Genomic DNA, 60948 nt, shown 5'->3' with positions numbered 1-60948 from the left:
TTGTTCTAAACTAGGAGGACAGCAGCGCATTTCCACAGCAGGGGAGTGTGTCTCTTATGTAGCAGCACAAGGTCCACTCAAGGTGCAATGGTCCCCATGAAATTTGTTACAACCGTTTTCTCTAAACAATGGCACCAACGCTAGTTGAAGTTCAAGCAAATATTGTTTTTTGGAGGATTGCTTCTGAATCTGATTTTTTTTTTAAATATCAAAAACAAAACAAAAAGGCAGTTTTCCCCCCCAACCAGGTAACCTGAACAGAGCCACGAGCCAAAAGCACACAGGGTTCAGTTGTCCAGTTTACTATACCTTTATGTCAATTAAAGTAGCAATTCGCTGCACTCACTGTAAAAAATAAAATGATCCCCTTGAGTGTGATCATTGCAAACTCATTTTCTCCACTTTTTAAACCCTAATCCTGTAGTTAAATGATGGATATCCATTACTTATCTGATATATGCTTGGATATTATTTTTATAAAGCAAAATAACCAGTTGTCTTTAGGGCTTTCTGTGCACATTACATTTTTTAAGGTACAATTTGATGGGAACACAACATGAAATTGAAAAATTAACATTGTACATGACCTAGAAAAGAACTAAAAGATAAAAATTACACATTTTAAAAAGACAAATGTAAAGATTTACAATTTAGCGGGCGTTTTTCTTCGCCGTTCATTTTTTACAGAAATATTAAGCACAATTTAGTAATTTAATATAAGACATGAATAGGAACTCCTCTCATAGGATTTCACTCACTAGTTAACAGGGCCCGAGATGGAATTACCACCTTATTTGATGATCAGGCGCCTGGTTTATTCAAGCACTCTAGGAATCTTGAGATTATTTTGTACTACACCCAATGAATATGTTTGGATACTGCAGATGAGACTAGTTGTATTTGAAGTACAATACTGTACAACTGCTGTATCGTTCACAAGCAGACGTGTCTCCTAGGATGAAATAGTAATCAATTCAGGTTTACAGAACTCATTAAATAACACTGGGATTTAGTTTCTTCATTGTAAACATTACATAGTCTAGGTTTGAGGAAAAAATGTGACTCAACATGCATACACTAATCACAAACAGCATTAAACCATAACTTACAATATGCAAGAAGACCAGGCAATAGATCATGAATTAAGCAACATTTTATTGAAGCATTAGGCTTGTGGTACAGATATATTTTCAGTACATTTTAATTGATCAAAGTCTAACATTGTAGAGAGAAATTAAGACACCAAAACGTCCCCTCTCCCTGCTTAACTAGAGAACCTAGTAATGCAATGAATTAATCTACTATCTTTCCAAGCAGGTTTGCAGTTAATTTAAAAAAAAAAAAAAATGTAATATTTATTTATTTTTTTATAGATATTGATGCATTTTTTTTCAACTTTAATATCTTTGATATCCCTCAGTCGGATTTAGACTAGGTCAACAATAAAGGGGCTTGTGTTAATTTAGACAGCAAGGACAACCATTTGAAATATTGGTCCTTAAAATACAAGCACCAGAAATATAACCGGCGCTGCTTCGTTTACAGAAGCAAGCTAATGATAGCAGAAAACTTCTTTAAGAAGCTTCCAATAAACGTAGGTTTAAAAATAACATGAAATGTTCCAACCCATTTATTTCTAAATCAAGCTGATTTTTTTCAATAACACTACAAAAAGTGTTTGTGTGTAAATACAGAAGGAACATTGCAGCAAATTAATCCAGAACAAATCCAAGAAAGGAATATTGAAAGACACAGGGAATGGTAACTTTAAAATTGTTATTTCAGAGCTCCAAAACATGGAAATAACTAGAAAACATCTGCAAATAAGCCAAATTCCTGAAAGCCTGTAGCTAACATTATTACACAATAGTAATTCATGTTGCCTTACATATTTTAATTTGTTTTTCAAGTCCAGATTCCTAGTAACTCCCCATGTCGACATGATGCTACCTAATCATGGTAAAAGGAAATTACCACCACAACCTAATCACAAAGGAGAGCAGATGAGGTCACAGCACTGTCAAATACAGCATAGTAGTCACATGCACAATGTCACAGGGCTTTCCTTTTAGTGACGATGAAAAGGCATTGATTCTGCTTGGAATAACAAAATGTGGTGAGATCTGGACTGGTTTACAGCATATTGTTTACACACAATCAGAAATGGCAGCTAATGAGAAAGTTTTGCAGAGAATGATCCAGGCCAATTCTGGCACAAATAGCCTGGGTAGTTCTGTTTGTCCTGAATCTGTCAGATTACCTGGGCTTCAAGTCACCTGTATCTACCCATTCAATGACTGAGGTTTACATAGAGTCCTCCTCAGGCATCGGAGGGGCAAATCCATAGAGGAAACCAATTTAAAGTCCAAAACAATGTGCAAAAAAATACCAAAAAAAAAAAAAAGGTGATGGGCAGAATCAGTTGTCAGCCTTAGCAGTGAATCAGTCTTCTCCAATGATACAAAACGTAACTGCTAACCCCCTATCTAAAACCGTGTTCTACAACTGTGGAAACGTAAGGAGACACCACACATGTACCTAGAAAATATGGTCCGGAAAGTGAGTATACAGCACACATGTAATCCTAGCAGTCAATTAAAAAAGAAAAAAAAGCTATTGGTGTTGGCCCGAAAACTAGTGAGGACGAAAACCTTGTCTGTGGTAGATTTTTGCAGACACCTGTAGAGAACCTATGCTGCGAGTAGACCAATGTGCATTTTTACAAGTGTTGTAGAGTGTTGTACAGTATGTGTTTAATTTACCTACATGCACTTCAATTTCACAGCAAGAGTGGCATAGAATACCTACACACAGAATAGAGCATTCATGCAAGTTATCTAACTCCGTGATATAATAATGGATACAATTCAAACTCATACTATGATTATATTTAGGGCTTTCTGCAACTACTAGGTGATGGGTGTGGAAAGCGTGGCCCCCAGTATCAATAGCTAGAAAGCACCCACCACCGTTATCATTGGTTTTCTTTTTGCATTTTTTCCTAATTTTTCCTAATCAACTCTGCTGCGGCTGACTCTTGGCAAAACTGGTGAAAACAAAATTGTATTCGTTGAACTGAGCGAACTGGCGATCAAGACGCTTGAAGCCCTCAATCTTCTGAGAACAATTGAATGTTGTGCGACATTTCGAGCTCTGCAAGACAGACATTCAGGTTTAATGAGCTGAGATTGTGTACGTGTTGGACAAAGACAAGTTCTTTAACTCTTGCACCACAGTTTCTATTAACATTTGAGTTGTGAGCTGTAGTTGTAACCATAGGAAGGTCCTCCCGGAATTTTGTAATAATTAGCATCAGGCAAACCTTAAAGGCGAGATTGACTTGATCTGGAAAATAGCCAAACTCCTGTGATAAAATGTCCTGCAGTTTCAGTTGGTGAATAAGAATCAAAACAGAATTCATGGAGCGGGAGATAAATGATCTTACACATTAATAAAAATGGGATGTGAAGTCTCTGTTGGTATAATAAAGCAAGTACAAGCACAAGCTGTGTGTGCCTAAGTGGCAGCAATTTGGTTGATTTTCACTTTAACAAGAAAGGAATAGAGAAGTAATTAAGTCCAGAGAACTTTATCAGTTTCACTTATGCCTTACTCCTTAAGTGCAGTCCCTCACAGTAGCACTGAACTAGTCAGTTGTATGTTAGCACAATTAATTGTTACATTTTAAATGCCATCCGTATCTCAATATAAGTTACCATAGATCTCAGTATGATATAAATGAGAAAAAAAAAAAAAAAAAAACTGTACCTGATTAACAAAGAGGGTGGTTACAAATTTCCTTGGCTTGAAAACGTCCACAACTTTACTAATCAAATCATCGTAAGTTGTCTGAGATACATTAGTTTCAAAACTAACATATGAGAATTCTGGCTCTGGAGTGATGTGAATAGTCCAATAAGTTCCCTGGGAAGAGGAAGGTTTCAATTAGATATTTACACAGAGGTTGCAATAGATTGTTTTCCCTATGGAGTAAAAATGCTTCTCGGAGGCAGAGCTGAAGAGGGACCAGCCTCCTTAATTTAATGAATAAGTACAAAAAGTGTTGTTAAAACTCTTCTTTTGAAACCGTAAGATACACAACACTAAGATTATGCTTATCCAGTGATAAGCTCTCTCCTCTACATAGATGTCCTAGAGAGGCTCTCCCTGCTGCAGGCACGTTTGCGTGTGTTCAGCACCTCTCGTGCTGCGCATTGTCTAGCAAAATCCTCAGGCAAAGAAGCAAAAGGGAATCTTAATAGTACATTCAACCAGGTGATGCACAATATTCTTACCTCAACGCTTCGTGGTGCCCGATTTTAGCAAGTGGAGCAGTGATTGAGAGCTCTGCCTCCGTTGCAGGGTAAAGGACACTGGAAAGAAAGCATGCTCTGAACCCCATACAAGAGGAGAACTGTTAATCGCTGCTCTGCATGCCGATGTCATTGTGTGTTGCAACTCCAGCGTGTAGAGCAGTGATTGACATCTCTTCCTCCAATGCAGCGCTGTCCAAGCTGTCTTTTTTACAGTAAATGAGCGATAGCTTACTGTGTACAAATATGCATTGACTATATTGGTGCATGGCTGACATTTTAGTCGTATTAGACATCCGCACAGGTCTAAACATCTTAAATAGCACCTGAGCTCAATCAGAAATGTAAATGAACAGTAAAATCCTAATTCACTCATTTGTCCCGCCTTGACTACGGCAACCTTCTCTTTGTTGGCATCCCCCTTGACCGCCTGTCCCAACTCAAACCCATCCAAAATGCTGCTTGCTGCCAGACTCTTCTACCTCACTCACTGCTCCACTACGCAAACCCCTGCACTGGCTTCCCATATCCTCTAGAATCAAATTTAGAACCCTAGATCTGACATAGAAAGCTCTCAACAATGTTGTCCCCCTTTACATATCAGCGCTCATCCTTAAACGCCCACTACGTCCTGTCCATGACATTCGTCTCTCCTCCTGCCTTATTACCTCCTCTTCCACAAGACTTCTCCAGTGCTACACCCTCTCTTTGGAATTCCCTACCACTTACCATCATCCTCCTGCGGCACTCAGATATTTAAAAACTCACTAAAAAAACTCAACTTTTCAAGGAAGCCTGTCTCGCCATAACATACACCACCACCCCCTTCATTGGGACAGACTGTGCGGCTGGACAAAACTCTACACTAACACCCCATAACATCCACACACCCAAACCTTAATGGGATCAGCCTTGTGGCTGGATCATACTCCACTGAGGTATATTCCATCTCACAATGAGAAGACACTTCACCTTGTTACGACATTGCTCCTTATTCCCTCTAGGATTGTAAGCATTTCAAGAGCAGGGCCCTCATTAACTTCTATATTTGTTTGTCCTTAGGTGTCATTCCTTTTATATAATATACATAACTCTGTACCCCCATTGTACCGCCCTGCAGAATATGTTGGTGATTTACAAATAAACAATAGATCACTAAAAATCACTTACATCTGATTTCATCCCATTCATCGAATAACCACAAGGACTGAACATTGTGGCATCAATGACAGAACCTGGTATCAGGTCACGAATTCCACTCACCTAACAAAAAGGAGGGGAACAGAATTTAATTCTGGAATCCTTTGGGTTGGTAAACAGATTTATTAGAGCAGCAATTGGAGAAGCAAAGTAGAACTGCCTAGACATTCGACTCCCTTAGTCCTTGCGACGGCGACGTCACGCTGCGGTCGCTGAAAAAGCAAATTGAATTGACTTCCAGCGATCGCGACCAAGCCGACACTCCTACTACAAGCGCACGCGACAGATTCAATACATTTGTTTTGACACAGCGTCGCGTCGCCGGGACTATAAGCGCGGCCTTAAAGAAGAGATCGATTTTCCTAGGGACAAATAGCAAAGGCACCTGTGGTTCAAGAAAGCAACAGACAAAAGAACTATTACAGGGTAAACTTACACGAGTGACATCATTTGCAGTAACACCATCTTTCATGTAGAACTGGTCCATAACTTCTGGGTCAAGCTCACTCATCAGAATTTCCAGTGTCTGATCTGGCTGATTGATTACAAAACCCTCTGGAACATCCAGGGTATACAAGTACCTATAAATGACAAGACCAACGTAGTGTCAGAGCAGTCGACAGCTGCTGCTTAACTTTCTTGACGTAACATGGATCGTTATAGGGCTTTAGTGCTCTGACCATGTCACACACTAATCTTTCACGCAAATGTTGTAGCCAGGTAGCTGAATGGATAACCAGAGTGTTGCACTGCAAGTTTTGGGTCAACCAGCTACTTTACATTAAAACCCACTTTTATGACAAAACTTACAGATTAGAAGCACTGGTATTTTTGTACTTCTCCTGATTGTTACAATTCAGAACCTCTAGCTCCAGGGTGGGCAACCCTGTTGCCATTCGCCACTTGTGGCGAATTGGCAGGGAAACTGTGGCGAATAGAGCCGCTGGGACTCTCTGTACGGCCCCTTCAACCCCCCCCCCTCCCTTGGTAGGGAAGGAGCGCGCTCCAGCGGTGTGACGCACTCTCCCCCTCCCTCCGTACTGCACCGGCAGCCACAGGGAAGGAGAAGCAGCAGCAGTAGCACGGAGAGCCCCTCCTTCTTACTGCACGGGCAGACTCAGACACAGGAGAAGCAGCACGGAGAGGAAGCTCTCCTCCTCTTCACCCCCCCCCCCCCGTCTCCCCCTTACTGCACTGGCAGACAGACTCAGGAGAAGCAGCACTGAGGAAGCTCTCTCTCTCTCCTCCTCTTCTCCCTCCCCCCCTCTTCTTACTGCACCAACAGCCACAGGAGAAGCAGCACGGTGAGGAAGCTCTCTCTCCTCCTCTCTTCCCCCCCCTTCCTGCTTCTTACTGCACCAACAGCCACAGACACAGGGGAAGCAGCACTGAGAGGAAGCTCTCTCTCCTCCTCTCTCCCCCCCTGCTTCTTCCTGCACTGGCAGCCACAGGGACAGGAGAAGCAGCACTGAGAAGCATGCTCCCAGACCAACCCCTCAGGCTGCCCAGATCTCCCCCCCCCCAGGCTGCCTTGATCCTCACCTCTTGCGCTGCCCTGACCCTCCCTTCTCGCGCTGCCCTGACCCTCCTTTCTTGTGCTGCTCTGACCCTCACCTCTCGAGCTGCCCTGACCCTCCCTTCTCGTGCTGCCCTGACCCCCCCTTCTCGTGCTGCTCTGACCCTCCCCTCTCGCGCTGCCCTGACCCTCCCCTCTCGCGCTGCCCTGACCCCCCCTTCTCGTGCTGCTCTGACCCTCCCCTCTCGCGCTGCCCTGACCCTCCCTTCTCGTGCTGCTCTGACCCTCCCTTCTCACGCTGCCCTGACCACCCCCCCCCCCCCACAGCTGCACCAAGCCTGCCCACAGCGGCACCCACCCTGCATCCCACTGCTGCTGCAGTTACCCCCTCCCGTCGCCACAGTTCCCCTGCCCTACGCCCCGCGTTACGCACCCTCCTATGCGCCCTACGCATAGGACGAGGGGGGGGGGAGGGTGCTTGATGATGAGGGGGACTGCTGAAAGGGACTGAGGGAGATCAAGGGTGCTGGGGGGGAGATGATGATGATGGGGGGTTAAATGAGATGGTGATGAATGGAGGGTTACATGAGATGATGATGGGGTGATGATGATGAGGGTAGTGGTGGTGGCATGAGGAGGATGAAGAGGGGGGTGAGAGGATGAGCGGGGTTGCGGTCAGAAAATTTATAAACTTGTTCAAACAGTGTGTGGTTTTTAAAATTTTCGCATGGTTAACATAATACCTGCATTTTTACATAGTGTGGCTATTTTCACTCCTAATTCGCCACACCTGTGGCTACATTGAAAAATAGGTTGCCCACCCCTGCTCTAGCCAATTTGAGTAGTTCAGGAATTCATGCCAATGTATGTACAAATTTAGATGACCTGTATACATTTTGTAAAAATTAGATTCAATGCATACATTTTGCATTAAAACGTGACCAACAGACTCAGTACTGGGAATGTTATAATACTCACCAGCAATCAGAATTTATACGCCCCATGCAATAAGCTGCTCCATCTGTAAAGAGAAGTGTTACTAGATTTGAGGCAGTATTTTGCCTACAGAATTCTACATATTAATAACCACATGGAATTGTTACTAAATACCAATAACAATTTAAAATAATGCCTGCTCTGCATTTGGTGGTGTTCTCTTCATTCTCACATGGTCCTTCTGGCTGTTTCTTCAATCATCTGGTTTAATAGAGGTTTCTTTTGTTTACAGAAGAAAAAAAGCATAGTCACATACTTGCAGTTAGAGAAAAGAAGAAAAAGAAGAAAAAAAAAAAAGCAATCTTTCAGGACCCGAGGAAGAGGCTGTGATTAAACTTTTTTTCCCCCTCTTTAATCAAAAAAACCCACTATATTAAACCGGATGATTCAAGAAACAGCCAGGACCATGCAAGTGTCTATATTTACCTAGTTTGAGTGCCGGTCCATTTTGGACATTTTTAGTTAGCATTTGTACCACAGCGGTGAGGATACAGGACCTGGAACGTGTTGACTGAAAATTCCTGGAGGGAGTGCAAGTTCTGTGTTTTTTTGTGTGTTCTCTTCATTCTACAGAGATATAACACACTTACTTAAAGCAGCACTCCCCAGGGTTCAGCCATTGTTTGGCAAGTGTTTGAGCACCCTAAAGCAAAACCCAACCATGGCACTACAACCCCGTTACTTGCTTAGAGGGAACAAGAACACGATGGGCTTACTTGGGAAAATTTCATTTAGGAATTCTACTTCTTCCTGGAAATTTCTGTGCGGGTATTCCTGATGGTCTGGTTTCATAAAATTCTTCCGCGAATAAAAAAAGTTCTGTAAAATAAGAATGGAAACATTTCAGGGGCACGGAGTAACTTTAGTCTTTTGTTACAAAGTTATTGCCACAGCTCAATGAATAAGATGCCGGAAATGAACTTCAGCGAGCACAGTGCCAGAAACATTTACTACTGGACAACTGAAAGGCATTGTAGGCTATGACCATGCATGCACCTTTACTAAAAGTCTTCCCCCTCCCCCGCCAGCTTTTTGCTTAACCTCTGCAGTTTCAGCAATTACAACACCCACCCTTTGCTTTCTTGATTTCTGTGCAGGTCTGTCAAATCTAGAAAAAAAAATGCACTGGGAAATACTTCAGATTTCAGAAACCGAGTGGACTACAGAAAATCTCAAAGCTTACAACTTTGCATTTCTCTCAAATAAAAATAGTGAACAGTAATTGTATTTGGCTTCATAAGGGACAGCACCTTTAAACTTTCTCACCGCCACAGGGACTGGGTAATGCATTGCACTTGTTCACTAACCAAATGAAAGGATTATTTCACTATAAAAGGCGTTGCCTACAAGCATTACATACTAAAGACTTTATTTTGACATTAATCATTCTATATATTTTCAATGCTAAAGGTCTCTTTGTAAAAAGGACTGCTTTGGGCTGCACCAGCTCTGAGTTTTTCTGGTTAGATCTGGTTATTGGACAGCCAGGATTGACAGTCCTATTGTGAGGGCTAGAAAACCAAAGTCTGCGGTGAACATTCCATGATCACCAAGCAGATAAAAGATAAAAGTAGTTCTAACTGGGAGAAATAAACAGGTCTGACCAGAAAGACACGCAAAGCCACCAAAAGCATGGAAATAATACAGTGCGCAGGACTATGTAAACATTTCACAATTAAATTTTTTTTTTAAATGATCAGACTTACTTGAATGTCATCAAACCCACAGTACTCCCTAGCGAGCTCTAACAAGGGAACCAGTGCTTGCAGTAAGAGGGTGGTACCACATGTCTTCAAAATGAAACGTCTCTTGGAGACAAACATGCTACTCTCACTGTATGAAGGGGGGAAAGAGAAACATTTTAGTACCCATGAAATGTTCAACACTTAAGTTTGCACATAACTGATCACAACATTGTGTGATCATAGACACAAGTATATCCGATCAGAAACACAGAACAATAAAGCTGAACTACTATTTTATATTCATTATCAGGAATAAGAATGTTTTAGTCATATTGCCACATAATGTATTTTGATTACCAGTCGCCTGGAGTTAAGAAGTCGTAGTGCCATTTATATTAAACATTGCAGGTGCCATGCTAAGAGTTAACAACTCCAGGTAGGGGAGTACTTGCTTAAAGCAACAATCCCCCATACACCCCAACTTTTTCCCCCTCACAGGATTGGATCCTTTGGAGCTGAAGTTAGCGAGGTTTAGCCGCGGAGTATCCCGATTCCAGAAATATTAACGTGAAAGGTTACTGTATTTCCTGATTTTTAAGGCAAATTTAAATAGCTGTCCAATAGGAAGCCATAGCTGTTGATGTGACTTCCTATTGGCCTGAGATTTGGCAGTCATTTTGTTTCCCCTGGTCAGAGATTGAAAACAGGGAACTTCCCCAGTTAGTAGTTTAATACTAGGGATACCCAGAGCTCAAAATATCGCCATTCAGCTTCACGGGCCTGCAAAAAGGCAAATAAAAATGAAGTGCAACAGTACTATGAACAAAAATGGCATTAAGTTCTTGTTTTACAGATAGTTACATACAGTAGTTACATAGTAGATGAGGTTGAAAAAAGACATAGGTCCATCAAGTTCAACCTATGCTAAATTTAGACAACAGATACTTTATTCTATATCTATACTTACTTATTGATCCAGGGGAAGGCAAACAAAAAACCCCATTAAGGGGAAAAATTAATTCCTTCCTGACTAAGAATTGGCAAACGGATTTATCCCTGGATCAACATCTTTCCCATGTATACTTATTTGGTATATCCCTGTATACCTTTCCCATCTAAAAAGATGTCCAACCTTTTTTTGAACAAATCTATTGTATCTGCCATCACAGTCTCCATGGGTAATGAATTCCACATTTGAACTGCCCTTACTGTAAAGAATCCTTTCCTTTGTTGCTGGTGAAATTTCCTTTCCTCCAACCTTAAGGGTTGGCCCCAAGTCCTTTGTACTGCCCGTGGGATGAATAGTTCTTTTGAAAGCTCCTTGTATTGTCCCTGAATATATTTGTATATAGTTATCATATCCCCTCTTAGACGCCTCTTTTCTAATGTAAATAAATCTAATTTAGCTAGCCTCTCATAAGTTAGAATGTCCATCCCCTTTATTATTTTGGTGGCTCTTCTCTGCACTCTCTCTAGTTCCATAATGTCTTTTCTTAGGATTGGTGCCCAAAATTGTACTCCATATTCAAGGTGTGGTCTTACTAATGCTTTGTAAAGGGGCATAATTATGTTTACTTCCCTTCCATCCATTGCCCGTTTAATGTAAGATAAGATCTTGTTTGCCTTTGCAGCTACCGCATGACTTTGGGCACTATTGCTAAGCCTGCTGTCTACAAGCACTCCTAAATTCTTCTCCATCAAGGATTCCCCCAATACATCTCCATTTAATTTGTAAGTCGCCTTTTTATTCTTGTATCCCAAATGCATAACCTTACATTTATCTGTATTAAACCTCATCTGCCATTTACCTGTCCATTATCTTCCTAAGAGCAGACCGTATTGTGGAATGGTTACCAGCTAGAACACCGTCAGGTTTCCATGGCAGATCTAGGACAATATACTCCAAGTAAAAACCAAAGCAGTGAGTACACTGCCTAAATGTGTATTTCTTTGGTTCAGCCATTAATAAAAAATATTGATAATATAAATCCCTCTAGAATCTTTATTTAATGTTGGGGAAAAAAAACAAACAAAAAAAAAACTGAGCACATTGTGCTTTGCAAGTAACATAATATTTATAGTCCATAATATTCTAACCTTTAATGCTTTCAATATCTAATAAGAAAAATATAAATTAATGCATCACAAACTACTAACATTTCCTAAAGCTCTAAAATTCCATGACCTATAAATGTACTTAATTTTTTTTACAGTGGATCACAGAGAATGCAAAGAACTTACAGTACACAAACTATTTCTTAGTTACCGTTACACCGTCATAACAGATAAAACAAAACTTTTTACACAGCAGCGAAACATAGGCCAGGATTCATCAATGTTCGATACGTGGTATAGCATTCCTGTATTAATGACCATTGACTCGAATGGCAATTAACGAAGGATCATAGTGCAATACCCAGCATCAGACCGTGAATCTTCCCCAAAGTTTTAAAACTCTACACAACCGCAAATATCATATAGAAATGCATGCCAAATGAAACCCACCACCTGCTTCATAAGACGTACAGCACTTCAGCCTGACGAAAATCAGCTGGGAAAGTGCTACGATCATTTGTCACCACCTTTCAGTCCAATTTCTTTAACCCAGAGGGGTTTCTCGGTATACACCTGTCCAACTCTTGCTTTCTCCTCAAAGATGTCGTCTGTCAACCCTTAATTCATCTAAAGCCCTCTCCTGCCTAAAACCTCTGGAATGCTTTCCTCTCAATACCCGACTAGCAACTTCTCTCCACCATATCTGTCCCATCTTAAAACCCACCTCTTTAATGAATCATTCGGGCAGCACCGATGGCCGAGACTACATCTATTATGCATTTAACATGACCCCTTGCAGACATACATACTTTTATGTTGAAGAGCTTATTTGAATTACGTCACGTGTATTACTGTTGTAAACGCTATGCACATTGATGGCGCTATATAAAGATATATACTTCTCATTTAGAATCTGCACTGTGCCAATTAGCAGCAGTATGGAAATCTCCAGAGTCCAAAATTAAGGACAGACGAGAGAGAGAGAAGAGAGACACACACATTATATATATATATATATATATATATATATATATATATATATATATATATAACACACACACACACACACACACACACACACAGTGACGAGGAAAAAATAAAATAAAAAAAAAAGTTTGTGAACCCTTTAGGATTTTCACATTTCAAATCTAAAATTGTATTAGATCTTAATCCAAGTCCTAATAATAGATAAGCATACCCTGATCAAACCAATTACACAACATGATACCTTTTCAACATTTATTTATTCCCAAATGATTCAACATTCAATATCCATGTGTGAAAAAGTATGCGAATCTTTAGATTCAGTACCTAGTGGCACCCCCTTAAGCAGCAATGACCAACTAAGTGTTTCCTGTAACTGCTGGTCAGTCTCTCGCACACCGGTTTAGGATTTTTGGCCCATTCCTCCTTACAAAACCGCTTCAACTCCATGACATTTGAGGACTTCCTTGGATGGACACATGCCACAATAGTTCGATAGAGTTTAGGTCCTGACTGACTAGGCCATTCTAAAATGTGGAATTTCTTCTTCTGCAGCCATTCTTCTGTAGATCTGCTTTTATATTTAGGATTATTGTCTTGCTGCATTACACACTTTTGTTTCAGTTTCAGCACATGGACGGGTGACCTGGCATTCTCGTCTAGAATCTTCTGATACAATACAGACTTCATGGTTGTGTCAATGATGACAACCCATTCAGGTCCTGAGGCAGCCCCAAACCATCACACTCCCACCACTATGCTTGACGGTTGGGATGAGGTTCTTCTGTTCGAACGCAGTGTTTGTTTTTTGTCAAACAGAACGTTTCTCATTGAGGCCAAAAAGTTCTATCTTTGACTTGTCTGTCCAGAGAACATTGTTCTAGAAGTCTTGTGGATCATCTACGCGCTCTTGGGCAAACTTCCGACAGGAAGCATTGCTCTTTTTTAGAGAGCAGTGGTTTCGTCCTGGCTATCCTTCCATGAACACCATTCTTGTTCTGTCTTTTTCTGATAGTTGTGTCATGAACACTCACATTAGCCAAGGCAAGTGTGGCCTGCAGGTCCATGGATGTTACTCTGGGGCTCTTTGTCGATTTCCTGGATGATTTACCGGTTTGTTCTTGGAGACATTTTGATAGGACGGCCGCTCCTGGGTAGAGTGAGTGACTGTGGTCTTCAACTTTCTCCATTTGTAGACTGAGTGTGGAATGGTGGAGCTTCAAATCCTTAGAAATGGTTTTGTAACCCGTTCCAGACTGATGAGCATCAATAAGTGCTTTCCTGAGGTTCCCAGATTTCTTTTCATCGTGGCATGACGTGTTTGAACACCCCTGTATGGTGAAGACCAAACTCACAAACTTTCTGATCTTTATATAGGGTGGGGCCTCACAAACTCACCAATGAAGATCTACGTAATTATGTAAACACCGGATTCTAATTATTCTCTTTAATTAAAATGATAAAAAAACAGGGTTTAACTTATTTTTGCACATACCCCGACTCTTAATTGTTGTCTAATTCATACATCACTGTTTCAGAAGACATGGAATTTGGTTAATATAAACCCTACTGGATATTTAAGAAAAGACAGGGTTTGAAGGTTATCATGGAAAAAGTATAGATTTTGCGTAATTATTGGGGTTCACAATCTTTTTCTCGCCACTTTATATGGTTACATTTAACTTCAATCCTTCTCCATTTACATTTACGGCTAAAATGTGTCGCTTCCTCCTAATATTGCCAAGATTTATCTTTTTCCTTTGTCAATCTTCTTCTAAATCTCTAATTCCTGCCCATATCCTCTCCCGTCTGTATTATTGTAATATAGTACTACTAACAGGTCTCCCTGCCTCCCAACTTTCTCTTATGCAATCTATAAAAATTCTGGAGCTACAATAATTTCACTTTCTCCCCAAACAGTTCCTAATCATCCCCTTAAATGTGTCTCCTGGTCAACCATAACATTTTGGAACAGCAACAAATTTTAACCTTACCTTCAATGCTCTATACTCCTCTGCCCCATCCTACATATCAGCCTTATCTCGTTATGCCGCTGCTCGTCTCTTGCGTTCTACCCATAACCATCCCCTTTCCACCCCATTTACCTCCACGGCTCGCATTAAGCCATTCTCCCTCACTACTCCCCTTACCTATAGAACTCCCTCACACTATACGCCAAGCACCTTCTCTCCCCCACATTAAAGACAAACCTTACCTTAGATGAAACATTTCAATAGCCTAGACCAGGGGTCTGCAAACCTGTCCTCAAGAGTCGCACACAGGCCAGCTTTAATGGATATCCCTGTTTCAGCACAGGTGGTTCAATCAGTGGCCCAGTCAAGCACTGAGGCACTGATTGAGCCACCTGTGCTGAAACAGGGATATCCATGAAAGCTGGCCTGTGTGTGGCTCTTGAGGACAGGTTTGCAGACCCCTGGCCTAGACTCATGGCTACTGTTGCACACTCACAGTCGCACACTCACAGTCGCTCCTACCAAATCATAGTGGCCAAGCACTGCTGTCTACTGCACTAATTCCCTCATATGCTGTATCCAAGTCTCCCAACATAGCACATGGATTGTAAGCTCTTTGGTACAGGGATTTCCTTTCCTATTGTCCGATTGTTTGTTGCACTTATTGTATTAGAATTTCCTGTACTGTATCGTCTCTTTTGTAATGCACCGAGTACACTGTGGGCGCTATATAAAGATATACATACATCGTTAAGAATGGTTATATTGCTAACTGTCAACGTTATTGATGCCTTCATTACTTAAGATACAACTTGAATTGGAAGCACAGAACATGTGCAGCTCTCATTGTGGGTTGCTGAGAAAACTAGTGCCCAATGGATGGAGAGAAAAAAAATGCTACAACAAATCCAAAGTTGCAGTGATCACGTGGGTAACTTAGGAAACAGTTCTTAAGAAAAAAAATACATTATCCTTTTTGTGTAGAGACATGTAATTGAATATATCTCAGCTACATTTATCCATTCTAGTTAATGATGGGGAAGGCGCAAAGCATTTTGTGCCCAGCAAAGTTTTTAAGAATAAAGTTTTGGATGCAATGTGTGCACAGTTAATTTTTTATTTAGAAGGTTGAGAGAATATGATGGGAATCAGATCCAGCAGCACGAGGATAATTGCTTAAGATGTTCTCTTGCTTTTCCCAACTCATCGCGCTGAAATTGGAGATTAAGGCACAGCAAACTTTTTTTTAGTAATATATCTGAATAGTGTAAGATTTCCTTACACGCAACTTACCTGAGTACATAAGCTTCCTGCTTGTCCGTTTTTGTCACACTTATGATCAAACAATGCACATTCTCCAAAAGTTTGTCCCACTCAAACCTGTTAAAAAACAAACAAAAAAAAAAAACATTTTTTTAATGGATGTCTTCACACTAGAAAACTACATATACTGTATTACCAACACCACTTTTATATTATTTATGATCGGTTCACTTTGTGGCAGAGAAGCGGGAATGGGAAGGAGGAGAGTTGCGTGAATATAAGTCAAGCTGAGCAGACGAGTGTGTATATCACATGCCTGGTAGAACAATTCTCCAGGAGCTTTGCATGGCTCTATCTGCAAAGAAACTTATTTTGGTCACCATGAAGAAATGGGTATCACATTTCGGAGCTCAAGTTATATAGATTCCTTCTTCACTTGAGCTACTTCTCTGGTGACACTTGCATATAATCTGCAATAATATTATAACTAGATTTTAAACATTTAGTAATCTATTGAAATTGTACCAGCACAAAATATTATCCCAGAATACGCCATTGTATAAAATAATTTTTATTAATTACCCCAAATAGGAGGTATAAAGTGAAACCAGAAGTTTAAAAGGATGCCTATAAATGAGTTGGGCATTTATACTAGTCAGATAGGATTAGCACTAATCGCCTTCTAAGGCTGCGGCCACGCTGCTGTGACCGCACGGTGCTTGGCGAGGTTACTTCTAGCATTTTCAATTTACACACCCCCGCGGTGTGCGCGTGCGCACGCGCTCACCCACGCTTGGCGCTTACATAAACAAAAAAAATGACTTTGGACCGCACTCAGCTTGCCTGCAACGCCCCCTGCGCGCTTGTGAAATAGCGCGGACACCCGTCACTCATGCTTGGAGAGCTGGTGACATCACCGCTCTCCAAGTATGAGCTGTGTCAGCGCCATCAGGGCCGCAGCCTAGGGGCCTTTCTATACTGTTTGCGGCCGTGCCGCATGCTTTTCGTGTGTATGCTGAGCTGTGAGAAGGTACTGTGTGTATATGTGTGTGTATGTATGTGCATATATATATATGCGTATATATGTGTGCGAGTGTATATATATACACACACACACACACACACACACACACACACACACACACGCCGGCGCGAAAGGATTTTGCCCGTCTTCCCCGCTGTCTGTCGGCTCCCCGCCGTGCGAGCGGTGCCATTATAGAAAGGCTGACTAACGTCAGCCAACTAAAATTCTGCGCGCACGCACTGCGTAGCACACGCCCGCACTATAGAACGGGCCTAACACAAACTATTGCTAAACTTTACATTACATGTAAACTTGATCAGACAGATTCCAATGCACAAATGATTCTGCTCAAAGTTGCTTAATGTATTATATCTTATGTACTTCACAGCAGGATAGAAGAAAAACATATTTCAGAGGATCATCACAGTTTTAGGGAGCAGAATGTGTACGCATTGTGATTTTTTTTTGGTCAGTTTTAAAATGAATATAGCTACTTTAAATTATTTTTTTTATTTTTTTAACACAATTCTCCCATCAAAGGACAAATCAAACTATATACCCAGTATCTAGGTAATAATTCTTCTGCATACATTTTAAATTTGGTTACAGCTCTGGAATTTCTCTAGTGGGCATTTCATATTATTCCTGGCACAGGAAACATCGCTTTTTTTATACTTGGTGGTTCAACGACCAAAAAAATCAGTTAGCAAAATGAAATAATGAACTACTAAGCACAACAGCATTTTCAGTATCTCGTAGTGCCAAACCCAAATTACTGGATCAAATCAATTAGATCATTATTATGCACCATGTAACAAGGAGGCGCTGGTGTAACCAAAAGAACAAGCTTTGCTTTATCGCTAATACATGTTTTCCTTTATGTCAAGTGTAGCAGACTGACAGCAGCTGGTGTCATTGATGTTGGATGTGGGTTCCTCGTCTGACCAAGACATTTAAATGAATCATGTCCAAACAAATTAACTCGGAGAGAATTGGCTACAGCTGTATAGAAACTACAAAACATGCTTGAGTATAAGCATAGACTAGTAATAAGCTCCTAAAAGCTCACATACCACAGTAGTAGTGTGTAAAAACGGTTGGTTTATTCATTACATTTCCAGAAAGAGCACATTTCTATGATTCTGAATAACACAAGACTTACACGGAAAAAAACAGTAAGCATTACCGAAGATTCATTTCATCCATTTACATAGACGGAGTTGAGTACCATATTTTTGTAGGCCACAGTTACATAGTAGACTATGTTGAAGAAAGACATACATCAAGTTCAACCTATGCTAAATTTAGACGACAGATACTTTATCCTATATTCGTACTTACAGTATATTGATCCAGTGGAAGGCAAACAAAAAGCCCCAGTGAAATGATATTTCCTAAAGGGAAAAATAAATTCCTTCCTTACTCCAAGAATTGGTAATCAGATTACTGCCTGGATCAACATCCTTCCCATGTATACTTATTTGCTATACCCCTGTATACTGTACCTTTCCTTTCTAAAAAGATGTCCAAACTTTTTTTTGAACAAATCTATTGTATCTGCCATCAGTCTACATGGATAATGTATTTCACATTTTAACTGGCCATACTGTAAAGAACCCTTTCCTTTGTTGCTGGTGAAAACTCATTTCCGCCAACCTTAAGAGATGACCCTGTGTCCTTCGTACTGCCCTTGGGATGAATAGTTCTTTTGAAAGCTCCTTGTACTGTCGCCGGATATATTTATATATAGTTCTCCCCTCTTAGATGCCTTGTTTCTAATGTAAATAAACCACATTATCCATCCCCTTTATTAATTTGGTGGACCTTTTTTGCACTCGCTTTAGTTCCATAATGTATTTTCTAAGGAGTTATGCCTGAAATTGTACTACATATTCAAGGTGTGGTCTTACTAATGTTTTATAATTTAAGTACTAGTCCCCAAACAGGACATTACTGGCTGAAAAAGTTGAAGGCCTGAGGTGAAGCCGAGGGACTTTAACCTAGCCAAACTCTTCCTTCTCCTCGCTCTCCAGCGCAGAGCTCTCTGCAGGCAGGGAGGGGGCGGAGTTAGTGCCTTGCTGGTGCTTCCTATTCAACCACATCCCCTGTCTCATCTGCTCTCTCACTGCAGGGAAAGCCTATTGGTTGAAAATTAAAACTAGGCAAGGTGCTACATTTTCCATCCCATTCCCGATGTAATAATGCCCACAATTTTGCCCAATCAGAGAGCAGGGATTTCAATAATGCCCAGATTTTGTAGCAGTTTAGCCTATGAATATCTTTAATAACTTGGAAAGAGCTATGTCTAGCTGCAAACATCAGACCACAGAATATAGGACAGTAAAACAGGCTGGCAATCTAGCGCTGACATTGCTCTATGGCAGGGTTGTGCAAACTTTTGTTGCTGCAACCCTGCCTTGCCTTAGCGCGGCGTCATTCCACGTCACATGACGCTGCGTAACCATGGAGATGCATCCAGAAGCCGGCTGAATCTCGGTAAGTTCAGGTTGCAGAGGCCTCACGCGATCGCCCGGCATTTCATTTAAATGCCCTGGGGAAGAGCGCGGGGCCTCTGCAACCGCCGCGCTCCCCCCAGAAAAATCTCGCTCAAGTAAACATCTTTCTTTTGAGACACCGATATGTATCAGTAAGTATTTGTGTACACAGCGTAACATGAGGTTATTACATTACCAGAGTCTTATAATAATGTATCAACTCAAATAGTACGAGACTACAGATGTTAATAATCAATAGTTTAATGAAAAACAATAGTCCCGTAGTTCCTAGCAAGGATTTAGGGAGTCCCGCCCTGTTTCATTGATCAGTTTGATTACATACTCTAGGGCAGGGGTGCGCCATCTTTTACCCTGTACCTCCTTGCTGCTGTCCCCAACTGCTCGCACCCCTACCTTATCTTGCCTCCGGTATCAAATGACGCCGTGGGGTCATGCGACGTCACGTTGCCATGGTAACATGACGCGGTCGCTGGAAGCCAAGGTAAGGGAATTTACAGAGGCCTATAATTTAAATGCCTTCGGGAAAGCGTGCCGCCTCTATAACCGCCCCCTGGAAAATCGTGCGCCCCCAGTTTCCGTACCGCTGCTCTAGGGCAGCATCGCCTGATTTACTAGGCAGGGTTGTTTTGTGCTAATGGACTTGATTGGTCGTAGTGCTTTTTCTGCTCTTGTTCTCTTATTTCCCAATTATGTCAGTGGGCGATATACACTGTGAATGGAACTGATAAGCACATTGAGGGACAATCCCTCTAGGACCAAAGTGTACTAATGGCAGTGACATGTTTAAGGACTTACATCTTGGGTGATCGATGCATTTATTACCAAAATCCAACAACCTTAAAGCCGCTAAAAAGGTTGTTTTTTTGATTACAGGATTGAAGCAGGGGGACTCCAGCTCTGATTTCAGCTCAGTGGATCCCCTTCTTCCAGAGATACTTCCCTCCCTACCAGGGCCGGTATCGCTGCAGACAGGGAACTGTGTACCTAACATAATAGCAGCATATAAATGTCCCACGGGCCAATAGGTAGCAGTGACGTCATCTGGTGTGGCTTCTTATTGGCCTGCGTGACATGGGGGCTTTAAAGAGCACAGCGATACCTACATACCCTACAGAGGTAAGTATCTCTGGTCGCAGGGGGTCCTCAGAGCTGAAATTAACACAGATCAGCTCCAGAGAGCCCCTGCTTCAATCATGTATGTAATAAGAAAAATATAAAAATAAATGAAACCTGTATGGCTGCTTAAAGTATGTTTACTTCCTTTTTTAGGTTTGACTTCCTCTGTCTACTCCTTTTTGTCTGATGCCACTATATTCAAGTGTTTTGCACAGGCCCACAGGTTGAGGACAGCGGGCAAAGGGTAAAGAAATCACCTGATTGACAAACACTTCCCTATTTAGAGGCCCCCAAGGTATGCAACTTGTAATTTCCAGATAACCTAGAAAGGCCAAATATTTGTGTTTAGCATGGTTAAGGAAGCCAGTTCAATGAACAATTGTTCAATTGTTTACAAAAGGTTTTTAGCTGGCTACATGGGATTGTACATTTAAAGAAATCCTAGCTTGAGAAAAACTATGTTATTGCCATCAAGTGCAAACATCCCGCATTAGAGCGTTTTACATTCAACAAAAAAGTAATGATCGGTATGTATTAAATGTACAACAGCATATGTTCAGCATCACACCACTCAAAACTATTATGCATCAAAACAAAGTAAATGTACAAAAAAAGATTAGTGCCTTCAATAGTCATCAAAAATGTCCTAGATCCTCAGCAGATATCTACTTCTTAAAAAATGTATTTACTTTAGTTGAACACAATCTTGGTTATGAGGCTACATCTAAGGGGCAGCAAGAAGTCTACATGGGCTACATTTTCCTTATCTTCATCTAATTTATGTTTTATTTAATCTTGCGCATACATATTTTAGTGGTTAAAATGCTCTGCTTTCTTTTCACCATAACATAATCACTAGAACATTATTTGTGTAGTTGAAGATTTCTAATGCGAACATTTAAGATGTAATGCCTCAGCTGACAATATTATGTAAACTTTCAATCATTGCCTAAGCATTTATAATTAAAATGTGTTTAAGATGTCTTTGAAAACCATGTTTTCTCTTAGCAGAGACAATAAAATTGCTTCCAGGACCCATAAGCCTCCCGGAACTTATCCAAAGAGGACATCACAATTTGTATAAAAAACCTTCCCTGTTAGAGGGTCAAAAAGGAGAATGAAAGGTAACTTTACATGAAGCAGATAGCATGTCTGGCTCAATTATATATTAATGGAAATAGTCAACCCCCTCAAGTTTTAGCTTATGTATACAAATAAAGTGAAAGTATTTTAAACGGTTAATGGATTCGTTGCATTTATAAGACACTGCTCACCAATGTTTAGAACACCTTAAAAATATCACTATTAGTAAAATTCCATTGTGTTTTTTTGAACAGCAGTTTACATGGTTCTCTGCTAGTTTAGATGTAATTCAAAGACTATTAGAATTTTAGACCCATAGTTACAACACGTTTGTCATTTTATTAACATGCCAGCACCTCACATTTTTGCGGCTTAGTTTTGTTAGGTTTATGTATTATAAGAGTACTCAAGTAGCTATTCTGTCAATTAAATACTGCCTTTCTGATTCAAAATGTGCTGCCTTCACAAGACCAGGCATTCAAACCTCACATCTGTAGACCTTACCGAAAACATCCCTTTATCTTTTCAACGTAACATTCAAAGATCAGAACCAATCATTAATCCTTCAATTCTCCAGAAGGCCCTCAGTGCGAAACCCCTTAAGTGAATACTACAAGGCACCCTGGCTTTGTGATGAAGGTAGTCAGCTTCCTACAAATTTAATTACCTTCAGTTTAAAAAGTCAAGCAATTAAACTTTTCATGTTAAAAAAAAAAAAAAAAACCAGGGATCCTCACGTGGCTCGCATACTCCATAGTTCAGGTAGTGAGCCGTGAACCCACTCATGCAAAGGTAGGGGCACGAAACGCTGATTCCGTATTTTTTTTTATGTCCCGAGACAAAGGTTGCCAGACATTTGAAAGAATTTTTAGGAGCAAAACTTTTGTTGAGTGGTGGGGGTCTTGGGGTGGTCAAGCAACCACCAAGCTGCTTTGTATGTCAGATTGTTTGTGTATCAGTGTGCATCTGTGACACCGGCGCGCGCACACACTGACGCACAGACGCAGCACACAAACTCATTGAGAGCAGGGGCAGGCAGTGTCCTTGCTCACCCACCAAAGTCTTCAAGCATAGCTGCCTCCTGCTCACTGATTCTCCCCCCATACCTTTTGCTGCATGGCGGTGACTTGACCTGTCAGTCACCACCGCCGGTTACAGAAAACCTGAACCTGCTCTGATGTCACTAATGAAGCAGAATCAGGTGCGCTGTTGCAGATTGTAGTGGTGACTGACAGGTCAGTCAGCGCTGCAACTCGGGGCACCAGAGTCCCGTCATCAGATAAGTGTGCACCCAGCTATGCTTTTACAAGAAATCATTCAGCGTGTAGTGTATATAGAACCATATGAGGAAGCAACCAATGCAAGAGATCACGTCTTCACGATAGTGTGCATTACAGGGTTTCTATTTAGTCTTGTGTCTTAATGCACTTGAGCATAAGGAGATCCATCGATGATCTACCTGTCCTGGTATTGTTGCTCAGCCTGTATTTAAGCATGATTTCACAACTTTTGAATTTGTATTTATTTATAAAAATGTTTTACCAGGAAGTAATACATTGAGAGTTACCTCTCATTTTCAAGTATAGCCTGGGCATAGAGTTAAGATGACAAATAATACATGGTTACAAATATATACTGTAGTTACATAAGTGAACAAGGTATACATTATATACAAACATAGCATGCACTTTTAGAGAATATATGTTATAGGCGTATGTAACAGTTCCAGACCAGATTAAAATGCGAGACACCTTTAGTTTTTAAAGAACTTAGACTGGTGGTGGATGTGAGAGTCTCCGGTAGATTGTTCCAGTTTTGGTGTGCACAGTAAGAGAAGGAAGAGCGGCCGGATACTTTGCTGAATCTTGGGCCCATAAACAGTCTTTTGGAGTCAGATCTCAGATAAGTGCTGCATGTGGTTGGGGTGAAGAGCTAGTTCAGTTAGGCGAGTAGCTTGCCCAGAAAGTATTTGAAGGCAAGACAGGAGAGATTAACTTTGCGCCTGGACTCAAGTGATGACCAATCTAGTTCTTTGAGCATTTCATAGTGATGTGTGTTGTAGTTGCATTGGAGAACAAAACGGCATATTGAATTGTAGTGGGTATCAAGTTTGCTAAGGTGGGTTTGGGGGTCCGAGCAGTATACTATGTCCCCATAGTCGATAATTGGCATTAATATCTGCTGTGCGATACGCTTTCTGAACAGCAGACTTAGAGAGGATTTGTTCCTATAAAGTACACCTAGTTAGGCATAAGTTTTGGATGTCAGGGTATCAATGTGCATCCCAAATGTTAAATGGGAGTCAAACCATTTGCCCAAGTATTTAAAACTGGTAACAGGAGTTAGGGTGGTATTAGCATTGCTTCTGATCTGAAGGTCAATCATTGGAAGCTTTAAAAATGTAGCCTTGGTCCCAAATATCATTGTTACAGTCTTGTTAGAGTTTAAAAACAAGTTTGTTATGGAAAATCCAATTCTCAAGTCTCAAAAAGTCAGATTTAAGTATGTGTTCAAGGTCGGAGAGGCTAGGGCTGTGTGTATGAAAGATTGTGTCATCTGCATACATGTGTATTGAAGCTCGCTTAAGCTGAAGAAAGATCATTGATGAACACCGAGAAGAGTAGGGGCCCAAGAACAGAGTCTTGTGGGACACCACAGGTGATATCCAAGGAGTTGGAGTTAGAGCCTGAGATAGACACGTTGCGATCTACCCGATAGGTAGGAATGAAACCCGTTTAAAGCATGCTTCCCTATTCCAGAGCACTGAAGTTTGTTAAGCAAGGTAACATGATCAACAGTATCAAAAGCCTTTGCAAAATCTAGGAATATTGCACCAGGGAGTTGTCCCAGTTCCATTCCACACCAGATCTCATTGCCAACTTTTAGCAGGGTAGTTACCATGGAGTGTTTGGGGCGAAAGCCTGATTGGAATTGGCTAGGGAAATTTGTCTTGGTATAGTAATCGCTTAATTGGGAATGAACACATTTTTCCATGACTTTTGATAGTGTTGGGAGAAGGGAGATTGGCCTGTAGTTTGAGACTGTTTTTGCCCCCACTTTTGAAGATTGGGACAACTCTGGCAGTTTTCCAGGTTTTAGGGATATGGCCTGCAGACAGGATAGCGTTGACAATTTCAAAACACTCACTCATTTGCAGGCAGCCCGCATAAACGCATTCTTGAAGAAGGTAGACCACTAACCATGAGTCACTACAAAAGATTCTACGTCTCAAATTACCTCCTACCAATTCAATGCTCATTAGCGGATCAGTACAAAGGAATCAACTGAACAAAATGACAATTGGAAGCCTCATTGGACCTACACATTTTAGGCATTTTGCACAGCCCAAGATCTCAGATACTTGAGCTCAATGCATATCAGAGAAAGTGTACGAAAAATGGTTGGACGTTTAAAGAACTAACAGAGCCCAAAAGCAAAAAATACAGTATCAAACAACTGTACGGTCCTATTACAAGTAATATTTAGGATCACTACGTATCTATTAGCCCAATGCCTTGGTCCCAAACTTAGTTTGATCAATGTTATTACTAGAATTTCATGACCTACAGCTGCCTGCAGGGCAGAACATTTCCACTCAAGCCTATAGCGGTTTAAGAAAAAATATATTGTGGAACAATAAATTGCTAAATCGCAATTGCTGAATATGCTTATCATTTTTCCCTTGTGAAAAAACATATTTCATGGTAAATCAGGGAGGAACGTGGAGGTGCACACCACTAGTACAGGGAGAAGAGAAACCCACCAGAGCGGTGCACGAGAGGCCCTGAGATCTAGAGAAAAGGATCCCTGGCAATGTGTTCTTGGTAACAAGCAGTCACTGGGAGAGCAATTATTTATTTTTATTTTAGAGTCTTCATTAAAAGGTATTACAGAATGAGTGTATTTGTGTGCTCTTCTATTATCTTGTGATCAGGGTGAAACCAGCTGGCTTCTTATTGTTCCACCTCTCACCCTGGTTGGCACATGCTTATTCCTTTGCTGTGAAGGCAAACCCTTATGCCAGTCCTGTAAAGTTCTGCATACAGGCATACCCCGCTTTAAGGACACTCACTTTAAGTACACTCGCGAGTAAGTACATATCGCCCAATAGTCAAACGGCAGCTCACGCATGCACCTGTCAGTACGTCCTGAACAGCAATACCGGCTCCCTACCTGCACCAAAGCTGTGTACAAGCGGGGAGACTAGAGAGCCTGTTACACATGCGTTATTTACATCAGTTATGCACGTATATGATGTTTGCAGTACAGTACAAGCATCGATAAGTGGAAAAAAAGTAGTGCTTCACTTTAAGTACATTTTCGCTTTACATACATGCTCTGGTCCCATTGCGTACGTTAATGCGGGGTATGCCTGTATGCAGTTTGCACATTACTGAATACAAATTAAAACAGCTGTGCTGGGTAGTTCAGTGACAATGCAGAGCTGGCTCCTCTGGCACTGGGAAGGGTTAAAGAAGGATCTGCAAAGATTTGGCAGGGGGCACATTCTTCAGATTAGCAGTGCTCCAAACCTTGCTCATTGGCTGCCTGAGGCTCTGACATTCTAGAGGGGGCAGAGCTTGGCACTGACCCTAAGGAGTAAGTGTGATCGCAGCAGGAGGCACACAGTGGAACGAATGCTAGATTGGCAGCCTCTTCAACAAACTCCCACATTACTATGCATTCCACAGAGGAGATATCCACAAAAACAGCTTGCAATACATAACACCTCCACAAAAAAACACTAGATATGTATCACTAGCATCAGCACTTTGTGTAATGCATCTCCTTTAACAAATGTATATCTAAGTTATACAGCAAATGCATTTACAGTTATATTTAACTTTTTAATCTACAGCCTACGTCAGGGGAGACCAATTCCAGTCCTCAATGGCCACCAACAAATCAGGTTAAGGATATCCCTGCTTCAGCACAGGTGGCAGTCAACGACAGCCACTGATTTCACCCCGTGCTGAAGCAGGGATATCCTTAAAACTTGACCTGTTGGTGGCACTTGTGGACTAGAGTTGGCCACCCCATGCCTACATGATATAACCAAGCTCAAGGCAGGATTTATTCTCTGCCACATGTTGCTCTTCTGGGTGACTATGGTTCACATACTTTGTGATCTGCCGGTCCACACACCAAGATGATAGAAAGTCATAATTAGCACTTAATATATGAAACACACCAAATCTGCATATAGCTTTTGTTCGTAGCAACATGTACTTCTGGAAGATTACAGCTAGTCACAACCAATGTCTGCTTGTTCATGCAAGTTTTCCCATTAAAGCATATCCCCTGAGTTTGCAGGGTAAGAATACAGTTGTATTACTATTACTGGTGTGTAGTCTGTCCTACAATGTAACATTAAGTTGTAAATGATGTAGTAAGCAACATATGGTTATGTCGTGACAGAGTGCGTGACGTTGTCACGTGAGCCTGTTGCTTGCATGAAACATGCATGGAGGCGATGGGGGGGGGGGGGGGGGAGTGTGGCGGACGTGTCACCAGGCTGGTTTGCCCTCAGTGGAAGAACCGCGCTCATGTGACTCGGCCGCCGCGTGGAAAAAAAACGAATTTGTAGTCTCGAATATCGCCTGAGCGGTCGCTCTGCAGCGCTTGCGCACACCATGAGCGGCCTCATTGAGGAACACACATTTGTACTCGCGGAACACAATGTCGCGCGAACGCGGCCTTACAAAAGATCCAAGTACACAGGCAGACAAGACTGCTACACTTCTTCCATCAGCTTGTATATAGGTCAACATTTTCCTTTTCACAATAATACAGTTTCAGTTTATGCAGATTACACCAATTAGGTTACATTTTCAGACTGTAGGTGACATTTTGTTGCTGTAACAGGCAGAAGAAAACTTTTTTTTCCTCCCAAAATCAATGGATGAGCTGTGCCCGAAATACTGCAGCGAGGCAGTATATCTCCTCATGACTACCGCCAGGAGCACTGCGACACAAAAATAAATACCTCATAGTACCACTTTTCCTCTCACACACACATCAGTAAGACAGACTCCATTAGCTCTCATGCGGAGATAAGCCTGTTGAGGATTTTCAGTGTCAATTTCTAGGTTTGTGATAGAAAATCTAAACCGCCTCCAGTAAAACAAAACTGTGACGAGACTTTTCGGTTCTTCAATTTCTTGTTTTATGTAGGCTGGGAATTCCACACAAGAAATCTCAATACTTAAGACCACAAACGGATGATAAATGGTCATATGCCTTCTTCGTGTGTAGAAAAATTATTTGTACTTTTTGGCTACATTTTTGCATTTTCACAAAGGGTTAAATTGCTCGACATTTCACCAATTTAGCAAAAATTGAAATACACAAGAGGCCATGTACCCTTAATTTAGTGTCACTTGATACGCACAATGTTTGGCAAGATTTTTTTTGGGTGAAAATGGGTAGATTTTGCCTGTTTCGTGTACTTCACCGAACATGTTGCACCTCTAAAACCGATACTACAGATCTCTCCTAAATGACAGATCCACATGAAGCACCGTCATCCCCATAAATGATCTAGCAACCCTCTCCCCATATATGGGCAATCTAAATGAGGGAAGTCGTTTAGAAACGTGTGCAAACCAATGACCCTGAAAAGCTCACTGCAGTAAGCACAGGAGCTGCGGGCTTGGGCCCCACCCTCCCTCAGACCTGTAGGACACATCAGGATTTGCACCTGAGCAGCATGCGGATACATTTTCCCTTTGTCACTGATCTTTTTACTGCAATGAATTAACCACAGTGCAACAGCTTGGGTGGCTGCCAGACAGCTAGGATGAGCTTGACTTAAAAAAAAAAAGTCTAAAATTATAGTCAATTTACCAGTCTGATCACCATCACCAAAATCAGGCGTAATACAACATCGAGTGCTATAAATTGGGTTTCTGTTCTATGTGTTTAACGTAATACAACACCAATCTCAAACTAATGCTCATGAAATAATGATCTGCTCATAATGAAAGATGGGGAGCAGGTCAGGTCCGACACTGAAGGGAGACAGGTAAATAAATCTATTGAATGCCAAAGGATCCTCAGACTACCCACAGAAGGTAGCTAGGTGTGCACATTAACATACATGCACTCCTGTGCTCCTAGCTATGAATGAAAGATTGCGTACACTATCAGGACAGCCATTCATCATGCTGCGTAGCAGAAATGCGATCATACAGCGTGGGAAATAAACCTCCCCAATGCGGTCACTAGCCCTCCTCTCATAGCCTCTCAGTAACACGTGGAAGGGGAGGGGGGGTAATAGCCACCCGACAATTAGTAACAAGCAGGCACCCCAATAACAAGCTTTCCTTCCCCCCATCCCCAGGAAATGGCAAGATTGCCAGGCAGAAACAAAATGGAAGATCCCACAGTCTCCCTGCCAGGGGTGTCAGGATCTGGCAGCTGCCTGCCCCTCCCCCCTCCTATTACACAGCACATTACATACAGCCCGCGGAGCACATGGGCAGCGGCGAGATCGCGGCACATTAGCACCCTGCCCAGGCTCGGGTTTCGCTGTATGAGATATATACGTGGCCTGTATCTGGTGGGGAGGGGGGTACCCCTGATCCCCTTCACTAGGGCCTACACACTGCTGATCGTGTCACACAGCCCTGCGGATTATATAGCCACGCATCGCTGTATATGGCAGGCACAAGTGAAATCTTTACATTCCCACCCCCTTTACCCCCCAAAAGACAGAGGCACAGATTAACACAAGAGGTGTGCGATACTTTATATATTACGAGAGGGGTCACCTTGAACCTACATAATCCAGGGGATAAGAGCCCCCCCCCCCCCCTTCAGTACAAGGTGGGGATACGGACACAAGCATGTTAACCCGTTACTTTTCAGCGAGTGTCCTGTCTGAATGTCTAATTGAGGCATATTAAACACCTATCAATAGCCCCAATTGGCAGGGGTAAAAATAACCCTACTAAACCTGCCCCAATCGCTTATTACACCCACTGTACCCTCTCTGCCTATCTTCCCAGGTTATTACCCACCCCTTAGCATTCCCCTCTCCGGGGCAACCCCCTCATTATACTGCACCCCCCTCCTTCCCCGATCACCCATTCCTGCCCAGCATTGCCACCCCCACCCCCCCCCCCCCCCGGAGCTGCCCTTCCCCGCACCTTGGGATGTCCCGGAGGTCCCCGGATCCTTTGCTCACATCCTGCTGGCTGAACCAGACCTCCAGCAGTTTTTCGGTGCCCTCGAAGAAGTGTGCGGCGCTCTCCTCCTCCTCCATCATGTCCTCCTGTCCGCCTCCCTGCAGCCGGAGACCCACCGACAAACGCAGAAAAATAACAACGAGAAACCAAGAAAAAAAAAATAGATATCTATGTATACTTATAACCTCCTCTCGCGCCTGTCTCTTTTTTTTTGTCGTTTTCTGATCCTTTTTCGTTTAAAACAAACAAACAAAGCAGCTTCTAATTATATTAATAATTCTGGATATTTTTTCCTTAAATAATGTGCGTCGCTTTGGAAATATTTTATTTCTTTTTTGTTGTTTGGGAAGGTGACGTTGGGCTTAGCGGTTATTGGGTGTTCCTGTGTATGATGGGTAGTGCGTTTCTCCGGTACAGTCTTTGCTTTTTTCCCCCGTTTTTGTATTCTTTGCAGAGAAAGCGGTAGAGCGAGCGCTAGCTAATATCGTCGGCCATACTGTGTAAAGCGCGGGGGGGAGGGCGACGCTACCCTTTTATACCCCCCGCGTCACTCGCGATGACGTACAGGCACACCGGATTGGCTGCACGCGTCCCGGACCTGTCCCCTCCCCTCTATACGCAGCACATGCTGCGGGGTGGGAGCCGATTGGTCGATTTCCCTATCCGTCATTTCGTTTAGTCCGCCCCCCTCCTCGCTTACCGCCCCCCCCCCACACTCATTGGTATTCCTAGTCAGTTTCTGCGGGTCGCCTGTCAGCCGGGAGGGAGGTGGGAGGAGCGCGAGAGATAAAGAGGAGGGCGGCCGCCTGGTTAAATGGTCTTTGGGGCGGTGAATTCTGTGGCTGCGCGTGCTGTTGCTATCCCCTATGGGTCGGCGGCAGAGTGTTTGGCACACCGGTGGTCCCCGTGCTGAGTGGAACGGGGGGCGTGGCTTATTATGTGTACTCAATGACGCGGGAGGTTTTGAGGGTGGAGGAAGATGTAATATGTCAATAATTATTCATTTTTCATAGCCGTCATATGCTCTGACAGGTGATTTATGTCATTGGAACAGCTTCATTTTGGTATCTAAATGATTGCACACCAGTGGCTCTCAAATCCCTCCGGAGACAACTGACTACACTGGATTTGGGGAGCAACCAGGGCATTTAAACCTTAGGCTGCGGACCCGCTGGCGCTGACGTCACCAGCTCTCCAAGCATGAGCGCCGGGTGTCCTGTCTATTTTGCAAGCATGGGAGCATTTGGGGGCATGTTGAGTGCGCTTCAAACTCTCTCTTTTTTTATTGTCTCCCCAAGCACCAAGCTTGGAAGAGCGTGCGTGCGCGGGGACAGGACAATTTAAATTGCAGGAACTAAACTCGGCAAGCGCTGCGTGCTCAGCGCTAACATGGATGCAGCCTTATTTTACTGCATCCTCTCCCAACACTGACTGCAAACAACTGCCCCCCCCTCAACCCTCTGCAAACCCTGAATATGCCCTAGCATTGCAATGCAACAAAACATTTTGACAAGGAAGAGGCACACCTCTGCTGTTTAGTCTGCACACACTCACTTGGCTCACAACAGATTCATGCAACATTACCTCTGTGATAATAAACTTGCTATGTATCTCAACTTTGTTCTTTCTTGTGGCCTCATGGAAATGTTACTCTCTCTATCCACTACAAACTCCTCCCTCCTGGCCCACACCCAACATCACCAGACACCCTGGATTACTCAAAAGCCTTGCACTATCTACTGAATGTTGGTGGAGAACTCTGAAAACCAGCACACCAACCATCTCTCACTCTAATGGCAAACATTACACATTTACAACTTGTAAACAACTATTACATTTCTACTCGTACTATTACTCTCTTTAGTAGGTGATATTGAACTTAACCCAGGCTGTCCCTTTTCAACTATGTCCCATACCCCTGAGAATACCCCCTTCAAATTCCAAAAAGGTCTATCTGTCGCCCATATAAATATCTGGAGCCTGCTGCCCAAACTGGATTAACTAAGGGCATGGTGCCTTATTCATAAACCCAAAGCCATCGTTCTCACTGAAACAAGGCTAACCCTTAAAACCCTCGATGCAAATATCGCTATTCAGGGATACTCCATTTCTAGGAAAGATAGGTCAAAGAGAGGAGGAGGGGTGTTATTTTATATTGCAGACACCTTACAAAGGTGATAAAGGACCTGATAAAGGACCTGTTGGTCTGAAACGCGTAGGAGGACTCTATCTGTGTCCCCCAAGGGGGTGAATTTGTCTCTCACCATGCTGCAATAAAGAAAAAAAAAAAAAAAAAAATTTTTACTCCACACCTGGCTCCCTGGCTGTGCGCCATTCGTTTTTTTCTACCTTACAATTTACACTGCTAAATTGCCCCCCAAGCCCACCCTTTTTTGAAGTCCTAGTTGGCAAAATCTGCCTCCCCTTTTCTAAGCCCGTCTTGGTTGCTGGCATTTACCGCCCTCCTAAAGCCCCTCTACAGTCCCTGACTGATATCACCCAGTTTCTTGGCTCCATTTTCTCTCTGAATGAGAAGAGTGAACTGCTAGTTCTTGGGGATTTCAACTACAATTGGCTCGACCCTAAAAACCACAAAATCCAGATACAACTAATTTCCCTTAACATAACACAACACATTTTCCAATCCACATGGACAAACCTGAAATTTCACAACCATTCATTGCTAGACTGGATTCTCTGCTCAAATCCCATCAGAATCCAATCCTCTGACATCCTTCCTGACATTTTCAGTGACCATGCAATAGTGTACTGTGTAAGGAAAATTAAACCACCCCAATCAAGCCCTAAAGTTCTCCTCACTAGAACATTTAGAAACTTTAACCCACAACTGTTTCTGGCTGACCTTACTGTCACGGTGGACCAGTACTTATCAACACTTTTATATTTTTGGGATTCTCGATTGAGCCATAACAAGGCGGGCAAAATAATTTGTCATTTATTTCCTTTATAGACAAACACACGACAACCTCAGAATACACTTAATAATCACTTACTGGGATGGGGAAACAAAATAAATTGTCCATTGAACGAAAAGTGAAGAAATAAAGTCTCTGGTTTAAAATCCTTTTGGTTAGGGCGCAACTTGCCTGCTCGATATTTCCGTCAAATGTGAAAAGTGCATTGGGGTTCGTTCCGAGATCCCCAGCGCTAACGAATTCCTGAAGTAGAGGTAAATTCTTGGTTACGATGTTCTAACCCCTTGCGCTCTTGAACCGCTGACGGTGTACTTGGACAAGATCTTGAACCTCACTTGGATGTCATGAATCACACCGGGGATAGCCCGGCAGACATGTTTATAGGGTTTACAGTCCTATATCTAACATGCATGCCCATTCCCCTCCGTGGGAACATTTAACCCACCAATCCCCGATTTGCCCGGAGTTTGAAGAACGGGCAAAAAGAGTTTCCGGTTTGCAAAGCGCATGTGTCACCCTGACACCTAGGCGGTTTACCATACCGGGGGTCCCCCTCACTTGGCGACACTCAGCCTGGGGTTTGGTCACAAAGTGTGAATTGCCCATGCTGAGTACCGGGATCTGGCACTCTGCAACTTCCCGGCCATTTTCACACTTTATCTCTGAGGCTTTTCAACCCTGGACTTCACTAGACGCAGGGGCTCTTTGAAGTACAGAGAGGAAAATACCCTCAGCTCGTTCACCCTTAGCATATTTGCATGCTAAAGGATTTTTCACGGGCTTACAGAAAAAGTTTTTCCCTGACTGTACATTTAAAACTAACAGTGTATTACAGTTTATTAAATGTGGGTGCATGGTTTCTTTATTCTGAGCTGCACCCCAAAAATTAGAGTGCTAGCCCACTCCGTTTGCAAGTTGGCGTACTTAATTTAAAGGTCTTTATTGTGGTTTCCGTGGTTAACCTAGTTCCCACGTCAATAGACTTTCTCCCTTTCAAATTAAGATGCTAACAAGGCAAGAGATACATTTTGTCAGAGAACCACTTGAGTCTAAACCACAAGCCACTTGTTCAATTAACCTTGCGGTTGCGAGGTCTATTGCTTAGAAATGGATACCTATACTTCAAAGCGGCCCTCCCATACACAGCCACACGTCTTCAATCAGCGCTTGGTTTAGCGCTCACAACGCCATCTTGTGTCTGAAATGCTAACTGACACAGTTTGTATATATCCCTATTACTCCAGCCAGGGAATGAGCTGCAAAATGGGGACAAGAAGAATGGTGTAGGGGAAAACAGAGCAGTGTGTGCACATACAGTTAACCCCTCCACTCCCAATGCAATTTAGGGTTAATCAGCTGGGTATAAAGCCTTTATTAATAGCCTGATTAACTCTTTCATCGCCACACTTACCAACTGCCCTTGGTACAGAATCGACTTAATTCCCGACCCTGATTCCGCACTCGACTATTTCCAATGCGAGTTCTTAAAACTATGATACCCATGCTCCACTACGCAGAATAAGAGTTTTCCAATGCGAGTTCTTAAAACTGATACCCATGCTCCACTACGCAGAATACGAGTACAGGGGGGGGGGCACCTTCTGTGGGTTACAACTAACCTTATAGCACTACCATTTCAGGGATGTCTTGTGGAAAAGCTACAAAGTAACTAGCACTACCAAGGATCTTAATAACTACAGATGCCTGCGGAATAGGTGCACAAGGCAAACAAGACACGCAAAAACACAATATTACTCTGACAATCTTCACCAGAATACACCAAACCCATGTATTATGGAAGGTTATCAACAATATATTCCAGCCTCCTAGCCATCAACAACCATGTAATATCACTAAGGAGGATATTACCCTGACAAATCCCACTGACATTGCAAATGCATTCAATGATTACTTTGTGGGGTGTGCTACTAACTTATTAGCGAAATGCAACCCAAACCACAAACATGAACCTCATTCTGAGAGAACCCCTATAGCTCCACCCTATCCCAACACTGCTCACAATTTTCTATTTGTCCCAGTATCCGAAGATGAGATTACACAAGCGCTCCTCAAATTAAAACAAAGCAGCCAATGTGGACCTGATTTACTGCAATCTAAGTTCCTAAGACTTGGTGCCCAAGCCATTGCCAAACCAATTGCTTCCATAGTCAACTCTATTCTGTCTGCAGGCCATATACCTACGACCTTGAAAACTGGCAGAGTTGTCCCAGTCTTCAGAAGTGGGGACAAAAACACTGTCTCAAAGTACAGGCCAATCTCTCTTCTCCCAATACTATCCAAAGTCATTGACAAATGTGTTCACTCCCAATTAAGCAATTACAATACCAAGACAAATTTCCCTAGCCAATTCCAATCTGGCTTTCGCCCCAAACACTCCACGGTAACTACCCTGCTAAATGTTTGCAATGAAATCCAGTGTGGAATGTAACTGGGACAACTCACTGGTGCAATATTCCTAGATTTGGCAAAGGCTTTTGATACTGTTGATCATGGTATCTTGCTTAACAAACTTCAGTGCTCTGGAATAGGGAAACATGCTTTAAACTGGTTTCATTCCTACTTATCGGGTAGATCCCAACATGCGTCTATCTCAGGCTCTAACTCCAACTCCTTGGATATCGGGGCCCCTACTCTTCTCTGTGTTCATTAATGATCTTCCTACAGCTTGTGAGGGAGCTTTAATACACATGTATGCAGATGACAGAATCTTATACGTACACAGCCCTAGCCTGTCCGACCTTGAACAGATATTTCAATCTGACGTTTTAAGACTTCAAAATTGGATGTCCCAAAACAAACTGTTTTTAAACACTGACAAGACTGTAACAATGGTATTTGGGACCAACGCTACATTTTTAAAGCTTCCAATGACTGAGCTCCAGATCAGAATCAGCGCTAACAGCACCCTAACTCCTGTTACTAGTTTTAAATACTTGGGCATACAGTTTGACTCCCATTTAACATTTGGGATGCACATTGATACCCTGACATCCAAAGCCTATGCCAAACTAGGTGTACTTTACAGGAACAAATCCTCCCTAAGCCTGCTGGTCAGAAAGTATATCGCACAGCAGATGCTAATGCCAATTATCGACTATGGGGACATGGTATACGGCTTGGCACACGAAACCCACCTTTAGCAAACTTGACGCCCTCTACAATTTAATATGCCGGTTTGTTCTCCAATGCAACTACAACACACATCACTGCGAAATGCTCAAAGAACTAGATTGGTCATCACTTGAGTCTAGGCGCAGAGTTCATCTTTCCTTTCTGGCCTTCAAATACTTTCTGGGCAAGCTACCCGTCTATCTGAACAAGCTCCTCCCCAACATGCAGCACATCATCTGAGATCTGACTCCAAAAGACTGTTCATGGTCCCAAGGTTCAGCAAAGTATCTGGCTGCTCCTCTTACCATGCACCCCAAAACTGGAACAATCTACCGAAGATTCTCACAGCCACCACCAGTCTAAGTTCTTTCAAAACTAAAGCTGTCTCACATTTTAATCTGGTCTGTAACTGTTACATACGCCTATAATATATATTATCGTTAACTGTGCATGCAATGTCTTCTATATAATGTATACCCCTGTTTACTGATGTAACTATGTATTTGTAACCATGTATTATTTGTCATCTTAACTCTATGCCCAGGACATACTTCAAAACGAGAAGTAACTCTCAATGTATTACTTGCTTGTAAAACATTTTTATAAATAATACATTTGCCTGAAGGTGGATGCATCTGATTTATGATTAGGGTATTGATTGGTTACTATGATGAACAGGGTTGCCTCAGGGCTATGAGGAGGTTTGAGCATCCTGGTGAACATTTAAAACGTTATTTCGGGGAGATTTGGGTTGAAAGTACCAAAGAAGTCTAAAATGCTCGTTGATTTGTACTGGGATGAGGAAATGGGTTTATTGTTATTTAATGCTGACAACATTTTTGCCTATTTCCGGATCAAGCTGTTGTGCCTCTCTAAGGTTCTTTCGGTTTATCCAGTCCCATCATAGTTGGGTCCGCAGGATAGGTATACATGGTAGGTATAGCGGTGTGGTGCATTCACAGACTGTCTACTACTTGGTCAACGTTGGTTGAAGTCACACATCCGAGGGCCTCAGTCTTTCTACACATGGTCTTTACTCATGTGGCTGTTATCTATTCCCACTGGCCGTCGTGCTCCCTTGTATCTCGACGCATTCTGGACAAAGCATCAGCATCAATGTTCTGTTTGCCTGGTCTGTACTTTAGGCTAAAAGTTATACGTCCAGTTTAGCAGAGGAGAGAATATAGGTAAGTGGGGGTTATTATCTGTGGAACACAATGATGCCCCGTAGAGGTAATCATGCAGCTGGGTGACCAATGCCCATTTTAACGCCAGGAATTCAAGTTTGTGGACTGGATCATTCTTTTCCAATGTAACCCCTCTTTATTTCCCTAGGTTTCTTAGTATAGCGATACTAAGGAGTGAGCTGGATTCCTCCTTCCCTGTATGGGATAGAGAATAATGAGCCGGCAAGAACCAGTCTGAAGTCAGGTAACAGAGTGACACAAAAGTGGAAAAAGGAAAAGAGTGCGCATCTAAAATTAACTCACAACAAGTGAAAAAGGGCACTCAATCTAATTAAATGCCCCCATACATACAGGTGAATAAATGTGTGTATAACAAATGTATATACAACTTCAACCCATACAACATAAGGAGCGTCTGCAGCCATCACAGGGGGTGGCTCAGCACCCCTAAGCACTGGAAATAAAAAAAAAAACACAGCGCACAATGCTCATCGTGAAAAGTGAAACACAAATGTGTATTAATAACAGTTAAAGGGTCTGCGTACATCAGGTTAAAAACAGGCATGGCGAGGGTTACCGCACACTGGAACTGGAACCACAGAACGAGTTGTCAGTGTCTGGGTCACTCCTCGTCAGCGGCAAGATGATTCAGCTCTCCCGATGATAAATGGAGGAAAGTCTCTCACACCATGACACATCCAGTCCTCCGGGGAGATGGTGTTAGAACCGAACACTTCTGCGCAAGCCAATGGGTTGTGTGTATCGACACCCGTAGATCAAGTCCCACAGTCAGGTACAGCACACTAGCCGCCTTCCGCACTGTGCACAGCACCGCAGGAGAACAGGATCATGTGACTCAGAGAAGCCGGTCAACCGCTGATGATGTCACTCAGGCACACAATCTCCCAGAGTCGCAATGGCAAAGTAATATGTCGAGCGTTATGGGGCAGTATAATAAAGCTCCCAACAGTAGAGAAATCACAATTTAAAAAGCTTCTTTGGCAATCCCACTGTGCCAAGGATTGTGCAATTTAGGTGTTGGGATGGATAGGTATATTTGTGTGTCATCAGCATGCAGATGGTGTTGGAAGCTGAGGGGAACTTAACATATCACCTAGTTTGATTTTGTGCATAACGAAGAAGAAATAACCCAGAACAAAACCCAGAGTTTATAAATCAATAGGTGAAAAAAAAGAGTTGGCAAAGGAGATCGTGAAAGAATAACAGAAGATGCTTGACAGAACTTTGTCATGAACATCAAGAGAATAGAGGATATGAAGGCAAGGAAAGTGGTCATCAATATCAAAAGCAACAAAGTAGTTTGAAAGACAAATAGGATCAAAACATGTTGTGGGAAATATGTCCATTGCTCTGTAACAGATGAGAAAGACGTTGGGGTGGGGAGAATAGGAAGAAGAGTTGTGGAGGAAGAAGGTGAGGATAATATTTTAGGTCATCTACAATGTTTTAAGCTGTTGAAGCAAGGGGAAATGGTTGCAGATTGAGGACAGAGGAAAAAATCAGAGACTAAGGGCCATAGGTTAGAACTATTGATTTAAGAAAGGGCTGAGTTGAATCAGTATAATGTATAAATAATTTGTAGAAGAAAATCTGCAAGTGTATGAGGTTTTCTTCAGACACATTCAGAGTAATAAGTGAAATGCATGCGTCTTAAGTGAATGTCCTGAGGTTACAGGGGTGAGTGTGTTGGAGTAGGAGGGGAGCATGTTGGTCGAGAAGAGATGATAGCATTATTTTGGTGTCCACCATCATTGCTGTCGATTAAAGCTGGACTGGACATTGACAGCCAGCTGCCATCTTTGGACTCTAAAGTGCTACTGGAATAATTAAGTGAAACAAGCAAGAAGCTGTCCTTTTAAAAATACTATACAACTCCTTTTTGACATCCTGCATTCCATTGTTTTTGTTTCCTCTTTGAAATATTTTCTTATCATCTGCCCGATACTCTATCTGCACCTGAACATGGTGTATCTTTGCTATTTCAAGAACTTTATTATATTTCACCAAAAATATGGTCTTACAGAGATAATAATATAACAACAAAATTGTCACTACAGTAGTTCTATAGCTGCATTGTTACAAATGTATATGCAGTGTTGAAAGTACATGTCTTGGTATATCTTGCATACCCTTTTACTGAGTAACTACAGCGGGCACTGACCAACACTTGATACTTGAGTTGTTATCTGCATCAAAGCAACATTATCAAAACTCTAAGGGGTGGAGAGTGCAGGAGCTTTTGCTGTGCCAAAGGAACAAGAGATTCTCATACCAGTCAACAAAGAGATCCCTATAGTTCCAGCATCTGACATCCTGTTTTTGTGTATTAAGTAGAGCGCCTCAGGTTGTTCTACACACAAGACATGTACTACGTTGGTGAAGTGGCTCTTCCCTGCAGTTAAGCAACACAGGCACAAAATTAAATCAATTATTTTTCTGTTATGCACTTAGCTAAGCATTTGCATTTCTAGGAGCTCAAGAAGGCTTTAAATTAAACTCAAGAAAAGAACAGATCCTGCACTCCTATCAATTTGGGCTAAAATATAATAGTGACATAATAAAAGTATGCACACAGCACCGGGGGTTCAGTACAAATATAGTATTAATATTTATTTCAGGTTCACTGAACCTGACAGAAAAAATAAACAATCTAAAACAAAATATAATCTAAACACAGTGACCCCTGATGAAGCACACTGTTGAGAAACGGGTTGAGGTCACATGAGGCTGTTCTAGCGTGCACACCCATTGGCTGGGCAGAGACCAGGAAGTGGCAGTTGAGGATTCACACTACCAAGTGAAGTTGCAGTCCAGGCAGTTACATCAGCGCCATCCTTGTCATCCCGCTATTCCAATTCCATGGTCAGTGTCTGCCTCACCCACCCCCTGTGGTACATTTTTATCTTTTATTTTCTTGTCCCATAGTGTCATCTGCCTATTATTTATATGGCATATGTAGCAATGTGAGTTAGCTCTGATGCACATATTATTATGTTGGTTTCACTAGCTTCATTTGTCACCTAGGTGACTGTGTTTAGATTATATTTTGTTTTAGGTTGGTTATTTTACGTGTCAGGTTCAGTGAGCCTGCAATAAATATTAATTCTATATTTGTACTGACCCCTGGTGCACTGTGTGCATACTTTTATCGTTTCTCTGAGAAAAACCTTCAAGTTATCTCGCTTACGAGTTATTCGGGAGTGACTCCATGCGCCCAGCAGCAAAGGGATCTGTTTTCTACCTACATCACACATCAGACAGCACGAGCACGGAGTCCTTGATCTTTTTTCTATACTAGTGACATGTTTACATTTAGAACCTAAGTCTGTGTAACAAAGGAGTCATTTGGTTGCATCTTTTGATTGAAACAAAATTCAAGCCTGTCAACCTCGTCAAGGTAGCCTCAGTTTAGCAGGTACCTACACTGAATATATATAATTTCTCATTGTCCTGTGGGCTACATTTTGTGAGATATGTAAAAGTGCCCTGAAGGGGTCAAACAAATGAAGCATATGCTTTTGTGATTTAGTGCAATAAAAAGCGGGCTAGAGCCAGTATCAGAGGACCCTTATTATAAAGGTGAACTGCGGGTGCACAAATACCCTAGTGTGAAATATTGAAATGTATATTTATCTCTTGTTTCTGTCTGACATAGACACTCACCTGCTCTTCAGTGGAGGGTGATGTGTAGACTGACAATGAGGTGTGTTATACCTTTATGCTATTGGAGAATTGGTATGAGCTCTATCCTGAAGGGAGGAGCCATACACGTCCAAGGAACTGGATAGTAAAACAGAAAACAGGTGAGCCAAAACCTACCCCTATGATGCAATGTATCCGTAACACTATAATTAAATGCCCTTATGGAGTATGCAGCATGGAAAAGAATTGGCCTCACATTTTATGGAAGACTACATATAAATAAAAACACTTTAATCTAGTCAGACCTTTTACATTCTGAACATGTCAACACCTGTGACAAGATCACAAGGAAACTGTCAACAAAATATTCTCATAAGGACTGGAGAGAGCAATAAATATGCAAAGTTATGTTCATGACATTTTTCTGTAATGTTACTTTCCCACAGCATAATATGAATATGAGCGTTCACAATTGCCTAATATTTGGCACGTAGTGCAAGATAGCCCGAGGAACTGAAGGGAGTGTACCAAGCTGATTTCAATTAATGTACACCCCAAGAAAACCTAATTTAACATGAGTCTTGCCCATGTATAGCAATCATTCACAGTGCCCCTACATGACCGCTATTGCTATCTATATGACTTGTATTTATAACTTTATTTCAAATAGCTCTTTTTCACCACAAGGGGAATCAAAGCGCTTCACAGTATAGTACGCAGTATGCGGCACATAGGAATGTTATTCAATCCCTGCCCCATAGAGTTAACAATCTATGATTATGGTGCCTGAGGCACAGGGAGGTAGTGACTTGCCCAAGGTCGCAAGTAGCTGACACCAGGATATGAACCAGGGTCCCCTGATTCAAACTCTTTCATGGCATACAGAGTCAGCTGTCTTTATTCACTGAGACGCTCCTTCACAACACATACTACATGCATAGCACCTATATCCCGTCTCAGCCAATTTAATTTGACATTCTTGTTGAGAGGGGTAATTGCAAGTCTAGGCAAAAAAACAACATAAATAATGGTACTATGAACTCCCTAATCATATATAAATTGCAACTAGGGAATTACACACCTGTAAGGCTGACAGTAATAGTGGCAAAGCATGGGAAGAACACGCCCGCATGATAACTGTCTACTTTACAATATCCTTTCTAGTGCAGCAGCAGTCTCACTTAGCAACATAGATAAGAGTCTAAAGGAGGTTGATTTACATGTACTAACGTAATAACACTATCATTAATATTATATCTATTTTGTTAATGTTCTTTACATATTTTAACCTATTTTCTGACAGAGCAATGCATTGCAGGCCCGAACTCCTACTAAAACACGCATGATATCCACTGATATCTACTGTAATCCAAAATAGAAAATGTTTCTATCTTCTTTTATATAGTTCATTGTGACAGTAGAGGCAGCCTGGCAAGCATAATAAAGGTTAAGTTGTTGGTTGCCCCTACCCGGCCTAGGCATAGGCTCATATTGCCATCTTATTGTAGGAATAAAATGGCTGACAAAATGTGTGACAGTAGGGGCAGCCAGCCTCACATAATAAAGATGAAGCCCGATGGACTGTCCCCAAAACAGTGTGTAATGGCCGCCTCTGTGAGGCTCATTTGGCCTGAATATTATGTATTGTGTGTAACCTCTTTCAGAAGAGAGCTAATCACTGGTGATATCTGGAAGGGGGAAAACTGTGTGTCTTCGGGAACTGGGATTGTGTAAAAAGCACTTTTATTAATTGTGTTAGTGTCACGGCTGTGCTCGCCACAAACCTGGGTCGGACCGCGTGGCTGAGGTGGGGTTGTAAAAGCACCGACCTTAGACCGCGCAGGCTGATCCGGATTGTGCAGTTCGTAGTCGTATGTAGCAGGATCAGGATAGGAGAAGACAGCATCGTCGGTGGACACGCCAGGGTCAGGACTGGAGACATCAGGGTAAACGTTGTTCAAGCAGGAGTTCGGCAACAGGTAGTCAGGAGAGCCCCGCTTCAGCTTAGGAGCGCGGGAGTGGCTTCTGCGCGTGCGGTGACCATGGCCCATGGTACTGGTCTCAGGAGGTGGTAGACAGACCAGAGTAGCACACCGCCTAGCTGCACTGGTTAACCAGTGCTTCAGCGCAAGAGTCCTGAGCGGGCTGGGAAATCCTCCGTTTCAGCGCAGGAACCAGGACACGGCCTCTGCAATAGGGAAAGAGCAGCAGGCCCCAGGAACCAGGAAGCTGAAGAAACACAGGGGAAACCTCCGCTTCAGCACAGGCGACAGGAACAGACCGCTGCGTGAATATAGCAGCCGGTCACAGGAAACAAGGAGCTGAAGTAACAAGGAGAGTACTCAGCTTCAGCACAGGAAACAGGAACTGACCGCTGCATGAGACTAGCAGCCGGTCACAGGAACCAGGGAGCTGAAGACAACAAGGAGAGTACTCCGCTTCAGCACAGGAACAGACCGCTGCGTGACACTAGCAGCTGGTCTCAGGAACCAAGGAGACAGACAAGACAAGGCTTATGGCAGAACACAGAGACATCCAGCAAGGACTATGCTCGGCAGGGAGCATTGTGGGAAAGCAGTACTTAAAGGTCAGAGAACCAATGGCAGAAGGGGCGTGTGGCAGTATTGCTTTGGTGAGTGAATCCAGGCTGCAGTAAATATCAGGGGAAGTGTTCCAGGACTGCACAAGTCTGCAAGGTAAGGCAAACAGTAAACCGAGGAGCGGATTCCTTACAGTACCCCCCCTTCACGTGAGACCTCCGGGCGAACAAGACCACTCATAGAGTTGGGGGACCAGGAGTTGTTCCTGAACCGTCTAGGATTGGTGTTAGAGTCATAGTCCAGAGACTCGTGGTCACTCCTTTGTGTACCCTCACCCCCCGGAGAGAACTGCGGCCAGACAGGGCCATCCATGGGTCTCGGGGACATCGAGTTGTTCCTAAAGTTTTTTAGGCGGAAAGGGGATCCGTAAACGAGTAGTTCCTTGGTGAGTACTGTTCTAGGATATGAGAGTGGTGGTAGAGATATCATTGGTACATGGCTCGCCCCGCGAAATGGCTTGGGAATCCAAGGCTGTGAAGAACCAGAGGGTTCCGGAGCAGAAACGGCAGAAGAACCCCCACTGGGAGCCCAGTCTTTAGTAATGGGACCAGAATTTAGAATAAGCGGCCTTGATAGTTGATCGAATATACCCGGGCGACCTTCGGGACAGACAAAGTCTTGGCTGACCTCTGCATGTAGGAATTTGAGAGGGACTTCTCCTCCAGAGGTCTCCCAGGTAGTGGTCAGCGAGGGTATAGGGTGGGTGGGAGCATTTCCCGGTATTGGTATGGAACGTGATAAGGCAAGCAGTAAACCAGACATAGAGACAGAAATCTTGGGATACGTACAGAGTATTTCCAACTCAAAGGAAATAACAGGGGCAACAGAAGGTTCCGAGGGGGAAAACCATTGTTTCACAGAGGCAGAGAAGCACTCAGCAGTGGAGCTCCCAAATACTGGGGAACCCTCAGTGGGAGATAGTATTGTCTGGGGAGTAGGAATAGGCTTTGGGGCTTTAATATCAGAAACTTGAGAATCAAGCAGAGCAAGGTTAGCGGAGGGAGGGGAGCTAACCTCAGAAGCTGAAGTCTGTACAGTGACAGGGACCTGAGAGACTACAAAAACAGCAGCGAGTAAAGGAATTGACTCCGGAGCTGGAGGCTCGGAATCCATAACAGAAACATCTCGCAAAGCAGGGGTACCGATAGGAGAACTAGCGTCAGGAGCTGGTGCCTGGGAATCAGTGACTGGTAATGGGAGAGTAATGATGGGAGTTAAAGAGACAATAAGCTGTAAGTTGGAACCGTGGAAACTCTCAATAGCAGAAACCTTTGAAGTAAAAGGAGTCCTATCCAAAACTGCAAGGGCCCTAACAACAGGGGTGCTTGTCATGACAAAAACAGATTTAGGCGTGTTTACTAGTGTAAAAATTCTGATAACAGGACTCCTAGCCAGTGGTGAGGGTGTCAGGGTTTGACTAGTGAGAAAATCAGATATAGTGATAAGTGACTTAGAATCAATCACTGAGGTTCTATGTTTGCTGGACATGTGTGAGAAAGTACCCTTTAAGACAGGAATTTTAATTTTTACCTCGAGTAACCCAACGGTTGCTGGAGCACGTTTAGCTGCAGTGCTGAGGGACTGAGGTTAAGCAAGGGCAGTAAAACTAAATAGCTCAGATTTAAACACCAGGACTTGTAATATAGGCAGGGTGGTCTCAGACTGTACTAAGGGGGTAACCACAGATATGCTGATCCCTGGAGGGTTTCCATGGGCAGAGAAATCAGGGGAACTAACAGCAAGGACGACCTCTATAGAAAGAGATTCTGAATCTGAAGGGAGGTTTTTACCTCTCCGAGTATCAGGGCCAACAAGGCAAATTTCAGAGAGAGGGGAAACTGTGTGCAGGCTTCTAGCTAGCACATATGAAAAAGCGTCGCTTTTGAGTGAAAACAGTGTGTCAGCAAACCCTCCTGGGAACACCACATGAACCCCAGGAGGGGCATACTGACCACTGTACGGTTTTAACCCTAAGCTTTGAGAAGGGGAGAACACAGACAGTACACGGGGGTAATCATAACTGTACTGGTCTCTGAAGTATGTATTTGGTAAGGAGTGTCTGGGAAACCAGAAATGACTGCAGATTCCATGATGTGGGGACTATGTGCTGAAGCAGGGATCATTGCTCTCTGGGTGAATGACTGATTCAGCGAAGTACCCGGGAATGGGAACTCTGCGACTAAGCTTAGGGAAAAACTTGGTAACTGAATATATTTAACTGGAATCAGAACTTTAGCCGAAGTTTCAGGGGGCACAGCAGCTGAGACTTGAGCTGAAGCAGGGGTTTTATAGCAAAAACTAACTAAGGATTCAACAACCTTGGGGAAGTCATTTAATGCAACCTCTGCTGTAGGACTTGGGGACACATTCTCTGAGGCTAGAACGAAGACATTAGCTTGGAGGCAGCAAGAATTTACAGGAGTTAATGCAGACAGTACCTGAGAGTAGAACATAGAGAGTTTTTCCTCTGTAATAGGTGAGACAAGGGATTTTTCCTCTGGAGCTAGGGACGTGACCATGGCTGGCGGAGAACAGGGGGTTACCAAAGGGGACTCAGAGAGCTGCCCCACAGGGGTTAATACAGGAATGACCCTGGGAACAGAACTTAGAAATTCAAACTGAGTACGTGGAGGTAGGAGGGATTCGTTTTCTGACAGGGAAGGCATACAGAACTGCCTAGCAGGGGTTAAAGCAGGAAAAACTTCAAGGGCTGAAAAGGGAGATTCAGAGTTAGGAATAGAGGGAAAAAGGGACTTGTTCTCGGATACTAGAGCCTTAGTGTTGGCTAGAGAAATATACGTATATTTCAGGGGAACCTCACAGGACTGATCAGCAGGGGTTAACGTAGACATATCATTGGTGTCAGAGTACCCGGGTGTACAATCAGGGCTAGGGACCGTGGCAGCTTCCACGTTAGGGGGCAGTGATAGTGGGTCAGTTTGGTCATTTCCTGGAGAGGGAGATACGTCCCCAGGTTTAGCGACAGGACTGGCAGCACAGGTGGACTGCCAAGCGGCAGCGTAGCTGGCGAGGAGAGGGTCCTGTTCCTTTATGCAAATGTCCAAAGTCAGGGAAAGTACACGGAGTGTTTCTTGAGCATGAACCAACATGAAGAGAGGGTCCTGTTGTACTACGGGAATGTCCAATGATAAGGCCAAGGCAAAGAGTATATCTTGGGCGTTGGCAAGCTTGATAGGATTCACATTATCCCAGGTTAAAGGGGAACCAGGGGAGCAAACATAAGCGGCCAGAGACTGTTTTAAGTCCTTGAGGCAGTAAGCCTTAATAAAGAGATCGTTAAGGCATTGTCTTTGCAACGGGGTTAAACCTTCATACATAATCTGTTCTTCAATCAGGGGTAGTAATTCGCACAGATACTGGTTTTCAAACTGGGACTGGTCTACAGGCCGGGACAGGATTTCAGGAGTTTGTGGGGCCGAGCATACTGTCACGGCTGTGCTCGCCACAAACCTGGGTCGGACCGCGTGGCTGAGGTGGGGTTGTAAAAGCACCGACCTTAGACCGCGCAGGCTGATCCGGATTGCGCAGTTCGTAGTCGTACGTAGCAGGATCAGGATAGGAGAAGACAGCATCGTCGGTGGACACGCCAGGGTCAGGACTGGAGACATCAGGGTAAACGTTGTTCAAGCAGGAGTTCGGCAACAGGTAGTCAGGAGAGCCCCGCTTCAGCTTAGGAGTGCAGGAGTGGCTTCTGCGCGTGCGGCGACCATGGCCCATGGTACTGGTCTCAGGAGGTGGTAGACAGACCAGAGTAGCACACCGCCTAGCTGCACTGGTAAACCAGTGCTTCAGCGCAAGAGTCCTGAGCGGGCTGGGAAATCCTCCATTTCAGCGCAGGAACCAGGACACGGCCTCTGCAATAGGGAAAGAGCAGCAGGCCCCAGGAACCAGGAAGCTGAAGAAACACAGGGGAAACCTCCGCTTCAGCACAGGTGACAGGAACAGACCGCTGCGTGAATATAGCAGCCGGTCACAGGAAACAAGGAGCTGAAGTAACAAGGAGAGTACTCAGCTTCAGCACAGGAAACAGGAACTGACCGCTGCATGAGACTAGCAGCCAGTCACAGGAACCAGGGAGCTGAAGACAACAAGGAGAGTACTCTGCTTCAGCACAGGAACAGACCGCTGCGTGACACTAGCAGCCGGTCTCAGGAACCAAGGAGACAGACAAGACAAGGCTTATGGCAGAACACAGAGACATCCAGCAAGGACTATGCTCGGCAGGGAGCATTGTGGGAAAGCAGTACTTAAAGGTCAGAGAACTAATGGCAGAAGGGGCGTGTGGCAGTATTGCTTTGGTGAGTGAATCCAGGCTGCAGTAAATATCAGGGGAAGTGTTCCAGGACTGCACAAGTCTGCAAGGTAAGGCAAACAGTAAACCGAGGAGCGGATTCCTTACAGTTAGTGTTGTCCCCGCACAGCTAGCAAGTCAGCAATGTGTTTTGTGTTGCCAGCATTTCTCTGAGTGCAGACACAGTAATTCACTTAGCAGGGCTGCTGTCAAGAATAGCCCTGACATAGTTTCATAAATCTCCCTCTCTCCAGTTCCTTAATCTGTCCACCGGGTGTGCTGCTGTTTCTATCTACTCTGGGTTTTCCTCTGTCTGTCTCCTCTTAGGTGCTCCTGTCTTCTGTCTCTGCCTGCCTTATAGTTTCCTGTTTCCTGTTCCTCTTTGCCTTTGTTTTGAGATCCTGACTCCTTCTGTTTCTGCCATGATTTGCTCTGACCTGACCTGTTCCGTATAGTTCTGGTAACATTATTAAAGGCCCTTGCTATTGAACTCTCTTGCCCAGTCTGTTTCCTGCATGATTTCCATTGGCCAGTTTGAATTTTCCGCTCGTCAGCAGCTCCCTCCCTGAGGGGCGGTCTAGAGTCCTTAAGCCGCCCCCCTCCTCTGGTGCAGCTGGGTGAGCTCTCATCTCGTCCGACCCGTGTTCCGGTTGGTCGTGGCCTCTGCTCCAAGGAAAAGATAGGCAACTGAGGCCTATGTATGAGGCACGGACGACCAGAGTACCAGATGAGTTTTGGAGTTGATCAGAGACACGACTGGCGGGTTTTTTCAAAAGTGCTATTGGACGAATAGCACTGAGAAGCCAGAGAAGAAGTTCAGGGCAAGCCTACTTAAGCATGCCCCGGCACCTAGTTGAGGCTAGATTCTTCCACCCCAGACCCCAGTTGGTGAGTGGTACATTGCAATTGTGTATTTTGTGTGTTTGCTGGCTTGTCAGAATAAACTTTCCTTTAGTCAACTATTGTGTCCTGTCTGGTGATAGTGATCCTGGTGGTAAAGGTGTTAAAAGTTCTTGTCTCCCGTGACAAAATGTATTTTGTGTTTTTCCTATGTAGGCTGTTTATTCCCTTGATTATGCTACTCTGTGTATTTTGTAAATCGCAATTGTGTGATGGGCTGGTAATCTACTCAATTCAGCCAGCACACAATAAAGTTTTGAGCTGCAATCTAATTTGGGCTAGGTGAAGTGCTTGGGAACACTGGAGGTGGGGATGGGCATGGAATCAGGGTGGGGGAAACATGTGTTCCTAAAGCTGAGCCTATCTCTGCAGGAGATATCACCTGAAAATGGAAATCAAGGCCTGGGTCCTAGCCCCGCTGGCTCCATTCCGATTGGTCAGTTTGAATCATTTTAACCCAACCTCTGTGGGCTGTCCTAAAGCACTATCACCTTTCACAGACCTGATTGGTTCATTGCAGTTGAGCCCTCACTCAGTGATAGGCCAGCGAAGACCATCTCTTCTCTGATTGATCTGCAACCGGTCTTCCATGGTTTCAGATGGGGGCTAGGAAAGTATGTTTACCTATGCGATCAGAGCTCTACAGATTATTCTAGATTATTCCTGGTTCATAGCGTGTCTTGGTTTCCGAGACTACCGGAAGATTTGAACCTGTAAGCGAGCGGCTATCATCCCAAACTATTGGGATACTCTGAGGCGGATGGATCGTGGAAATCATCTGGGGTAAGATAGCTACTGCAGTACCCAGTGAGCTAGGATTCCCCCATAACCCCCTGTTCTAGTTAGTTAAGCCTGTTTTGTACATTTGTATTGCTCCCGTTGGTTCCAGCCCCCCAAAAAACTCTGTTTATTTAACTCCTTTGTTCTGTCAGGTGCTTGCGATCCCAGTCTAATCATCTGGTCCTCCGTGACATACACTTTCTGCAGATTACAAACAATTATTCATTTTTTAGCTATTTTTTCAATATAAATACATTTTGGTGTCTTATTAAAAATATATATAATAACTAGTTAGGATTGGTAGAGATCTGTCATAAATCAACTGTTTGTGAGACTGGGGAAGCCAACCTACTTTTCCAAACGAAAATAAAAAGCCAGCAAAACTAGGTTATGTTATAATTATGGGTGATTTTAATTATTAGAATATCATCTGGAGTAATGAGATGTACACAGCTAAAGGAAAAAGGTTTGTGGGTGTAATTAAAGACAATTAGATGACCCAACTGATTTGAGTTACAAACTAGGAAAAGGGGCATTACTGGACCAATTAATATTTAACAATGTAAAAGTAATAACCATTATTCAAGTCCGGGAACATTTGGGAAATTATGATAATAACATGGTCTTTTTTTAAATAAGTTATCAAAAACAGTATTATATAAGATTGTCACGATTGGCACACGTGGCTTGTATATGTGACAAGGGTTAATACACACAGCTATCTAGCTGATCGACTTTTCTCTGCTGCAGGGTCCCAAATGAATAATATATCCCTTAATCAGTAACAAATAACACCTTAAAATGCTCCCACCACCAATGATAAAGAAAAGTATTATCGCTATGGGATCTTTGGTCCCTATTTACTAAGAAAAATGTCATTAACACACAAAAATCTATTGTAGCAAGATGTGTAAAAAAAGGAAATGACTCTCTTCAAAGCGTGTAAAGTTAAATTAGAGCCCAACACTTATTACATTTTAGATTTAATATACAAAAATAGTACAGTGAAAAGAATATTACATTAGTTGACTATGTACATGGCTTTGTTCCATCTCATACCTTGTCAGGGTGCTAGATCCACGGAGACTGGGCGTAGATATACTAATGGAATAATAAAGGGTGCCAGGAACTTTTATAGTACAAACAGGAGCTTTATTAACAACCGTTGATAATGCTCTTCACAGCAAAACAGTCGTTACTATATGCTATATATATACGTTAACTGGTGAACAACCATGTTTGTAATCTTTATTTCTTCCCTAGGTAAACCTTACTCGCTCATGCTAAGCAGGTGCTCAGTCTTGTTCCTGTTTCTTTAATCTTTAGTGGCCATCTTCTGCGTAGCATCCTTGATTAAGCACAAGCCAGTGTGAAACGCGTAAGAGGGATTTTGTGCCTCTTTTTCTAATCCATGGGATAAGAATAAAGAGATTTATGCATCAACTTTGACCCTGGCTCCTTTTGGCTGTGCACTGCCTCAACTTCTCTTGTACTTTGGGTTTTAAATACTGGCAGCTGATCACACTGTGGCTGATACTCCCTGAGTGGGTGTGGAAGAAAAAGTGTGTAAACTATGCTGCTAATACAAATGGTGTCCTACTTAAGAAATATATATTGGAACCACTTGCTGTGGTTTTAGTGGTTCGAATCCAGCTTGAGTTTTCACTGCTATTCCCTATTAGTCACCACCACTAGAGAAGAGAGTTAGACCCATTAAAATGCAAGGTCATGTACTACTATATCCAGCCAAATTGAGGGTGGTCAAGGGCACTAAATTGCAGCTGTTTGACTCTCCAGAAAAAGTGCTAACACACTTTAAAGCCGTGCTGAATGCACCAGAGAAGTCATGGTGAAAACACAGTTATACTGGGTTGCCAGACGCCACTCAAGGGCTCACGGCTACTATAAGACAGAAGATGAGTGGCATGCAGCACTCAATCACAGGCTGTTGCTCTCTGTTGGGTTGAACGTTACGTTGGAAGTTGCAAGTAATTAAGACAAAGAATGTCAATAAAGATCAAAGCTCCTGCACTATGCCCTGTGGAGCCACCACTTCGAGGAAGTCGCTCGCTGGAAAGGTATACCTCGAACCCCAAACAAACAAAACAATAAGGAAACCTTCACCCTGAGAGGGAGGGATTGGCTAAATACAAAAGCAAAATGTCACTAGTATAGAGGCCACAGAACCCCAGATCCAGATCAGCAGCCTTAAGATGATCGCTTTGAATGTAGGAGGTTTAAATTCACCATCGAAAACCTCTGAAACGCTACAAAGCACAGGTGAAATGCCTTCAATAAACCCGCCTACTAAACGAAGCTTCGAGACGGCTAAAGGCATCATGAGCCAAAGAAGTTTTTCAGCAGCATACACAGGAAAGCAGAAAGGAACTGCAATACTACTGAGCAAAGACCTGAACTATGTAATTCATAAAACTGAAGAATCAAGGGTTAGATACCTAATCATCGACTGTGATGGATCCAGGGCGCAGATACTTAAACATCGACATCACAATCGAAGGATCAAGAATGTTGTTGGTTAATGTATATGCTCCAAATTTGCCTAACCATATTTTTTTTTACAGATCTATACCCAAAAATACTGGAATGGAACGGTTATGGAATGGTTATCATAGGGGGTCACTTCAATGTTGTGGAAGACTGGATGCTAGACAGATCAGGAGACAAACGGGTAGCACACTACTCACATTCAGAATTAGACACCCATAACACTTTCAGGGAGCACATTATCCTGGTAGACCGCTGGAGAATTCTGAACCCACTATAAAGAGAATACATGTTTTTTTTTCTCACGCCCACAATATATTCTCCAGAATTTATCGCGTCCTGATATCAGCAAATTTAATGCAGAAGATCAATATGACTTAAATTGAAAACATTCTTATCTCGGATCATGCACCGATCGATCTGGATCAATGTAAAACATAATATCCCCAAAAAACATCTCCCGAAGCTGGTGCATGCCCACATAGTGTACCAAGCTGAATCTAAAGAGTTTAAGAAATTCCTGATAAGCCAATGGGCTAACTATGTGGAGGACAATAGGCAGCACACCAAAGAAGCAATATTATTTTGAGATACTTCAAAAGCAGCATCTAGTGCCCGGACAAAAACAACTTTAAACGCCAAACTAAACAACCTAAACACTCAACTAACTCAGGCATACTGAACATATGACACATAAATCAATACACAACCAGAAACAATACTCAGAAACAAAGTAGATATACGAGGCCTTGCTAACAGAGCATTAGCACAATTATTATATCAAATATTATATTCTACCAAAAGAACAAATATACTAGATGGGTAACAAACCTGGTAAAATACTGGCAAACCTAACAAATGACAATAAAACAGCCAATCATATACAGTAATCATCAATTTACACGCTGAAAAGGCATTCAATAAAATCACATGGCCACATATAATAAGGATACTAAAAACGATGATCAAACTGTACAACACTGCGGCACTTCTACGATATACACGAGACTGGATAAACCATTACAATCTGTGAGTATTAACCAATCCACTACTCACTTTGGTTATTTAAGAGTGGGAGTAACTTGAGTTTCTCGATGGTATTGCACACGCGTCTAAGGCAGTCCACACGCGTCTAAGGCAGTAAAGTTTGAAAACATCACGCGCCATGAAATGGGTATTCCAATGTATACACCGTGTGAAGTTTTCGAATAACGGCTGCTGCAGCTGTATATGGCTTGTGACGTCACATTTTAGGGTCAGATGGTACAGCTCCAATCCGATTGGACGCTGTATCATGTGCCCACCTCTTTTATTTTATTCTTTAAGGATGTGACATCATCTCCAAGGAAGGTAGGTCACATCCTTAAAACCACATGGCTATATCACATTGTACATTTTCAAAGATTAACATCAAAGCTATCACCACACAGCCTCCTAACAGAATCTGTAGAGATGGAGTCCAAAAAAGAAACCGGTGCACAGCTGAAAAGTTCAACTTGGACAGAGATGACCATCTGAAAAGTATTTATTAGTTAAAAAACATACAGGTAGAGTCCTGACAGATACTTTAACATGTTTCACGCACAGGGTGCTTTGTCACGACACATACAGGCATACCCCGCTTTAAGGACACTCACTTTTAGTACACTCGCGAGTAAGTACATGTCGCCCAATAGGCAAAAGGCAGCTCGCGCGTGCACCTGACAGCACGTCCTGAACAGCAATACCAGCTCCCTACCTGTACCGAATCTGTGCGCAAGCGGGGAGACTATAGAGCCTGTTACAAATGCGTTATTTACATCAATTATGCACGTATATGACGATTGCAGTACAGTACATGCATCGATAAGTGGAAAAAAGGTAGTGCTTCACTTTAAGAACATTTTCGCTTTACATACATGCTCCGGTCCCATTGCGTACGTTAATGCAGGGTATGCCTGTATACACGAGGAGACAAAGATTTAAAGTGTTTATTTCTAAAGAGCACAGCCATCGTCCAGCTTTAAATTCAACCTCAAAGTTTTTTGAGCACTGGATTTGTGGATAACTTAGTAGCCCACTACCACATATCCTAACAGAATCTGGCATAAGACTCCCCATTCACCACCTCCCCCATCAACAAAATGCTATCATATTTCCTCAAGGGCAAAATTATCTGTGACTCAGTCTGAGGAGACCCGAAGAGATATGCTCAAATGTCTGTATAATTGAATCCCTATCTTGTTGCGACATAGTATCAATAAACTTTTCCCATTTAAAAAAAAAATCTTGGTTCTTAATTCCTTATTCGTCTCGGCTTCAAATTTGTCCATCATCATAAATTTATTCAGACAGTCGTTTAAAATATCTAAACTGGGGGATCCAGGTTTTATCCATTTCACCATCACTGTTATCCTTGCTGCAAGCAAGACAATCTCTGTTAGCCTTGGGACATTGTTCCTTACATTAACCTCTTTCCAACTTTCCATATTTCCAAAAGGCAAGGCTGAGGGCTCTTTTATTGTAGTTACCCCAATAACTTATTTTATATGCTGTAGAACTTTAACCCAAAAATCAGAAATAACCAGACAATCTCACAAACAGTGTTTTAAATCTGTTCTTTCCTGGGAATACTTGGGGCACTTATTTTTAGATTTCTCTATCCATTTATAATTGATATCAAAAGCATAATAGGCCCTATGCAGTATCTTATATTGCATCTCTCTCCACTCCTCAGAAATGATAATTTTCTTAACCCGAGTTAACCCTTCGAGTAACAGATCCACTCCTTCAATTCATGGAAAATCTTTTTCCCATCTAGTGAACATTTTTTTTAGATCCTTCCCATAGTCCTTGTCCCTAATCCAACATATAAATCTGAGATAGAATATTTGGTAATATTAGCATAATTTAAAAAGGCATCAAAAACATCCATTCCCAATAGATCTGATTTATAGCTTTCCATACTCTTGAAATAATGCTTTACTTGTATCTAAGGGAAGTGAGGTGTTTAAGGCAGTCCTATTTGTTCTTTCAGTTCTTGGAACGTCAAGAACCAACTGGCCCAGAGTTCTAATCCCCTTGTCTCCCCATATCTGAAAAGAAGCCTGCATCTTTCCTGAGAGAAAGCTTAAATTCCCTTTAATAGTTAAACATTTTGAGCAAGTATATTAAAGTCCAAATTGTTTTCTCAATATTCTCCAAGTAGCCCATGTATCCTTAATTAGCGGGTTTCCTTTGGCTTCCATTGGTAGTGTGACCATTCGTACCGGTTTTACCGGTACAGTTCCGTTTTTTTGAGGCCTGTACCGGTTTAAGTCTGTCCCGGTTTTTGTCCCGGTTTCTGTCCCTGGTCCCGGTATTGCGGGACAGCGGCGGTGAGGAGAATGCGGCGGCCGGTAAGTATTTTCTAAGTGTGTGTGAATGCTGCCGGGGGGACTGAATGATGGAGAATGCCGGGGGCGGGACTTAGAATGCCGGCCGGCCCGCGGGGGATTGGATGAATGATGATGCCGGGGGCGGGACTTAGAATGCCGGCCGGCCCGCAGGGGATTGGTTGCAGGCAGGTCAGAGGAAGCCGGGGGCGGGACTTCCGCTTTGTGCAGAGCACACGTGTCTTCCCGGCTTCCTCTGTGCGCGTGAGTGTCCCCCTTCTGTCCCGGGTCCCAGCCAGGGGGGGGTAATAGGAGGTGGTAGCGGGGGTGCGCCTGCCTTTGTACCACCTTGTACCTTTGCCCCCCCCCCCCCCCCCCCCCGGCGCTCCCAGCATTGCCCCTCCTGGCGCTCCCAGCATTGCCCCCCCCGGCGCTCCCAGCATTGCCCCCCCCGGCGCTCCCAGCATTGCCCCCCCCCGGCGCTCCCAGCATTGCCCCCCCCGGCACTCCCACCATTGCCCCCCCGGCACTCCCACCATTGCCCCCCCGGCGCTCCCACCATTGCCCCCCCGGCGCTCCCACCATTGCCCCCCCGGCGCTCCCACCATTGCCCATCGGCGCTCCCAGCTTTGCCCCCCCTGTGCTCACAGCTTTGCCCCCCGGCACTCACAGCTTTGCCCCCCGGCGCTCACTTCCCCCCGTCCCCTTGGTGTGGGAGATGGTCACGGGGGCGGGCAGTGGTTGCTGCGCGGTCGCGGGCGGTGCAGGGGCTGGCGGGCGGTGCAGGGGGAGGCGGGGTGTATCTGTGTGTGTGTATCAGTGTGTGTGTGTGTGTATGTGTATCAGTGTGTGTGTGTGTGTATGTGTATCAGTGTGTGTGTGTGTATGTGTATCAGTGTGTATGTGTATGTGTATCAGTGTGTATGTGTATCAGTGTGTGTGTGTATGTGTGTGTGTATCAGTGGGTGTGTGTGTATCAGTGGGTGTGTGTATGTGTATCAGTGTGTGTATCAGTGTGTGTGTGTGTATCAGTGGGGGTGTGTTGTGTGTGTATCAGTGGGTGTGTGTATCAGTGGGTGTGTGTGTATCAGTGGGTGTGGGTGTATCAGTGTGTGTGTGTGTATCAGTGGGTGTGGGTGTATCAGTGGGTGTGTGTGTATCAGTGTGTGTGTGTGTGTGTGTGTGTGTGTGTGTATCAGTGGGTGTGTGTGTGTGTGTGTGTGTGTGTATGTGTGGGTGTGTATCAGTGTGTGTGTGTATCAGTGTGTGTGTGTGTATCAGTGTGTGTGTGTGTGTGTATCAGTGGGTGTGTGTGTGTATCAGTGGGTGTGTGTGTATCAGTGGGTGTGTGTGTATCAGTGTGTGTGTGTGTGTATCAGTGTGTGTGTGTATCAGTGTGTGTGTGTGTGTATCAGTGTGTGTGTGTGTGTGTGTGTGTGTGTGTGTGTGTGTGTATCAGTGGGTGGGTGTGTGTATCAGTGTGTGTGTGTATCAGTGGGGGGGGGTGTGTATCAGTGGGGGTGTGTGTGTGTATCAGTGGGGGGGGGTGTGTGTATCAGTGGGGGTGTGTGTGTGTATCAGTGTGTGTGTGTGTGTATCAGTGTGTGTGTGTGTGTGTGTATCAGTGGGTGTGTGTATCTGTGTGTGTGTGTATCAGTGTGTGTGTGTGTGTGTGTGTGTGTGTGTGTGTGTGTGTGTGTGTGTGTGTGTGTGTGTGTGTATCAGTGGGTGTGTGGGTGTGTATCAGTGTGTGTGTGTGTGTGTGTGTGTGTGTGTGTGTGTGTGTGTGTGTGTGTGTGTGTGTGTGTGTGTGTGTGTGTGGTGTGTATCAGTGGGGGTGTGTGTGTGTATCAGTGGGGGTGTGTGTGTGTATCAGTGGGGGGGGGGTGTATCAGTGTGTGTGTGTGTGTGTGTGTATCAGTATCAGTGTGTGTGTGTGTATCAGTATCAGTGTGTGTGTGTGTGTGTATCAGTATCAGTGTGTGTGTGTATCAGTATCAGTGTGTGTGTGTGTATCAGTATCAGTGTGTGTGCATCAGTGTGTGTGTGTGTATCAGTGTGTGTGTGTCAGTGGGTGTGTGTCTCTCTCCCTCCCCCTCTCTCTCTCCCCCACCCTGTCTCCCTCCTTCCCTCCCACCCTGTCTCCCACCCAGTCTCCCTCCTTCCCTCCCACCCTGTCTCCCTCCTTCCCTCCCACCCTGTCTCCCTCCTTCCCTCCCACCCTGTCTCCCTCCTTCCCTCCCACCCTGTCTCCCTCCTTTCCTCCCACCCTGTCTCCCTCCTTCCCTCCCACCCTGTCTCCCTCCTTCCCTCCCACCCTGTCTCCCTCCTTCCCTCCCACCCTGTCTCCCTCCTTCCCACCCTGTCTCCCTCCTTCCCACCCTGTCTCCCTCCTTGTCTCCCTCCTTCCCTGTCTCCCACCCTGTCTCCCACCCTGTCTCCCTCCCCTCCCTGTCTCACCCTCCCTGTCTCACCCTCCCTCCCTGTCTCACCCTCCCTCCCTGTCTCACCCTCCCTCCTCCCTGTCTCACCCTCCCTCCCTCCCTGTCTCACCCTCCCTGTCTCACCCTCCCTCACACTCCCTGTCTCACCCTCCCTCCCTCTCTGTCTCGCCCTCCCTCCCTGTCTCCCTCCCTCGCCCTGTCTCCCTCCCCCCTCCCTCCCTCCCTGTCTGTCTCACTCCCTCGCCCTCCCTTCCTGTCTCCCTCCCTCCCTCGCCCTCCCTCCCTCACCCTCCCTCCCTGTCTCCCTCCCTCCCTGTCTCCCTCCCTCCCTCCCTGTCTCCCTCCATCCCTGTCTCCCTCCATCCCTGTCTCCCTCGCCCTCCCTCCCTGTCTCCCTCCATCCCTGTCTCCCTCCCTCGCCCCTCCCTCCCTGTCTCCCTCACCCTCTGTCTTATCTTAACTGCCGTATACCTACACCGAAGTAACCTACTCTGCTTTCTTCCAGATCTGACTCAAATTTCACGCGGGAGACATCGGAAGACAGGTAAGGAATACCTCCCCTCTAGTATAGTACCTTGAGGGACTGCGGATCAGGTAAGATCCCAGGCGGGATTGCTGCTTTTAGAAATTGTGAAGAGGGGGCATCCTGACACTGGTTAAGGGGTTCAGAATCATTCACATCTGGTTTTTTTTTGTTCGATTATTGAGGTGTACACACACACACACACACACACACACACACACACACACACACACACACACACACACACACACACACACACACACACACACACACACACACACACACACACACACACACACACACACACACACACACACACACACACACACACACACACACACACTCTCTCTCTCTCTCTCTCTAATGGTAGTAAAGTATAAGTGTACTACAATAAATAAACTGTTATATATATATATATATATTAAAAAAATGTGTCCCGGTTTTTCATTTTCAAAATGTGGTCACCCTATCCATTGATATTTCTCTTCATTTTATATGTAAAATCCCTGGGAGACTCTCTGTTGATACCAACTGCTCCTCTAATTCTAGGCATGAGTAATAGCTGTTTCCAGTTATCCAATCTCCTACATGTCTTGCTACACAGGCCAGATTATATTTAAGTAATAATCCCAGAAGAACAGGGCATTACTGGCCAATAATGCCCTGGCTGGAAGAGTTGAAGGCCCAAGGCGAAGCACACACACACAACACAGCACCTCTACACACACAGCACCTCTACACACACGCATAGCACCTCTACACACACAGCACCTCTACACACACACATAGCACCTCTACACACACAGCACCTACACACACACACACACACACACACACACACACACACACACACACACACACACACACACACACACACACACACACACACACACACACACACACACACGAGCTCTAGACACACAACACAGCACTTCCTCTACACTCACAACACAGCACATCTTCACACACAACACAGCACCTCTACACACACAACACAGCAGCTCTACACACACACAACACAGCAGCTCTACACACACACACACACACACACACACACACACACACACACACACACACACACACACACACACACACACACACACACACACACACACACACACACACACACACACACACACACACACACACACACACACACAACACAGCAGCTCTACACACACACACACACACACACACACACATACACAACAAAGCAGCTCTACACACACAAACTCCTCTGCTACACACACATGCTACACCCATAAACACTGATGCACATACACATACAACAGCACAGCACAACACACACACACACACACACACACACACACACACACACACACACACACACACACACACACACACACACACACACACACACACACACACACACACACACACACACACACTGCAGCCACAATAAAAAATGCAGCCACTTACTAAACTTTGCACTCTCCTCCACCTCTACACCCAACACAGCACCTCTACACACACCCCACACACAGACAACACTGCACCTCTATACACAACACAGCACCTCTACACACACAACATACACACACACACACAACAAACACTGCACCTCTATACACAGCACCTCTACCCACAACACATTACCTCTACACACACACACACACACACACACACACACACACACACACACACACACACACACACACACACACACACACACACACACACACACACACACACACACACACACACACACACACACTGCTGACACTGACACACACACACTGGAGCTCTATACACACACACACACTCACACCCACCCACACACACACACACACACACACACACACACACACACACACACACACACACACACACACACACACACACACACACATCACCTCTACACAGATATACAACCGCACAGTACGCACACACTGCTACTGACACACCCACACACAAACTGTAGCCACAAAGAAACTGCAGACAGCCACTTACTTGTTTGCAGCTTCCCCTCCCCCCCCCCCCAAAATTCAACTGAATCTGCTCAGAAAATCTCAGTCAGCTCGTAAGGGGGAGGAGTCAACCCGTGGCTGATACGTCCTGACCAATCCCCTGCCTTGTCTCAGAGATGTTACTTCAATCAGACGAATCTCCTGCCCTGTCTCAGCTGTTTTTAAAGCTGATTGGCTGGAAATAAACACATTGAAAACTACACATTCTGCTGCTTAAATTCCGGGCATTACTGATTGGATAATGCCCAGAATTTTAACCAACAGAGAGCAGGGTTTTCAATAATACCCTGCATTTTACTGCTTTCGGCTATAATTTCTAATATTAAGCAAACTAAGCCCCCCTCCCCACTCTTTCTTCAGACATAATTTAATAATAGCGATTCTATTTCTCCCTTTCCTCCAGATAAACCTAGAAATTGCTTTATTTAGAAATTTTACATTGGAGTGGTTCAATAATATTGCTAACATCTGCAGATGGTAAATTAATCTTGCAAAACTGATCATTTTAACCATCTGACATCTGACAAATTAAGTGGTAGATTTTGCCACCCCTCTAATTCTGTGATTATTTTAGGGATAAGTAGCCCGGAATTATTTTTGTAAAGCTATTTACCCTCTGGATCAATATAGATTCCTAAACATTTTAGTGTTTTCCTAGTTACCTTGAATGGGCATTTTCCTTCCCATTTCATATTATTTTTACTTGATAGGA

The 60948-nt window shown here is 43.6% G+C and overlaps 1 protein-coding gene across 2 annotated transcripts; it reads right to left on the bottom strand.

Moving 5' to 3' along the window:
- Positions 1–1133: 1133 nt before the first annotated feature.
- On the bottom strand, positions 1134–30436 carry AMD1 (adenosylmethionine decarboxylase 1). Of its 2 annotated transcripts, XM_075597625.1 has the most exons (9): positions 29875–30436; positions 16016–16102; positions 9732–9858; positions 8742–8844; positions 8008–8050; positions 5950–6094; positions 5484–5576; positions 3769–3924; positions 1134–3153 (listed from the first exon to the last, which is right to left on the bottom strand). In XM_075597625.1, the coding sequence occupies exons 1-9, from the start codon at positions 29991–29993 to the stop codon at positions 3016–3018; spliced, it is 1011 nt and encodes a 336-aa protein (XP_075453740.1). In that variant the 5' UTR covers positions 29994–30436; the 3' UTR covers positions 1134–3015. The 2 variants fall into 2 exon arrangements, with proteins under 2 accessions (XP_075453740.1, XP_075453741.1); XM_075597626.1 differs by lacking the exons at positions 16016–16102; positions 29875–30436 and adding an exon at positions 9097–9133.
- Positions 30437–60948: the final 30512 nt, after the last annotated feature.

Source organism: Ascaphus truei, chromosome 4 (genome assembly GCF_040206685.1).
Source record: "Ascaphus truei isolate aAscTru1 chromosome 4, aAscTru1.hap1, whole genome shotgun sequence".
NCBI lineage: Eukaryota > Metazoa > Chordata > Amphibia > Anura > Ascaphidae > Ascaphus > Ascaphus truei.
The sequence above is the reverse complement of the archived record's forward strand: the minus strand, read 5'-3'. Positions and strand labels throughout refer to the sequence as shown.

Excerpts from the sequence above, each read along its gene's own strand:
- AMD1 (XM_075597625.1), bottom strand. The coding sequence starts at position 29,993 with ATGATGGAGGAGGAGGAGAGCGCCGCACACTTCTTCGAGGGCACCGAA. Across the intron at positions 8,051-8,741 it reads CCTAAATGAAATTTTCCCAA|ATGGAGCAGCTTATTGCATG; the intron begins GTAAGCCCATCG and ends TTCTCTTTACAG. Across the intron at positions 3,925-5,483 it reads TGAATGGGATGAAATCAGAT|GGAACTTATTGGACTATTCA; the intron begins GTAAGTGATTTT and ends TCCTCTTCCCAG.